Genomic DNA, 63,363 nt, shown 5'->3' on the forward strand with positions numbered 1-63,363 from the left:
AATATAATCCTTACATCCAGTGGTGTAGTCTAGTTTTTTTGTAGTGAGTATACTGTGATTTTTCCCTCCCAGCCCCATATTCACCCATTCCAGAGCAACACCCCAAACGCCACCACACTCATTAATGCATACAGGATGCATCTATATGTAATTGAGAGCATTCTGAAACACTGCTTATGTGTTATCAACATTTTGATTTATTTTTATCAAGTTTTATGAGCTGTCAATTTTCAATGCACATTTAGGGGTGCAAGTTGGAACTATTATTAACAATAAATTCAGGGCTCGAAATTAACTTTTTTACATGGTAACACTGGTGCTCCCAACTTCAAAAAGTTAGGAGCACCAAAACAATTTAGGAGCACCCAATTTCTTTTTAGTAATGTGCCAATCTTGATTCTTGGCCGATTCTTATTGCTGATGCCTTTACAAGCAAATTGGCTGATTTTGAAAGCCTTTTTTTTTATTTTACGCCTTAAGCACAGTTTGTTTGTTTATTTAAGCACAACCTATAATAGCCCACATACTATTAACAGCCTAGATATGTTATGTAGCCTAATTTGCGCACATTGGGGAGTCGCTCTCTAAACATGGGGTATTGAAATTGCTTTTGAATGCGTGTGCACGTTTTACTTTTGGTTTCGTTTTAACGATTGCGCGAAACTCGCTGTGGCGCTGAGCGTGCATTCTACAAGAGATTATTTTAACAAAACCATTCGAAAGTAGGAGGACACAAACAGGATTTTGAAAAGCGTGTCCCCAGTGGAAATTACATCTTTGCGTGAGTGGAACTCTGCCGCTGAGTTAGTATTTGATGTGAATGTATGCCGCGTTGTACAGTATATTGAGACGGACAGGCTTGTGAAAACACTGAAAGAGTGTAATTCGAATTTGTTTTCGTTTCATAATTCATATCTCATTGGTTTGCGTAACTTGATTTCAAACTTGCGCCGAGAATGACCACCAAGCTTGATAGGTGAAGTCAGATCCAGGTCACAGCAGGCTACTGAAGCCTTAATAGCTCATATGTCATCAATCTTCAAATGGAAGCAGCCGATTGGTCTACACATCGCCGCTTCAAGTCAAACAATACGCCTCGCAAGACAGACGTGGTTCATTTATGAATGAAAGTATGAAAATTATGTCACAATATCATGTTGTTATCCTCGCGCTTTTTAAAGTGAGTATACGCAAATCCTTGACCTTTTCTAGTGGGTATACGGCGTATACCTGCGTATCACGTAGACTACACCACTGCTTACATCATCTTAAAAAGCAGCTACAAATAACAAGCAAAGAACATAGCCTAGTCTAGTGCGAGGTGCACTTTAATATAAATAAATCTCTTATCCATGCGGCGCGTTAAGGCGACATGGCCACTCTATGCGTGTGTTTATATCACGGCAAGTTTCTGAAGCATCCTAGAACCGACTCTCTGCACTGCATCTCTAAAGTAAGGCGCCTTTTTTACGGATAATAATAATAATAATAATCGTCTTGCTATCGTCAAACCCTGATGAAAAAAACAGCATATACTGGTTAGGTATGTTTTGGTGCTGGGATGCTGGTTTTAGCTGGTTTATGCTGGTTCATGCTGGTTCTTTTGCTGGTTAATGCTGGTCCTTTGCTGGTTTATGCTGGTCCTTGACCAGCAACATGACCAGCATAAACCAGCAAAGGACCAGCATAAACCAGCATCCCAGCACCAAAACATACCTAACCAGTATATGCTGGTTTTTTCAGCAGGGAAGGCATCAGCAACTGGCGATATCTCTAACTATCGTCGATAAACTATAATATCATCTACAACCCTAACTTGGTGGTTCTTCAAGATCTTGACTGTAGCCTATTTCTACAGTTTTTTTTCCCCAATATAGTTAATTTAGAGTTAGTTTCATTTCTACAAATGGTGCAAACTCTGCTAGATTATAGATAAAGATTCCCATTCCCCTGCCATTCTGTGATCGGCAATCGGCAGATCATGATCTTGGTGATTGGTAATCAGTGATCGGCCCCAAAAATGCTGATCGGAGCATCTCTAGTTTTTTTTTGGCACAGTCACCATTTTTTATATTTTAAATAAATCCTTCCTTTTTTTTTTTTTTTTGAAGAATCCTGAAAAAAGAATCAAGGTTTCCAAAAGCACAACTTGTTATATTACTAGCTCCAAACTTTTGAACAGTAGTGTGCATCAAAATCATTGTAACTGTTCCAGGTTGCAAGAATAGAATTATCAAAGAACTTTTACATGAAGTGACAAAGTGACAAGACAAAATGAAAACCTTAACTTAATTGGCATCTGTGTAATTGCCTGATTCAATTAGTTCTGCTTCATTGGCTTGCTGATACTGTCTAATATTCGGCTAATTTCATCAACCGCACTGTCAAGATAAATATGACTGACATATGCTGATCTGGGATCAGGTTCATCTTATTACAACTATGATCTTAATGTCCATGTACACAAAGCCATCGCTTATTGGAGATCTGCTTACACTAAGCAGATCAGATGGTTAAACTGATCTGAGGTCAGTTTTAAGCTAGAGGAAACCAAAGGTGAAACACTCAAGCACAGTTTTTAAGGCCTGATCCGAGATCTGTTTTGAAGAAGGCTTCTAGAAATTATCCAACAAAGCTGATATGATTTGTTATGGTGGCAGTGCAATAAACCTTTGCACTCTGTGAGTAGCAATACAGAGTGTTAAATGTAAAAAAGTTGTTCAATGGACCAAGGCCAAACAGTGTCAGAGAAATAAATGGTTAGTTACTAAGTGACTGTTAAGCCCAACTGTAGACGAAAGAGAGATCTATAACCCTTCATTGTTCTGTTATAATGACACCCAACTCTCAGGCTATAAACCAGGTGGCCTCACTGTTGCCGTCACATTTAACACTCAGGATCTCACATGGGTCAAAGGAGAAAGGTCACCTGATACATCAATACTGAATTGTGGGGGGTGGGAAGCACAGGTGAGGCACTACATTCTGCTACACTCTTTGCCTGCAGGGTCTTCCAGTCTCATTCTTGTATGGAAGCTTACCAGAGGATAAAAAATAACTTTACATCTCACAATTCTAACTTTTTTCTCAGAATTGTGAGATATAAAATCACAATTGCAAGTTAACATCTGATCTTTATATCTGATTAATGTAAAAAGATGTAAAACTCTGAATTCTGAGAAGTTAGAATTGTAAGATACACTACTAGTCAAAAGTTTTTGAACAGTAAGATTTTTAATATTTTAAAGAGGTTTCTTCTGCTCACCAAGCCTGCATTTATTTGATCCAAAGTACAGCAAAAACAATACCATTTTGAAATATTTTTAGTATTTAAAATAACTGTTTTCTATTTGAATATATTTGAAAATGTAATTTATTCCCGTGCTTTCAAAGCTGATTTTTTTTAGCATCATTACTCCAGTCACACGATCCTTCAGAAATCATTCTAATATTCTGATTTGCTGCTCAAACAACATTTATTATTATTATTACATTAAAAACAGCTTTTTTTAATTTTATTTGATGAATACAAAGCATTTATCTGAAATAGAAATCACTTTTGCTAAATTTGCTAAATAAAAGTATTAATTTCTATTAAAAATATATATAGAGAGAGCTTTTGAATAATATAGTGTAAAATGTTACAAAAGCTTTTTATTTCAGATAAATGTTGATCTTTGGCTCTTTCTATTCATCAAAGAATCCTGAAAAAATGTACTTAACTATTTAAATATTGACAATAATATTAAAAAGTTTCTTGAATAACAAATCAGCATATTAGAATGATTCCTGAATGATCATGTGACACTAATAATTAAGCTTTGATCACATGAATAAATTACATTTTAATATTAAATTAAAATAGAACATTTATTTTAATTAGTAAAAACATTTCAAAATGTTTTTGCTGTACCTTGAATCAAACGAATTCAGGCTTGGTGAGCAGAGGAGACTTCTTTAAAAAACATTAAAAATATTACTGTTCAAAAACTTTTGACTGGTAGCGTATCTCACAATTCTGACTTTTTTTAAGACACAATTGCAAGTTAACATCTGATCCTTATATCTGATTGATGTCAAAAGATATAAACTCACAAATTCGGAGAAGAAAATTTAGAATTGTGGGATATAAATTGTAAATCGCAAGAAAAAAATGTGGTAATTTTGAGGAAAAAAGTTAGAATTCTGAGTTTATATCTCATACTTCAAAATTGTGAGAAAAAAAGTCTGAATTGTGAGATATGAACTCAAATTTGTGAGAAAAAAATGTCTTATCCCATGGTAGAAACAAGCTTCCATATTCTTCCCACATGGGCGGCTATATATACACATTCATATATGGATTTTACACTCTGTCTGCTCAACAGTTCCAACAATTCTGCTGTTCTCATCTTATCAAAATGCAACACAAAGCTGACAAAATAAACAGGGACGTGTGAGGGGTCAAGGGTCAGGGTAGCCCTCTGTGTGTTCATGATCAGACTGACTTCTACACCAAATTCCCCACTTTGGCAGGAAATAAAATCAATCAGCAAGAAGCTGCTTTAAATTAATTTTAAAATGAGCTCAATTAATCAACAGCATCTGGGCTTTTGATTAACAAAGAACATGTGCAGCCACTCTGTAGACTAGATGCTGTCTTGTGTAGCATAATAGGCATGCTGTCTCATATCCTTTCGCCCTTTCAGGAATAAACATTAGTCCAAACTGACATTGATATTGTACATACACTGTACTAGTCATAGCATGCCAAGTATTGACTGATTCTGAGCCATCAGTGACTGTCCCCTGGATCAATATGCACTGCAGCTACAACTATACAATGTGTGTGTGTGTGTGTGTGTGTGTGTGTGTGTGTGTGTGTGTGTGTGTGTGGGTGTGTGTGTGTGCACATGGGTATTGTGCAACCATCTTTTGGTGTGACTTCAGAAACTTTTCTCAGAAAATCTACTCTACTTAACAAAACAATAAATAAATAACATAACATTGGGCTGGTCTTTCCTCTAAATCCTACCTTGGCTCGAATCTGACCAGAAGTGGACACTTTTCGGATGAGTTTGTGCGAGGTCTCCTCGGGCTCCCCGTCGCTGTCCGATGATTCGTCACCCGCCTCGGCTTGAGGGTCCGGAGAGGTCAGGGACTCCCGGGGCTCCCGGACATAAAGGACATTTGGATTGAGCTTCGAGGCCATGACTGTGCAGGGGACACACGAATTTCACAGCACTCCTTTCCTCCTTTGTGCCAAGTCAGTTCTGAAACAGAGAAAGCATTGCTCAACAACAGCTAACGGTATTGATTCCCAAAGACGCTTCTTCTGCTTTCATTTTAAAGCCCTATGAAGCTCTATGAAGTACAGTGTTCATTGCAAATTCAGTTCCTCTATTTTGATTGTTCTGAGCATTGAGGCCAACAAAAAAAATAGGGCACAAACCAGAAGACGGTTAACAACAACAACAGGGGATTCTTTTGTCTATTGCACAACAGCATTAAGGTCATTGAAGGGGAAAAAAGGATTTTTGAGGTGATAAAAAGGAGAAATCTCTTTTGAAACACAAGATCTTGTGATCTTAGTTGTCATATTGGTTTCATGCATAAAAAGAGATGTAGCAAACAAGGAAAAATACTAAAACACAAATCTTGAATACAGGTGAATCTACACAATTTAAGTGTTACTTTTTAACTAAATTTTTATCTGGAATTGGCAGTCAAAAGTTTTCAAATATTAATAGTATTTTAAAACAAAATGTCAGAAGTTTACATACACCTTGCAGAATCTGTTAATTATTTTACCAAAACATGAGGGATCATACAAAATCCATGTTATTTTTTTATTTAATACTGACCTGAACAAGACATTTCACACTTTTTTTTTTTACATATAGTCCACAAGAGAAAATATTAGTTAAATTTCTAAAAATTACCCCATTCAAAAGTTTACATACGCTTGAACACTGTTGTTACCTGAATGATCCACAGCTGTGTTTTTTTGTTTAGTGATAGTTGTTCATGAGTCCCTTGTTTGTCCTGAACAGTTAAACTGCCTGCTGTTCTTCAGAAAAGTCCTTCAGGTCCCACAAATTATTTGGTTTTTCAGCATTTTTGTGTATTTGAACCCTTTCCATCAATGACTGTATGATTTTGAGATCCATCTTTTCACACTGAGGACAACTGAGGGACTCATATACAACTATTCCTGAAGGTTCAAACGCTCTCTGATGCTTCAAAAGGAAACATGACGCATTAAGAGGCAGGGGTGTAAACTTCTGAACAGAATGAAAATGTGTATATTTTTCTCAAAAAGTTTTCACCCCCAGCTCTTCGTGGATCGTGTTTCCTTCTGAGCTCTAAAAAACATACAGTCATTGTTGGAAAGGGTACAGATAGACAAAAAATCTGAAAAAAACTAAATAATTTGAGGGACCTGGAGAATTTTTCTGAAGAACAGCAGGCAGTTTAACTGTTCAGGACAAACAAGGGACTCAAGAACAAACAACACCACAAAATTCAAATTCAACTATTTTTTTTTTTCTTGTGGACTATGTAAACATTTTTAATGTGAAATATCTTATTCAGGTCAATACTAAATAAAAAAAGGTAACATGCATTATGTAAGATTCCTCTTATTTTTGGTAAAATTATTAACATTTTGCAGATTCTGCAAGATGAATGTAAACTTTTGACTTCAACTGTACGGCATCAAGACCTTTTTTTTTTTTACTTTAAGCCCAAAAAACCACATATCCAAATGAATTTAAATTTATAGACTGAAAACACATTAATCACAGAAAAAGCATGCAGGTTATTTTTATGACTTGCTTTTTGCATAACAATAGATCCAGACAAAATAATGAGCGCCACGACATTGACCCTTATGCAGACGGTGAAGCCCATTAGCGCTCAGAATCGATACAAACCCATCTGACATAATCCACACAGACGGTCGCTGTCAGGGCTTTCAGAGATACATGAACTCGCTGACTGTTGCGCTTGTGTTCACAGCTGCGCATTCGTTGCGCTCACAATCATTCGATTCGGCGATACTCCGTTATCACCTTTCTCGCGGTTAATCTAATTAAATCGCCTCTTGCTCCGAATATAGCCTTAACGCGTCTCCACAGACAAAACTCGACGCTTTCTGCATCGGACTTCAGTTAATAGCACACACATCTTCTGTAAACATGAAATAACTACCTGTTATGATGTCGCGCGTCGGTTGTCTACGTGTGAAAAACGAGCCAGTCGCTTTGCAGAGCAATAAAGAGACGTTCAAATGAATAATGCCATTACTAATATTTAAACGCAGGCGTCTAATGGGCTTTCGGATTTGAGGAGATTATATTTACACAGATATCTCTGACTCAGTAGCACCAGCTGTGTTCTCATGTCTTTCAAAGCAAAAACAGCCGTGCTGTAGGCAGCATTAATGTTGTACATAGACAATTTAGCGATCTCACGAGAGCGGCGTTTTCCGGCTTCATCATTTTAATAAAAGCGTTAACGGTTTGATTCATTGAATGCCCGCGGCGTTCGGCCATCACTTTCTGAATTGACAAATAGACTCAACTGTCACTTTCGCGCATGATTCCGTGTGCGGTGGCTGTACCGACTAAACGAAAAGCTGGACCTGGATGTGGATGTGGTGTTTTACCTCTATGGTGCGTTGTCGGTTCCCGTTTACCCTCGTGTGTGTGTTCTTGTTGCTCTCGGTGGGCTCGGTTAGATACTGTCAAATCTGCTCCTGTCGCGCACATACGCGCGTCTACGCATAGCATCGGATAAGATTTGAATCGAATGGGAGGGGTGGACTATAGCGAGAGAGCGTCTGTGTGTCAGCACATCTGGATGGCTTGACAACAGATATCTAAGAAATGTTCGAGAGATTAATCCATCACCTATTATCGTTTTACTGCAGTTCCCTATGCAGATATAATGCTTTACAGTATCGCTTCTGCAACTTCACGCTGGCGGGTGTTTAGTAGGAAGGGAAATCTTCGCTGAGGAAATATGTGACTTGTTGCTACATGTCGAGTTGTTTGACAATCTTTTGACCATTGAAGAGGTCACTTGGGTAATAATGGAGACAATTATGACAGCACCACTGGACAAAAGGTCTAGTGTGTTGTCAAGAATCTTAAAATACCTATTTTCTATAATAAGAAACACATTTTATTTCTTAAATCAGCTTGATACTAGTTGTCAATGAGTTTTTTTGTTTTGCAAAATAGCCTACACTCTGTAGTAGAAACCTTACTTTAAAAGCCCTAATGCAACTAGACATGGCAAAATAATGCCATTAACTAGCTAGCAACAGCGCACTTTACCATTTTCTTGGTGTAGCAGGAAGTGCCAGAGAGAAGACACTAGTTACACCAACAAGTTTTGCCCTACAACTCTCGTCCTGTAGCTATCAGTCTAAGCACAATCTCTCTTTACCAACGAAAACCCTTTAAACGACTTCATAACTCATCTAAATCCCAGTGTAAGAGATCATGGCACAATTGTATCTCTCTCCATTTTCTCATTTTGTTCCAAATTGAAATAATTATTGATTTTTTAAAATCTATTTGTTATGAAACTAGAAATCCGATGTCCATTTTTAGTTTATGGCAAAAATGAATGAATAAATGGAAGATATAAACGTCTCAGACTGATACAGAGTATAATACAAGCTGTTCTGAGACCAGTTTTATTTATTGCATTTTTTAATAAAATGAAGAGGCCAGAGCAAGTTTGTAACCTCTAAACTGCTGTTATCTCTCTGACTTCCCTTGTATGATTTTATACATAATCGTTGAAATGAAGTGTAGCATTCATTTTATGTTCCTTTTGTACTATAATTCTTGTTTTGCATCTACATTTACAGTAATGAGCTCTAATGGCTATTAGCTCCTGGGCATTTCACATCCACAATACCGTAGATAGATGCTAATTTTCTGTCATTAGAATGATATGAAATTGCAACAAATTGAAGTGCTTTTATATTTAATACATACCTAAGTGGCATCTAACTGCTGGCTTGAGTCCATTTACATTCACCTGGTGCAGCAACTATATCCAAACCATGGACTTAGAATTATTTTTTTTAACTCAGGTATAAACACAAATAAAGGAGAATAAATAAACCTCTATCTAGTAGTAATGATTAATTCTTTAAACCTGACTATGAATCATCATTTATATCCACTAATATCAATTAATATTCTACTGATCAGCTGGATGGCTAATACCAGTAGGCTATATGTATCCAGAAAATATGTTATCGTTGAGGTATTATAAACTGAATATCCAAGTCAATAGCATATATTTTCAGCATGTAAAAATAAAAATAGCCCTTCCTTCCTTTCATATAAAACCAGTTCTACGAAAGGTAGAATTAAGAGTAGAGGTCAACTGAGAGTGAAACAGTAATGTGTACATTTTGTATTTGACTTCCCTTTAAATGTAATTATCATTTAGTTTTTAATTAATTTCTCATTTCCAATTAACAAACTCTTTATTTTATTTTAAGCCATACTGTCTAATTCTTAAAAGATGTATTGTATCAAGTTGTTTATGAGTAATAAGGGACACCCTCAGCCCACAGACTATCGACAGAGTCATTATTTTGGATGTAGTTTTTTGCTGCCACCCAGCGGTACATATTAAAACACACTGTCTGTCGGATGCTACGGGTCCAAATTAAATAATCATCAAGGTCACTGAATAATTATTTTCTGCTTCGAAGCATTACAATACCACATCCAGCGTATTTAATTAGTTTGCCCCACATCTGTAGTTTAAGTAGGGTTGTAGCTTATGCATTCGTCCAGTCAACACTCCAGAACCGGTATGCGATTAAAGAGATTCAACAGTCTCGATATTTCAGAAAGCCTCAGACACCGGAGCTCACAGATAAAGACTTTCGTGATCCCCGGGAAGCTTTCGTGCCCCTCGAGGTACGTCATTCTTCTCTTGTCCACGCGCATTTAAACCACTGCAGAGCAATAACAGCCTACCTGCTGTGCGCAAGCAGAGACACGAACGGGGATCGGTGATTCAGATGCAGAGGGGATTACACACTTGCGAATAAGTTTCACTTCTAGATATATAGTGTTTTCATTAAACCTAACGACCAAATAAATAAATAAAAACCTGCAGTAGCATTGTCCTGTTGGTTGCTTACAGAACGGGCAATCATCAGATGGATCATGAAAAAGAAACGTTCCTCCGTTTATCGGTTGCCATGAGAACGCGTCCAGTAAGATGTTTGCCTCCAAGTTTGCCTCAGTGAGCTGAGGAACAGATGGATGGAATGTTAGAACAACAGAAAGAAAGAATGATTAAATGATAGAACGGACAGACAGACAGACCGATGGACAAACAAACAGACAGACAGACAGACAGACAGACAGACAGACAGACGGTAGGACGGACGGACGGACAGACAGACAGGCAGACAGATAGACAGATAGACAAATAGATAGATAGATAGATAGATAGATAGATAGATAGATAGATAGATAGATAGATAGATAGATAGATAGATAGATAGATAGATAGATAGATAGATAGATAGATGGTAGGACGGACAGACAGACAGACAGACAGACAGACAGACAGACGGTAGGACGGACGGACAGACAGGCAGATAGGCAGATAGATAGATAGATAGATAGATAGATAGATAGATAGATAGATAGATAGATAGATAGATAGACGGTAGGACGGACGGACAGACAGACAGACAGACAGACAGACAGACAGACAGACAGACAGATCCATAGACAGATGTATGGATAGACAAACAGACAGACGGACGGACATATCTATAGACAGATCCATAGACGGATGGACAGACAGACAGACAGACAGACAGACAGACAGACAGACAGACAGACAGACAGACAGACAGACAGACAGACAGACAGACAGACAGACAAATCCATAGACAGATGTATGGATAGACAAACAAACAGGCAGACGGACGGACATATCTATAGACAGATCCATAGACAGATGGACGGACAGACAGACAGACAGACAGACAGACAGACAGACAGACAGACCATAGATGGATGGATGGATGGATGGATGGATAGACAGACAGACAGACGGACGGACGGACAGACAAACAGAGACAGACAGACAGACAGACAGACAGATAGATAGATAGATAGATGGATAGATGGATGGATGAACGGACGGACGAACACATAGATAGATGGAAAGATTGAATCCATTCCTATTCACAGCCATGTACGTCATTCTCATTTGAACCAGATCATGAAACACTAGGAGCCTCTCTTTGATCTTCAGTGAATGAAGCAGGTTTGTCTGTGTATCCTTGATACAAATATGATTACACATGTAGTCTGCAATTATGGACGCAAACATGTTTGTACCATGCAGATTCCCAGTAATATATGCATCTCTACTGTTTTTCTCTACCGTTGTCTACTTTTTTTGTATAGTCTTCACAAGGTGGGTGTAAATAAATATTTAAATTGTGTGGATTTCTGTCTCAAAGGGACTGAATACTAATCATGCAAAAGAGCACAACTGGAACAGGATTATAATTTTAACAGCAGCGCACAGGGGAAGTGTGCAAGCAGAAAGCGCTAATTGGTTCAACAGTTGAGGAATATTATCTAAAGATCAGTGAATCATTTAGAACAACCCCAGTGGACTCCTCAACAGAATGAACAACAGCCATTGCCCTTTTGCATTGACTAGAGATCAGCGTTGCCATTTCTTCAGTAATTGTAGGATAAAGATGAGGCTAAGGGTGCTGATTCCCGAGCAAAATAACAAGTGGTAGTAGCTTGAGCCGTTTTAGAGAATGAATAGCAGAGCACTCCGATAGAAGTTGTTGTGAAAACTAATGAGATAATAGGAAAACAAAGACTTCCAAATGGGGGATCCACGAAATACAGTTGAGGTCAAAAGTTTTTCAAATGCTCACTGATACTTCAGAAGCAAACACTATGCATTAAAGGAGAAGTTCACTTCCAGAACAAAAATTTACAGGTAATTTACTTACCCCCTTGTCATCCAAGATGTTCATGTCCTTCTTTCTTCAGTTGTAAAGAAATTATGGTTTTTGAGGAAAACATTTTAGGATTTCTCTCCATATAGTGGACTTCTATGGTGCCCGTGATTTGAAATTCCAAAATGCAGTTTCAATGCAGCTTTAAAGGGCTCTAAATGATCCCAGCCGAGGAAGAAGTGTCTTATAGTCAAACAATCAGTTATTTTCTAAATAAGAAAAAAATTACAAGTTATATACTTTTTAACCTCAAATACTCGTCTTGTCTAGCTCTGTGTGTACTCTGTATTCCAGTTCAAGACAGTTAGGGTATGTCGAAAAAACCCCCATCTCATTTTTTCCCTCCAACTTTAAAATCATCCTACAATGCTGCAGAAGTAGCAACCCAGTGTTTACAAAGTGAAGACCCTTTTTTCTCGCCTGGGGTCATTTAGAGCCCTTTGAAGCTGCGTTGAAACTGCATTTTGGAAGTTCAAACTTGCAGGTACCATAGGAGTCCACTCTATGGAGAAAAATCCTAAAATGTTTTTCTTAAAAAGAAAACATACTCGGTTACTAACGTAACCTCTGTTCTCTCTAGAGAGGGAACGAGTACTGCGTAAGTATCTTACGCTAGGGGAAAATCCTTTTCTGCGAGATATTGAAGCCAAAAATTATCCTTAATTTTGAAATAATGTAAAGCGCGTTGCAGCAGCATACAGACATAGGCGAAACAGCTTGCGCGCCTATTGGCTGCTCTGCGGCAACTGCAGCAGCCTATTAGAGCGAGGCCTGACGCGACGCCAGATCCAATGGGGGCATTTCGCGCCCTTTGCGTCGCTTCGCGCCCTTTTCGTAGCTTCCCGCCTAAAAGGGCGTGGTCCAGACCTATAAAGACCGCTCGTAGGCAGCTATTATCTGGTTTTTCATCATCGAAGCAACCAGAGCGTGCGCATGCACGGCAAGATACGCAGTACTCGTTCCCTCTCTAGAGAGAACAGAGGTTACGTTAGTAACCGAGTACGTTCTCTTACGAGAGGTCTCTCGTACTGCGTAAGTATCTTACGCTAGGGGACCCAGTGTAAAATGCCGTGCATGCTGAGATCTGACACCAAAGACCTAAGGGCGAAAGCCCGGGGTTCATACAGTTCATAATCACCTATAGAACTCACAGGGAGTCCGGGGAAGAGGGAGGGGCAACGCCGCACTCTTCCACATAGTGCAGCGTCACTCAGACGCTAAGTAAACGTACATACAGGGCGGGGTTACGGCCTGAGCTGACGTAAGAATAAGGGTCTTCACACAGTTTGCCCAGACACATCTTGTGCTATTACTTTCACTGTCGACCCTAGAGCTGTGCTCAGTAGACGCAGCATTCCGAGCTGATAACATCAGGTCAGACACCACTGAACATCGAGACTGACAGCAATCTGGCCTGTAAGGCGGGAACCTCCAGGTTGTAAAACCTTATAAATGTAGACGGAGAGGCCCAGCCCGCCGCCGTACAAATATCTCGCAAGGCAATCCCACTCGACCAAGCCCACGATGAGGCCACGCCCCTCGTGGAATGTGCTCTGACACCTAGCGGGCACTGCATGCCCTTGGAAGCATATGCCAACGCAATAGCATCAACTATCCATCCGGATAAGCTCTGTTTCGACGCGGCCAGTCCCTTGGGATGCCCGTAAAACGAAACAAAAAGCTGCTCTGTCTGTCTAAAAGCAGACGAGCGAGACACGTAAGCTCGTAATGCCCTGACTGGGCATAGGAGGCTCGCGTCCGTTTCCTCATCAGTGACCGGTAGGGCTGACAGCGCGATGACCTGTGCCCTAAACGGTGTGTTGAGGGATTTTGGAACGTAACCATGTTTGGGTTTGAGTATGACTTTAGAGTCATTAGGTCCAAATTCCATGCACGTCGCGCTCACAGAGAGTGCGTGCAAATCCCCTATGCGCTTCACTGAAGCGAGAGCCAGCAGAAACACAGTCTTAAGAGACAGGTATTTCAAATCAATCGTCTGCAGAGGCTCGAATGGTCCACCTTTCATGGCCTCTAGTACCACAGAAAGGTCCCATACGGGGACTGAGGGAGGTCTGGGGGGATTTAGTCTTCTAGCTCCCCTCAGGAAGCGAATAACTAAATCGTTCCTTCCTATTGACTGACCTAGCGTTGTGCTCGAAAACGCTGTTATGGCCGCCACATAGACTTTGAGCGTGGACGGGGTTCTGCCCTTGTCCAGCAGCTCTTGTAGAAAGGAAAGCACCTCCATCACACCACAGTTAGTGGGTGACGAGCCGCGGGCTGCGCACCAGCCCGAAAACACTGACCATTTTGAGGAATAGAGCCGACTCCTTTAGGGAGTTCATCATATATTCGCTGGTGGCCCAGACATGAAGGGACCACAGCTCTGGGTGAGGATGCCAAATCGAGCCGCTGGCCTGAGAGAGAAGGTCTCTCCTCACTGGTATCGGCCACGGGGCAGTGCTCGTCAGCTGCATCAGCGCTGGGAACCAGGGCTGGTTTTCCCAAAACGGCGCTATCAGCAGTATTGAACATCCTTTTTCCCTGACCCTCTCTATCACCTGAGGTAGGAGAGAGACGGGGGGAAAAGCATAGAGATGACGGCGGGGCCATTCGTGGGCCAGCGCGTCTCTGCTTTTTGAGTAAAATTCCAGACAGTGAGCGTTGTTCTGAGACGCAAACAGGTCTACTTCCGCTCTGCCGAATTTTTTCCACAGTAGTTGTACTGTCTGTGGGTGTAGAGACCATTTGCCTGCTGGAACATTGTTCCTGGACAGTCTGTCTGGCCCTATGTTTAGAAGCCCCGGCACATGCGCTGCTTTCAGCGAGCGCAGGTTGCGCTGAGCCCATACCAGGAGGCGTTCTGCAAGTCTGTATAGGTTTTTGGACCTGAGACCGCCCTGGCGATTTATATAGGAAACCACTGACATGTTGTCCGAGCGGACTAGTACATGGTTTCCTTTTATTTGGGGACAGAAGCGCATCAGCGCGTTCTGTACTGCCAGCATTTCGAGGCAGTTGATATGCAGGAGCTTTTCCCGTTCTGACCACTGGCCAAAAGACGGTCTGCCCTCGAGCAGAGCCCCCCATCCCGAGGTGGACGCGTCCATAGACACCACTTTTATTCTCGAGGAAGTCCCCAGGCTTACACCTGACTGGTACCAGTCGACTGCTTTCCACGGTTTCAGGGCTGTGACACATTTCTGATTGACCATGAGACGAAGCCGACCGGACGGCCACGCTTGACGCGGGATGCGCGCTTTCAGCCAGAACTGCAGTGGGCGCATACATAGCAGACCCAGCTGCAGAACTGATGATGCTGAGGCCATGAGACCCAGCATTTTCTGAAATTTTTTGAGCGGGACAGACGCGCCGCAGCGGAACGAGCCCGCTGTGTGCTGAATGTCCGCTGCGCGCTGTGATGACAGCCGCGCTATCATTGACAGCGAGTCCAATTCTGTGCCCAGGAAGGAAGTTTTCTGACTGGGGGACAGGGAGCTCTTCGCCCAATTGACTCTGAGACCCAAATTCTCGAGGTGATCGAGTAACATGGTCGTATGCTGTACAAGCACTGAGCGAGACTGCACTAGAATCAGCCAATCGTCCAAATAGTTCAGTATGCGCACACCTTTCAGTCTGAGAGGAACGAGCGCTGCGTCCATGCACTTCGTAAATGTACGGGGTGCCTGGGACAAACCGAACGGCAGGACTGTGTACTGATATGCCTGGCCCTCGAAGGCGAATCTCAAAAATCGCCTGTGACGTGACGCTATCTGTATTTGAAAATATGCGTCTTTCAGATCCACTGACACGAACCAGTCTCCTTGGCGAACTTGCGCGAGGATTTTTCTGGTCGTGAGCATCCTGAACCGACGCTTCACCAGCGCTTTGTTCAGTTGCCTTAGATCTAATATGGGTCTGAGACCACCGACTGTTTTCGGTACCAGGAAATATCTGCTGTACAGCCCTCCTTCGCTTTGAGCTTGAGAAAGGGGCTCTATGACCCCTTTGCTCAATAGTTTCGCCACTTCGGCTCGAAGCAGGTGTGCTGCTTCTGTCTGCATTGTGGTCTCGACGTCGGTGAAACTGTAGCGAATAGCCTCCTTTTATAATGTCCAGCACCCATTTCAAAACCCCTGGAAGCTTTTCCCATGCGTTTGCATGAATAGCTAGAGGTTGAATACGAAGCGCGCTCCGTTCTTTCAGTAACGGAGTGGTTTCAGTGTGCTGTGGCACCAGAGACGTGCTCGTGACATTCGGGGCGTGGGGCACGCTGATAGCGGGAACTATTATGTCTGTGTGTGGATGTGGTTGTGTGGCAACAGGCACATTTAACACACTGCAAACACCGTTCGCCTGCATGCACGTTAGTTTCGTTTTTACAGAAACCTTTTGACGTGCATAATGTGATGTCTGTGGGCACTGTGAAGTGGGCACGTTTACCACATGTGAAGCGCAATCGATCTGAGTCGATTTTATGTGCGCGGGGCCTGTGTGACAGGTTGTGCTTGTGTGTAGAGATGGGCACTGGGAAGTGGGCATTCTGACTACACGTGAAACACCATCGGCCGTGGCCGGTTGTGAAGCGCAATCGATCCGAGTCGATTTTATGTGCGCGTGACCTGTGTGACAGGGTGTGCTTGTGTGTAGAGATGGGCACTGGGAAGTGGGCATTCTGACTACACGTGAAACACCATCGGCCGTGGCCAGGACACCAGAAAATACACTCTTTTTTGGATTTATCTGGGTAGCCGTGAGAACGGCTTTTGAGTACAGGCAAACGGGCGACAGAGCCGGTTTGTTGGCTGCAAAATACACTGGAACAGTCACATTTCTTGGAACTGGACGAGCGAATACCTTTGGTGGGAGTCCGGCGACAGCGGGACTCGTGCACCGTCTTTTTCCTAGCTTTGCTAGGACAGCTTCGGAGGCTCAGGTTTCAATTCAATTCTGGGCCTCTGGCTGCGTCCGACGGGACGGCGGCCTGAAGAGCGGGAACGCGGTCTCGCGCCCTGCATTCGGTGACGCTGCGAAGCTGCTGCGGCGGGCTGAGGCTGAGTTCGTGAGTTCTGCGCGGGCGGTCTTCCACGGCCGGCAACAGAACTAGAACGCTTCGGCAGGAAGTGCCTCATCGCCTGAGACGCTTTCTGTACCTCTGCGAATCTCTCCGCGAAATCCTTAACAGAGGATCCGAACAAGCCAGCAGGTGAGAGTGGGGCGTCGAGGAACGCGGTGCGTTCGGACTCGGCCATTTCTGAAAGCGTCAGCCACAGATGTCTCTCGGTTGTCATAAGCGCGGCCATGTTACGTCCCATGGCTTGTGCTGCGGACTTTGTAGCGCGGAGAGCGAGGTCCGTGGCGCTTCTTAAGTCCGGCACACAGATCGCTTCAGAGCCTTCCTCGTCCAGCCTTCGGAGGAGGTCAGCCTGGAAGATCTGCAGCGTGGCCAAAGTGTGCAGCGCTGACGCGGCCTGCCCAGCGGCGGTGTACGCGCGGCGGAGCAGGCTAGACGTTTGGCGGCAGGCTTTTGAGGGCAGCGCCGACTTAGCAGGCCGTCCAGCGGTTGGGCGGGCACAAGTGGGCTGCAATCGCCTCTTCGACCGGCGGCATCAATAGGTATCCTCTCTTCTCGGCGCCGTCTACAGCAGAGAACGCAAGAGAAGAAGAAGAAGGGCGCACTCTCGTCGAGTGGGGGCGCTCCAGGACTTAGCCAGTTCTTCATGTAGCTCAGGAAGAAAAGGCGCCGGTTTCGATGCGCTTGAAGCGCGCTCCCCTTTTGGCAGAAAGCAGCCGTCCAGCCAGTTGCGAGCGGGCTGCTCTGGTGAGGACCACTCGAGGCCAAGGCTCGCCGTGGCCTGTGTGAGGATCCTCATCAATTCTGCCTCAATTGACGCTCTCGTACCTGACGGGGCGTGTGCGGGGGGAGCGAGGTCCGCAGAGCTCTCCCAATCCTCACTGCACGACGCCAGGATAGAGCAGGAATCCTCCTCCTCCTCCATGACAGTCCCTTCGTCAGCAGCGTCGACGCAAGCGGCAGCAGACAGCGGCCATGTAACGTCCGAGACGGGGCTGACGAGATCGGTGAAGCTGGCGGGCGAACCGGCGAGCTTTGTCAGCTGAGGGGGAGTTCCGGAGCCCGCTGGGCACGGCGCTTCTTACGGCGCGACACCGCGGCGGGCGGGGGAGCAGGTTCAGTGAAGAATGCCACGCGAGTCCTCAGAGTCGCTAATGGCAATAGTTCGCACTGAGGGCAGCCGCCCTCAGCGAGCGCGATCACCGCGTGCTCCTCACCCAGGCAGGAAACGCAGATATCGTGGCGGTCCCCGTCACTGAGTGTGGCTCGACATGAGCCGCAAGAAGGCATCTTTATAAAGACGCTTTTGCTCTTTTATGATAAGTGTGTATTGCAGCGGCAACACACACTTATTTATTGAAAGGATATAATCTCCGGAAAGCGCAGCAGGAAGGCACGGAAGGCGGCGTGGCCAGCAGATTCAGTGGCTCGTCCCGCTGAGATGCTTGCAGTCAAACGGCGGCTTCTTATCCGGCTCCAGCGATGCGTGTGCTTCGCTTGAAGGATGAAAAATCAGATAATAGCTGCCTACGAGCGGTCTTTATAGGTCTGGACCACGCCCTTTTAGGCGGGAAGCTACGAAAAGGGCGCGAAGCGACGCAAAGGGCGCGAAATGCCCCCATTGGATCTGGCGTCGCGTCAGGCCTCGCTCTAATAGGCTGCTGCAGTTGCCGCAGAGCAGCCAATAGGCGCGCAAGCTGTTTCGCCTATGTCTGTATGCTGCTGCAACGCGCTTTACATTATTTCAAAATTAAGGATAATTTTTGGCTTCAATATCTCGCAGAAAAGGATTTTCCCCTAGCGTAAGATACTTACGCAGTACGAGAGACCTCTCGTAAGAGAACACTTTCTTTACAACTGAAGAAAGAAAGACATGAACATATTGGATGACAAGGGGGTAAGTACATTATCTGTACATTTTTTTTGGAAGTGAACTTCTCCTTTAAGAGCTGGGGGGTAATTTTTTTTTTTTTTTTTTTGAGAAAAATGTTCGCATCTTCATTCTGTTCAAAAGTTTACACCCCTGGCTCTTAATGCATCATGTTTCCTTGCAAATGAGTCCCTCAGTTGTCCTCAGTGTGAAAAGATGGATCTCAAATCATACAGTCATTGTTGGAAAGGGTTCAAATACACAAAAATGCTGAAAAACAAAAGAATTTGTGGCACCTGAAGGATTTTTCTGAAGAACAGTGGGCAGTTTAACTGTTCAGGACAAAGAAAGAAAGGTTACTAAAGAAAAAAAAAAACCACAGCTTTGGATCATTTAGGTAACAGCACAGGATTAAGAATCTTTTGAACCAGGTCATTTTTATAAATTCAACTATTATTTTCTTCAACTCTCTTGTAAACATATTTTATGTGAAATATCTTATAGGTTACTAAATAAACAATAACATGCATTTTGTATGTTCCCTCTTATTTTGGTAAAATAATTAACATTTTGCAGATTCTGAAAGGGGGATATAAACGTTTGACCTCAACTGTACAATGTTCTACTCAAAGCAAACCAAATGATGATTAACCTTGTTAACAGATAATGCAAAGTTTTTTGATATTTTTATTATTTTTTCAAATAAAATATATGCAGACAGCCTTACCAATAGAAGATGCTAAGTTCTGAAATATTTGTATAATTTTTTTATTTGGATTATTTGGATAAAAATTCTAAATTCAAAAATTTGTGTGGCATTAATAAATAATTAAAAAGACAGGACAATATGAATGATAACTTCTTATTATCTTTTCATAAAATCCCAACATGTATAATGTTCAAAGAAAAGGGAAAAAAAGGAATTTCAAAATCGTCCCTATTAATCCCTACTGGCCTTTGCCTTATCTGACCTGGTATCTTCACACAGCTCCCGCTTTCCTCTCTCATGTTCACACATGCCATAAATACACAAACGCCCAAACCCCTGCTGTCTTCCTCTTAGGGTTAATATGAAATGACATGTTCTCATCAGTCAGAGAGGCTGTGGGTGAAAGCTATGGAAAAGTCTATCCTGAGTGGATGCTAACACTTGTCTCTGACCCCCTTTGGGATTACTCTTCACACACAGGCACCTGCTGCTCACACAAGCCAGCCAGACCCCCACTGAGCACGAGTTAACTGCCACAGACTAATACCCCATCGAGTGAAGTAGAGATCTTGACAAAAGCAAGAGAGAGATTGGACAGAAAAAGAAAGAAGTGAAGTGATAAACAGCGAACTGTGCCTGTAGGTATAACACTGCCATTAATAGATGGAAAAACTGACCCAGTTAGACCCATGGTATCTCCAGCTCCAGCTTAAGGCAGATATTAATGTAAGCATCACTCACACACTGAAGTAGTGCTTAAAATGGCATGAAATGAAAACTCACACTATTATAATGTATATTATAGATCTCATCCATTTTTTTCTTGGACCTCAAAATGTCATAACTGGACCTGACTTATCACTATGACATATACAGGACTTCTCCAATCGTTTAGTCCAGCGGTTCCCAACCGGGGGGTCGCGACCCACTAGGGGGCCTCAGTGATCCTCCAGGGGGGCCGCGAGATATCTTAAAATTAATGTAAATATTATCCTATAATTGTTTAATTTCATTATTAATGCGCTAAATGAGAATAATAAAAGCACAGCCTCTCTCGTGTTCTGTGATTGATTGCTTCAGACTCGGCGCAGCAAGCCTCATCGCACTGTTAAATACAGACTGAATGGCGGCTCAAAACTTCCAAATGCTGTACGCAAACTATATCTCGGCTGCATGCATGAAGCAAACCGTCGTAAAGGTAAAAGGTAAAAACGATTAGTGTCATAATAACGAACTTGCGCGTGCCTAATGTCTCGTGTGAATCAGAGTCGTGCATGAGACACGCATAAGTCTGCTATTGATTCACAAACTATACGCGCTCTCGGGGCTCTGATCCCTATCGTATTTTTGCGTGAAATTACAAACATGCCTAGTTGTCCAAATTAATGTGAGTGTTTTATAATAGATGCTCACCCATAGAAGAGGAGTAAGGCTCGGTGTTTATGAGCATCAGGCGCGCACTGACAGAGTTCACTGATCCCGTCTTCATCAAACCTTCACATCGATGTGTTTCAACAGATTTAGAATGTATTTGGTGTAGTTTGAATTCGTGTATTATTTTTTTAATGGATACAAACAGTAGCTATTCAGTCAGTCGTTCAAAGGGATAGGTTTAGTGGTCTTTTGGTATCTCCCTGTTGTAGAGCAGGTTCACTTATTTAAAAAAAAGTACTCTTAAGTTGTAAAGAATGTCTGAAGTAAAATAATTTTAAAAGTTAGAATTGAGCAGAGGTTTTCTTTAAAGATTATAAGGTATATTTGAAGTTTTAATTTAAATTTTATTTGAATTTTGAGGTTTTTTTTATAACATGCAGTAGAAGAATAATTAAGGCAAAACAAATGTTTTGGTTAATAAAAAAGTTTTAAAAAATAAATTATTTTTTCTTTACTGTGGAAGTACAGTATAAGATGACATGTCAGGCATAGGGGGCCTTGCAAAATTGGCCGGAGAAGGAGGGGGGCCCCGGAGTAAAAAAGGTTGGGAACCCCTGGTTTAGTCTGTCTAAACCTCATCCCTGCAAGCTTGCATTCATCTGCCTCCACATCTCAAAATCCAATCAACAAGCAATCGATACAATCAAGTCCCAGTCTTACATCTTTTCTCTCTCGATAATCCATTACACACTGACGTACGTCACCGTACAGAAAAAAGACCTGTCACTACTTCTGTTTTATCGCAACTTTAAAAACTTGTTTGAGGTCAGACATGTAAATCGTCCTTGAGGTCGAAGGTTTTTCTCATAACATGAAATTAAATTAAACCCCCATCCTTGCTCTCAGTCTGTCTGCCGCACTCTCGCTTTTCTCTGAAACAGGAAACGATTATAGTTTGACACATGGAGATGGAGGAAAAATGAAGTTAAAGGGATACAAAAAAGCAGAAATTAGGAGGAAAAAAAGGTCGAGCCTCTATCTAGCAGACTGTCACTTTCTGAAGATGATGGTTGGTGAAAAGCCTAAGTGGGAACAGCTCTCCAGCTTGCTTTCTACCTTTCTTGCATGTGACGTTTCACCCAGGCTTACTCCATAACTCATCCATAAATCAATATGCACTACAATTAACTGCTATTATTCGCTCAATACACCATTACAAACCTCTAAATTGCAGCATTTTGTCGCAACTAAGCTAAATTATGACATTTCGCAGTCGATTCTTGTATAAGTGAACTTTCTACTAATCAGCCTTCAGTAGTTTTGCATCACAGACTGCAAACTATAATACTGTTTTTTGTAACCTGATGAAAAGGATAATTGAAAAGTGTCATTGTTTAGCACAGTGTAACTAAAAAAGAAATTGTAAATCACCTAACAGCTAAAATGTAAATATTGTAAAAATATAAATAGTGTGTTTTATATATCTATATATCTACAGTAAATACAGGGCACAGCATATATGAGTACACCCCCTCTGATTAAATATAAAAGATGTATTTCTTAATGGTCACTAATATAATTCATAGAAAGGTGGCAAAATCGAAATGTATTAAACATATTCTTAATAAAAACAGAGAAATATTTGCCAATAATATCTGGAAAATAAGTAACTTTGTTTAAGTAAGTTTGTTAAAATAAGTAATTTTGTTTAAATGAGGGATTGCAGAAATGAATACACCCTAGATTTAATTCAACAAAGTGTAATATTCTAGTACTTATTATGTCCTCCATAACTCTAAGTATACTGCTCTGACCCTGATTGGCACTAGTGTACAAGTTCATGACACATTTTCACATCTGTCCTGTTTAACTCCTGGAGGACAAACTCCTTAAATGTCTTTAATGAGGTGTTTTGCTCAACTCGTCTCTGCAGATTCCCCTACAGATGTTTAAAAGCATTAAAGGAACACTCCACTTTTTTTGGAAATAGGCTCATTCTCCAACTACCCCCGAGTTAATAAGTTGAGTTTTACCGTTTTGAAATCCATTCAGCCGTTCTCCTGTTCTGGCGATATCACTTTTAGCATAGCTTAGCATAGATCATTGAATCCTATGAGACCAATATAGCATCGTGTTCAAAAATGACCAACGAGTTTTGATATTTGCCCTATTTAAAACTTGACTCTTCTGTAGTTATATCGTGTACTAAGACCGGCGGAAAATGTAAAGCTGTGATTTTCTAGGCCGATAAGATTAGGAACTACACTCCCCTTCCGGTGTAATAGTCAATGAAGTTTGCTGCTGTAATATGGATGCAGCAGGCGCAGTAATGTCACACAGATAAATCCCGCCTCTTGTGTTTATGCGCGTTCGTCTGAATGGAAAATATAATGCCATTAATGGGAAGACTAATAAAAAGACAGTAAACGACTCACGCAATTATATCACACACTTTGTCAAGTCAAAATTAAACTTCACATGGCCTGAAAACATGATCTGTGGGTTTTTTAGTGAGTGATCAGCTTTTTCAATTAAAGGTACAACTCTGCATCTGTGCCCACATCTGTGTTTACTGAGCTCTGATGACTGATGATACAAAAATAAGTTTATTATGAAAAAGAACAGCTGAACATCAGTTTATAAATAATAATTGTTTAAATAAAATATATTGGTAAAATTGCTATTGCCTTGAATTATTTTGGATTAAATATAAAATGCTTAAGTACACTAAACTGATTAGATTGTATACTTGGTTATAATAAAAGAAAAAGCCTATTAATTGCATTGTTAACGTAAAAATACAATATAGATTTTTATTCTGGTTGTGTAAGTAATGTTTATTTAACCAAGAAAATGTGACGGAGACATGAATTTACAATTCATTTATAAAAAAGTGAGGACTTTACCTCCTCACTTCAGAACACCACTGCATGCCACAGATATACACATTTCTGTCATAATGACTCTCAGAGGGATTGCCATGGTAATGTGCATGATAATGTTAATGTGTTTGGTCTTGGCGGAATAGATCTGTTACGCAGCTGCTGCTGTGGCAGAGCAAGTACTGAGACTTGCTACTGCCAATACATCCACAACATGCTGCTGTGAGTAAGTAAGAAATATTGCTGCTGCACATGTAACATACATAAAATAACCCCCATATAGCACACATGAATCACCCCGAAGCAGATCTATACAGGTGGAGCTGGGGAAGGTGAAGGGTTTCTGAAGCATGCTGCAACTGCTACAGCAAGCACTAGTCATATATTTGAATGTTGAGCAGTGAACTCATTGGCTATAATGAATGTCATTATGTCAGATTGAGTTAGACCTATTGGACCGCGCCATCTACAGTTTATGCCAGAACTTTGTGTATGTATGTATATATATATATATATATATATATATATATATATATATATATATATATATATATATATATACATACAGTATATATGTGTGTGTGTGTGTGTGTGTGTGTGTGTGTGTGTGTGTGTGTGTGTGCTTACTTTTTTAAAAAGAATCTTCACACATTTATTAGAGACTAAAGGTCATAATAGGCTGGAATTATTATAGCACTTCACACAAATCCAGCTGGCACAGGAACTTCTTACTATGCTGAAATGGTTACGATTTTGAGCATTAAATTCTAGATCATGAGTACTATATATTTGCCTTCACTTTGTGGTGGTGTAGTTTGCTCCACCCACTCAAAAGACACACAGCAGTGTCATTAAGACAGGCAGCAGAAAGAAGCCTGAAAGAAGCAGAGTGCTGCATTAAAGAGCCACTCTCGCCGGAGACTGAAAACTGTTTTAAATTAGAGAGGGCTGCGACTGAGAAAATCACAGTAAATAAAAACTTCATACTGAGAGTGTTTAAGCTGCTGCTGTCAAACAGACAGTGAATAGAAGCACACTGGCTTGCTCACAGCAGATAAATACATTTGATGAGGCAGTCACATGCACACACATACTCACGCACACAATGCTACAGCATCTGCTGACGAGCGAGTTCCAGCGTTTGGGAAGCGTCAGCAGGTTTCTGCCCGGTCGACGTGAGTTCAGTAATAGTCTTCTTAGCTGAATGGAGGAATTGCAATGCATTTATTTAATCATCAATACAGCATCTCAGGACAACTTAAGCACCAGATTGACATGCGCTTGTTTATTTAGAGAGGGAATGGATCTTGGCTATAGTTGCTTACACATAATACTATGACAAACAGAGCTGAGAAACATACTAGGACTTAAAACTGGTCTGTGTTTATTCAACTAAGATTTGTTGTGTAACATCATTTCCAACTGACGTGCATCAAAAACATGTGAATGTGATACTGCAGGAATCTGTTGGAGATTATTGTTGTAACAGTGTATGCACTCTTGTAAGAAAGGTATGAGAGAGTGATGATGTAATAGCTTACCCACAATGCTGCGAGAAGAAGATGAATGGGGGAGTGAGAGTGAAGGTGATTGGTGGGAGCTCCCATCAATGAATAGCCATTGCAGGGCCAATGCTCATACAACGTTGAGACTTATTGTAATTCTGATCACGGCTACTTATTCATAAGATTGTCTGTCAGGGAAAATGCAATGAAAAAAAAAACAGCATTCCTTTAAACAGTTCAGTGCCCTCCCTTCTCTGTGTGTGTCTCTATTTCAGCACACAAACAAAACACAATTTCAGTGCATTGTTCGTGCACTGAACATTTTTTTTTCCTTGTCCAGTACAATTTTTTTCCTTGTCCAGTTTTTTTTTTTTTTTTGCAGGTATCAGAAAGCCCCAAGTGTCACAGCAGGTAAAACCTGTATGCCATCTAATTTTCGTGATCATCTGCCAGTATGTCCTAGCAGATGCACAATTCAAGGAAATGTGACTTTCCAAAAATAAACAGCCTTGTAAAGACATCTGCTGTTGGAGTATTTGACAGTGTCCTCATAGTGGGAGACGCACGCACCACTGAACACTCATCCAACTCTTGAATGAAACACACCTTTCAACACTACAATACGTCTTACAAACAACACCTGATTCGAGATAATACATAATCATCACGATTCTATTTTTTCTAGGACTTTTGGGTGCAAATATCTTGCGTAATATCACGTAAGAGACACATGAAAGTCATAAGAGGGGACGTGAGATGTAACAATAGAGACGCGCAAAGTAGACTTATTTGGATAGCTAAAACAAGTGACAGCGGTGCTCTGGCTTTGTGTGAGCAGGACAGTTTGGTGTGGTCGGGAATCTTGAAGAAAAGAGGAAGAAAGAACCGTGCTGTTTTGCGCAAAGCGGCAGCAGCTACTGGCGACCTTGGGTCCGGTACCGGGGGAACGACACAGTGAGACACGCTTGTCTCTTGAACCTCATGGTTGGATTCGTGTTGTCTGAACGTGTTTTATTATTAATATTCCGTCCACAGCATCTCTGATTCACAGACTCGATCATGACTGTTGTGAGGACTCTTGACGTCAGAGGGGAGAATCATCGGTGAGGTCCAATGGGGGGAATATCAAGCGAGGCAGAGCTATCGTCCTACCAACAGTATTAGCCATGCTAACCGACGAGCACCTCGCCTTTCCACAGGACTTAACCCGCCAAAGATGACGGTTTTACTCAACTGCGTGAAACAAAGGGCATTTTACTTCTAATTTTATGTTGTTCTCCGTCTCTTTCTGGGTCCTCCATCTCCCCTCTCATCTCCATCTCCTCTCGTATGACAGGCACGGACTGCGCGGGAGCTCGGGGGAGAAAAAGGCATTGCAGCTTCATGGCACTGAGGTACTGTCTGCTGAGTGATGCGCACTTGCGCTTTCTTTTGTGAGAAAATGCCTTAGTTAAACGTGTCATTAAATCGCGATGATTGTTTCTCAACGGGCACCGGTGTATTTGAACGAATTAACGGAGGGTTGACCTCTCCGAGTCCTTTGCAGTCTTTTCTTGGTCAGTTTATATATAGCCAGGTCTGTGAGGTGAAAATTTATGAATGAATGAGTTAAAATGTGCCTGCGTCTATGGCGTCAGGCAAAAGCGCATCATTGTGGATTCTGGAAGCATATACACCATGCCTTCATAAGAGACCCGTGCACTGAGGTGGCGCGTCTTATTTTTAGACAATTACTAAAAATAGAAACAAAGTGAAGTGCGTGCGTTTTGTCGGGACTGCTGCCTGATTAATAGCCTTTTGGCGACGAAATGCACATGCAGCAGTAAACTAAGCGAAATCTTGTATATTTACAGCCCTTCTGGATGCAATTTGCTACATTGTTTTGCTGCTTCACAGTGTGCTTAATTAGAAACTGAACAGCACTTAATAAGCACAAATCAACACTTATAAAGCTATAATGATGAAATCTGACAATTCTAGCTAATGACAAAATTTGTAAACACCTACCCTACTTAGCCTAACTATTTCATTCTTGACTGCCTAAGAATAAGAGAGTGTTTCATCAGGTTTTGGGGGCTTTAGGCATATTTCTTTTAACAGATATCCTATTCCCACTGCCTTTCCACTGACATACACATTCTCTCTTATCTTCACTACCGCACCCCTCTCTCTCTCTCTTTCACCCCCCCCCACCCTCCCCCCACCATCAGCTATGATTCACTCTCTTGCAGCAGCAATGAGCAACCAACTTCAGAACACCTCTTCCCTCTCCACGGCGGGCACGTGGAATCTCCTGGATGTGCGGAACTCGTCACCTGTGCGCACGGCAGAGCTGAGGCCGCTTGCCGTTAGCCCGTGGGACATTGCACTGTGCGTGACAGGCACGCTCATCTCCTGCGAGAATGCAATCGTGATCGCCATCCTCTTCTACACGCCCACCTTGAGAGCCCCCATGTTCATTCTGATAGGGAGCCTCGCGTTTGCGGACCTGCTCGCGGGACTCGGCCTCATTCTCAACTTTGTCTTCATCTATATGCTGAACACGGAGTTTGTGACTCTGATCTCCGTCGGCTTGCTGATTGCGGCCTTCTCCGCGTCTGTGCTCAACATCCTGGCCATCACGGTGGATCGCTACCTGTCCCTCTACAACGCTCTGACCTACCACACGGAGCGCACGGTGACATTCACCTATGTCATGGTGGTTCTCATTTGGCTGGTGTGCATCATCCTGGGCCTACTGCCAGTGCTCGGATGGAACTGCCTCCGAGACGAGGCCAGCTGCAGTATCTGCCGGCCGGTCACCAAGAACAATGCTGTGGTGCTCGCTGTGACGTTCTTGCTGGTGTTTGCCCTCATGATGCAGCTTTACCTACAGATCTGTAAGATTGCCTTCCGCCATGCGCAGCAAATCGCTGTTCAGCACCAGTTCATGGCTATTTCCACCACGAAAGGCGTTTCCACGCTCTCCGTCATCCTCTGCACCTTTGCCGCATGTTGGATGCCCTTTGCCATGTATTCGATTGTGGCAGACTCCAGCTACCCGATGATCTACACGTATGCAACTGTGCTGCCGGCGACATGCAACTCGGTCATAAACCCAATCATATACGCTTACAGAAATCCGGACATCCAGAAATCCCTGTGGCTAGCCTGCTGCGGATGTGTGCCGTCCAACTTCTCCTTGCGGCCAAGGACATCGAGCGATGTATAGGTCGGACTCACGTAATTACTTTGTACTGTGTCGTTGTTAATGATATGATGTCCTCCCTTGGTGGGATCCCAGTCAAACGTTGCTGGTGTTGCAATCTGAGATGTCAACCTGCAATGTATAATTAGATGTCTTTAATGCATAGTAGACCTCTATGCACAAAATTTCAAATTATACCAGATGTGAGACCATTCAAATTGAACATCAGACTAATCTGAGATACGCAGTACAGGGCCAGTGACACAAATCGATATACTATATATATCTCTAAAATAAAATACCATTAACAGCAAAAATGATTACAAAACTAACTTGAAACGTGTAAAGATAGCTTACATGTACACGTTCAAGCTACAAGGAGGTCTTTCAGCACCACGGACAGCGGCAGGTACAATGAGGCTATTCCCTACCCACCTCTAACACTTAAATCTGTGTTCACTTAAAAATGTATGAATGACAAAGAGAAAACACGGTCCCGTGAGCGAAAATTATAACGCTTCCGGCATCTGCCGCTTTACAGCCAATTTGATCAAATCTTTTTTAGAAAGCAGAAAAAAATGCCCTCTTTTCATTTAAACGAGATTTATATGTTGCTACACATCATTGGCAGTGAAATTTCACAAATTTAAAGATCCCTGGGAAAAGCCAATTTGTTTAGACATGCTGAATTGGTTTATTGTCTAATGTCCCTAATGACAGTGAAATATCTTCCGCCACGAAGTTGTAAATCAAATCATATTTTCACACATTTTTGGTCTCCGCAATCTATTGAGCACACGTTTCAGTTTCTGTGTGAAACGACGGGGTTAATGAAGGTCTGAGCGCGAAATGAGGTGTCAGCCACAACGTTTTAAATTCGACGTCAGGCAACATCTTTGCAAAAGGCCAACTGAGACATGAACGTTTAAATAAGACAAACGCTTCTGGGTCTGTACAGAAAAATGATCCCGGTGATTATAAGATATAATTGAGTGTGTAGACTGTACAATTAGTCCGTCAGATCAGGGATCAATGTTAGGGGCAGGCTTGAGTGTAAATAGATCTGCATGAAGGCCTATTAAAAGATCAGATAACTAGGCCAAAAAGGGACAGAAGGGACTTCAGTTAAGATTCCGGCAAAAAGACTTTGAAATAGCATGTGGGATTTAAAAAACATCATTAAATCTGCCAAATTGGGTTTATATTATGCTATACAACCAAAAAAATAAAAAACAGCCACATGAACTCAAAACCACTATGCCTTTCAAAATGGCGCAAAAGAAACATCACTAAAAGCTAAAGGATTAGTCATTGTGATATTTTATATTATATGCATAGATATTTGTGCAGCTTGAAATGTGACCTTAACAAAGCCTTGTGTTTTCAAAGGGGGTATGAATGTCACAGCTGTTCTTTGACGACCCCTCATTTGCGGCAAAGTAACTTAATTTAGGCCTTACCTTTTCTCTTCTGCAATAATGAATTAACGCGTACCGTTCATTGATAGAGCTACAATCACAATGAGGCCATCAACAGAGCTAATTTTACTTCCTGACTTGAACATGATAAAATCAGACTGAGAGTAGGTTAGTGAGACCAGGGTGTTTCAACTCTTTAAATCAACTGTACTGTTTTTTAGGATGTGCTTTCACATTGTAGTACAAGTATTCAAAGTTGGCCTTGGGAGCCCATTCAGGTGCCCTCTGACTAACCTCAATACTCTTAGTGACCTGTACGAAATCTGATGGACTTTTTCGTAGAGTTATTTCACAGTCTGGACACTGTGGAACAATTCTCCAGTCTTTTTTTTTTTTCGCACGATTGTGAGATACGCCTGATTGTGCGTGTGTGTGTGTGTGTGTGTGTGAAAGCGAGAAAACCATTTGTTTATATACCACTCACTTATGTCAGGAGTGGGGTTCAGTGACCTGTCACACTGTGCCCACTTATAAAAAAATAACCCACCCCACGTACAGTAATACACAACACTTGGCAAATATCAATGTTTTCAGCAACTCTCTACCGTTATGTAATGTATTTCAACTACAATGTACTCAATGGGATGCCATAGATTCAGTTCGTTCAGGGGTGCAGCGGTTATTTTTCTTATGCAATGCTGTATGGAAACATATATTTTTATACACATCAGGGCATGAGTTTTATGATGTCGTTTTGGTGTGTGTGCGTGTATATGTGTGTGTGTTCAGTACCTGTATTCTTATTGATGGTTTCCTAGAAAAAGCAAAATCAGAAAAAAAGAAGTAAACAAAAAATCAAACGAAACAAAAAAGTGTTGGCAAGGCAGAAAGTGCCATAATTACACTTACTAGTGTCTTATTGATTTTAACGCATTTACCAGATCAGTAAAAACAAGGTTTATGAGTTACATCACCTGACTGTGTCGGCAGTACCATTCACCTTCAAATTTGCAGTGGTCGAAGCACAGCTTGGTGTCCAGGTAGTCGACTTCTAGGCAAACAGGACATCGTTAGTTTAGTAGCGGTTAGTATTAACAGTTGGGTCTAAAAGTTAAAACTCAAAAATAGATTCAAAGAACCAGGTGGTGCGCATGTTCTACGCCAAGGGAACGGCTGCAGTCCACCCTCTCTCTTGGACATTGGAGCATACTACGGCTACCGGCAGAGCAATGCAGTCCTCTCTTTAGCGTTCTGTTGGACTGGGACAGCCCTTTTGTGTGCCAGACTACAGACAGATGGTCCACCCCCAGCCTCATGCTCAAAAGTGACCTATCTAATTACTAACACCGCAGATATCATCACAGAAGTATGAAGTATGCCAGGCAGCCAGCCATCTAGAATTTCACATATCTTCAGTCAGTCAGTAGTGGATAAAATATAAGATGACTGCATTCCTCTGGAGCTGCAGAGCAGGCGACGGAGGCTTCTTTTTGAGAGTTACAAAGATCTAGCGTGAGAGCAGCGTACCTGTCGTGACGTCGGCGCTGATGTACATAAATGGAGAGAGGTCGTCTGAATGACGGCACCTAACCACACGAAAGCTCTATTACCACTAAATCTGGCCCTGCTAAAAATAACCTTGAAGAGCATGAAATGTTACATTTATCTAGGGTACTTGAAATCCGTTTTCTGGGCCATTAAGCAGAGCTCTGTGTTTCCCATCAACAGCTACATTAGAGCGAGAAGGCGCCTTCCTAAAATAAGGGAGGGGAGAGAGACAGTAGGCCTTTAGAAGAGCCTCTGGGGTTATGTAACCACTGCACCCAAATGAAGCCCATTCTCCGAAATCCAAATCTCTGTGCGTTACCGATGAAGTCTCACTATGATCTACAATCACTTTTGCAATCATCTATAGAGCTAAGGAATGTTTTCTTTTTTTGTGTAGGTGAACTGTCAGCACAATTGCGGTCAGAGATGTGGATGGGTGCTCTGATACTGTGATGTAATCGTTGTTGATCATTTTCTTGCTTTGTTTGTTTCTCTTTGTATTGTGAACTGAAATCTGACAAGTACGATGCACTTTATGAAAGGAACATGCTACACGTTGCAATGTAAGTGTGGAATGTAAACCTTCCTAAAAATGATTTATTTTTTATTACTGTAAATATGACAATACTGAAACAAAAAGAGAGTGAGTGAGGAAAAACAACAACAACAGGAGAATACTTTGTCAAATAAAATTTAGCAAACTCAATCACGGTCTATGGTTGTTTGGTGTCTTTATCGTGTGCGTGTGGTGTGTGTGAGGGGGAAAGACAGACTCAGACCGGTGCAGGTCATCGTTTGAAGGCGGCTCAGCTTTAAAAAGGCTTGCGTATGAATTATTGAGCCGTTCCGTTTTACGTAACGCGCGCTGTCAGGATCACGGTGAGTGTGGGATCTGAACGCCAGAGATCTTGCCGAGCCCACGCTGTGAGGTGATGGGCAATTCGCGCCTTTTTGAAAGGCTGATCGAAGCGCCTGCTGCAGAAAACGTATTATAGTTTCAGCAGAATTTAGTTACTACTTAAGTAGTCTTCACTTCTATAAAACGACAATCGATTAATAGGGGAGCAACTCAAAATCACTTTAGGATTTTAGAATCTCTATTCTAAAATATTCGAAATTATTTTTCGATTTAAGTGATGGCTATATACTAAATCAGCCTACAACGCGTATTATTTGTTACTCCCTTATTTATTATTTTTTAATTAAAGTTTTATTATAGTCTATTTTCAATGAGAAACGTGTATTTAAATGTCCTTTCATAGATCTATATGACATTACCTATCGACCCTATATAAATGTTTACGTTTGTACTTTAAATAAAGCAATAATTTATCATCAATAAAATTAAGTTTATCCTTACTGTTAATAATTAGACCACTTCCATAACAACAACATCCACGTAATTATACTACATTCAAAAGTTTTTGAACAGTAAGTTTTGTAATGTTTTTTAAAAAAAGTCTCTTCTGCTCACCAAGCCTGAATTTATTTGATCCAAAGTACACTAAAAACAGTAAAATTCTGAAATATTTTTTACTATTTAAAATATTTTAAAATGGAGTTTATTCCTGATTTCAAAGCTGAATTTTTAGCATCATTACTGCATGGTCCTTCAGAAATTATTCTAATATTCTTTACTTGCTACTCAAAAAAAATATTATTATTATTAGAATTTTTTCAGTTTTCTTTGATGAATAGAAAGTTAAGAAGAATAGCATTTATCTGAAATAGAAATATGTTGTAACATAATAAATGTCTTTTTAATTGCTTTTGATTAATTTAAAGCATCTCTACTAAATAAAAGTAATAATTATAATTATAGCTATGGTAGTGTATAATGTTACAAAAGCTTTTTATTTCAAATGCTGATCTTTGGATCTTTCTATTCATCAAAGAATCCTAAAAATAACAATAATAAAAAATCTTGAACTGCAAATCAGCATATTAGAATGATTTATGAAAGATCATGTGACACTTAAGTTTTGCTTTGTTAAATTTTGCTTTGTTCACAGGAATAAATTAATTTTTTTAATATATTCAAATAGAAAGCAGTTTTTTTTTAATAGTAAAAATATTTCCTAATATTACCGCTTTTGCCGTATTTTGGATCAAATAAATGCAGGCTTGGTAAGCAGATAAATATTTATATATTAAAAAAAATATTTAAATATTAAAAATCTTAATTTTGAAAAACTTTTTACTGGTAGTGCATAGGCTACATAGGATTTGCTGTAAGATACTTAAAAATAAAATTAATTATATGAATTACAAGTTAATAGCTGGAATTTAATATTGACATGATATGTCGGAAGCAGATAAAGTTAAAAGATTATTATAAGAATAACTTTAACAACTAAAATCGTGTATAATCACTATAAACGTAAACAACAATAATAATGTACAATGTATAATTAACACATATTAATTGTAGGCATCTCTTATGCCAACATGACATGATATTTCTAATATCACATCTTAGCTACACTTTAAAACGAGCCTATTAATGTAGAAGGTATCAGGCTACATATAATAGCTAAACGACGAAAACGGTTAAAAAGCAAAAGAAAAGTGATGTCCCTCGAGAGTTAAATGGTTAAACATGATAAAACACAAAACAAACCCGTCCTGAGGTAAAAACTCGACACTTCTCTCAGCAACAGTGTTAACTCTGGCAATGTTGTCTCTCCCACACATATACACGCACACAAGGGAGAGAAAATAAAAGGTTGGTGGACAGTGGTTAATGGCGTTTACCTGGTTAGTAGACGCAAGGAAAACACTGAAATTGATGTACCGATACAAATGAACTCACCCACTCTTGGATGTAAGGCTAATAAGTGAGAAATTGCGCATCCTGCTGGTAATTTGGATGAATCACAACTAATGAATGCGCGTGGAGACAGGACAGTAAGGTTTACCCACATAACCTGCCTACTCATTCACTCATTCGCTCACGAACACGCACACGGTGAAAAGCAGGGATGAGTCACCGGGCGCGCGCGCCCACGCATGCGGACAGAAACTGAGAAGTGACAGTATCACCGCCTCAACAGCACTGAGTCACACTACTGCACTACTGAGACAGTCACCACGAGAAACTGCTCCAGGACACAAACATATAGAACGGATCACACAACATAACCTCTTCTTATACATTGTTATTACACTTTCAGAAAGCTGTAACTAAGACAAAAAAGACAGCAAGCCTTTAATGAGCCACCAAACGAAACAGATTAACACCACTCTTGACTGCGAGCTAGTGCATCTGGCGCATGACTACAAGCTCATCTGTTACTGTTCTGCCCCGTAATCGTCCCTGAATCATAGTGAGTCTCCCTTCGTTCCTTCTTAATGGTCTTTTTCTCCATTAGGCAGGCACACAAACAAACTTAAACAGGAAAGACGAAGTACTAAACCATTTTGTCAGAACTAGTAACCAATTCCTGCAACCCTGTGGAGATTCAAAACATTTTCCAGCAAACAGACTCACTTTAAAAAGCCAATTTGGCAGCTCTACAAATAGCTGAAGGAGACAATGAGGACAGTGAAACAGGAGGGAGATGCGTCACAGATTCACACAGCTGATCTTTCCTGCTGTAAGTCACGACTGTGACGGAGGCACGTCTGACCTTCCACAAAGTTAAGATCAGGTGAACAAGACCCCAGTCACCCTCAGTTTTCTGCCAATTTGTGAGGGATGAGAAAGCATAATAGGAAAACTGAAATGAGGGAAAGAGAGGGAGAACATACTGTAAATTCTGAGGATCATGCAGCAACAAAGGCTTCTCAAGCACAGCCTGCCTCTGAAGTAATGTGATCTAGCATGTGTAAAATGATAGGCCTAACTTGAAAGATATAATCCATAATTCAATCGAGACAAACTTTAAGGAACAGATGGACAGGCAGTAATATTAAAGCGAAGGTAATGGTTATGCAATACAATAAAAGGTACTTGATGCTTGCTGTATTAAAACACATTTCCCACACACTTTATCCAGTGAATTTCCACGACTGTGCTAGTTGAGTGTGGTTACGTTAAAATGATTTTAAAATTTCAGTATCCAGACACCAATCCATGAATTAATAGTTGTAAATTACAGTTGAAGTCAAACGTTTACATACACCATGCAGAATCTGCAAAATGTTAATTATTTTACTAAAATAAGAGGGATCATACAAAATGCATGTTATTTTTTTATTTAGTACTGACCTGAATACGACATTTCACATGAAAGATGTATATATATAGTCCACAAAAGAAAACAATAGTTGAATTTATAAAAAGGACCGCATTCAAAAGTTTACATACGCTTGGTTGTTAATACTGTGTTGTTAACTGAACGATCCACAGCTGTTTTTTTTGTTTGTTTGTTTAGTGATAGTTTTTCATGAGTCCTTTGTTTGTCCTGAACAGTTAAACTGCCCGCTGTTCTTCAGAAAAATCATTCCCACAAATTCTTTGGTTTTTTAGCATTTTTGTGTATTTGAACCCTTTCCAACAATGACTGTATGATTTTGAGGTCCATCTTTTCACACTGAGGACAACTGAGGGACTCATATGCAACTATTACAGAAGTTTAAAACGCTCACTGATGCTTCAGAAGGAAAGACAATGCATTAAAAGCCAGGGGTGTAAACTTTTGAACAGAATGAAGGTGTGTACAATTTTCTTATTTTGTCTAAATATCATTTTATTTATTTAGTACTGCCTTTCAGAAGCTACAGAAGATACTTACATGTTTCCCAGAAGACAAAATAAGTTAAATTCACCTTAATTTTCAAATTCAAAACATTTTCAACCCCTGGCTCTTAACGCATTGTGTTTCCTTCTAAAGCATCAGTGTGCGTTTGGCGAAAAAAACAACAAAAAAAAAACAAACACCGCTGTGGATCACTCGGGTAACGACGGTATTAGGAAGTGCATAAATCAAGTATATGTAAACTTTTTAATGGGTAATTTTTAGAAATTCAACTATTATTTTCTCTTTTGGACTATATCTATAACATCTTTTATGTAAAATATCTTATTCAGGTCAGTACTAAATAAAAAAACAACATGCATTTTGTATGATCCATTTTGCAGATTCTGCAAGGTGTCTATAAACTTTTGACCTCAGCTGCATTTTTATAAGTGCACAGATATAAATAAGAAATAAAAAATATGCAGATTGCATATGGAAACAGATTACATTCTTTAGATCAGTGCGTAACTACAAAAATATTCACACTATTACAAACCAGAACATTTCTCTCCATATAAGAGATTTCAATCTGACCCAAAGATTCAACATGCAGTTTCAATGCAGCTTCAAAGGACGCTACACAATCCCAGCTGAGGAATAAGCGAAACAATCGGTCATTTCCTTAAAAGAAATAAAATCATACATACTTTTTTTTTTTTAACCACAAATGTCTTGCACTAGCTCGACATTAGGCAGTCACGTTGGAAAGGTCATGCGTGACGTAGAAGGATGTACTGACCCAGTGTTTACAAAGCAAACGTGCAAAGAAAGTCAAGCACTCTTTACAAAAAAGTTAAAACATCTATGTCAAACAATTTTGAAGTCGGATGAACCGAGGAACTAATGCAAGGCGAGCATTTGTGGTTAAAAAGTATATACATTTTTATTGAAAAAAAAAGAAAGACCGATCGGTTCACTAGATAAGATCCTTATGCCTCAGATGGGATTGTGTAGCAGAGCCCTTTTTGGACCTTCAACCTGTTGGAAACCATTGCAGTACACTATATGGAAAAAAAAGTTCCTCAAAAAGTTTAATTTCTTTTCGACTGACGAAAGAAAGACATGGACATTTTGGATGAAATGGGGGTGAGCAAATTATCAAGAAACTTTTATTATGGAAGTAAAATAATAATTTAAAAAAATGTCTAGGCTAGGCTTTCAATGATTACAAGAGAATTCCTTTGATCACAGAAAGTCTGAACATTTTTAAATTAAGTAAACAAAGCAATTGACAAATCATTACCTCACAAAATTCCAAGGTACCTTTAGACATTATTGATCTGACTTTAGTATATGCAATTAAGTAATTTAAAAATAGAGGAATACACAGAGGAATCTTTTAAGAAGCACTTTAATGGCAGTCCATACATGCATGCAGCATTTGCCTACATTATATTGTTTTTTGATACACTGAATTTTCATACTGTTTTCTTATCTATATAAATCAAAATTCTGCCATTTTAACAAAGTTCTATACATCACATTGTTTAAAACACAAAGGACTTCATTCTTTACATACAAAACGCAGGCTAAACACAGTTCATGATAGCTGTTAAGTTGGGAGAAAACTCGCAATTTAAATTCGAAGCCTCCCTATTTGTGCAGTGAGTGACATATAAGCAAATAAACAGAAAATAAAAGCTGAAATACTGAAGTGCTCTTATTCTGTACAAATTAGCATATATAGCATTTCAAATGCCGCGGAGGGCAAGATGATTCAAAATGAAAACACTAGCAAATAAAACTAAAATTCAAAAAGGACTCCAAACCAGCTGTTCATCAATTACAGAGCACATAGTTAATTTCTATTTGTGTTTACGGGTACACATTACCAGGTCAAACAGGTAAGAGCACAGCTGTCTTCATTGTTGCCTGGTTAATTATGCTGTGCTTGTTGCCTTGGTAGCAATGCAGTGACATCTACTGTGGTTATAGTGAGATGACTGACAAGCGAATGGGTTGAGCCTTTAGGGGACAGACGGCCACGCACTGTATCCATTTGAAAAGACACACAAAAAGAAAGAGATTCTGACACAATTAAAGATACAATCCATAATTACTAACACAGCACCACTTGAACCTCAAAACAGAGTATTAAATTTGTGTTTAATGAGCCTATAGATGAATAACAGCCCAGTTTGGTTGTCATCTGTAGTTGCACTACAAGTAATTGCCTACAAGTAGCAGCAATAACAATTTGTGATTATGCATTGGTGGATTCATAATTCACCAATAGAGTGAGTCTTTTGACTTGAAGCCAAGAAAGCAAACGAAGCCCTAAAATCCTTCCAAGGGTTCAATTATTTAAATGAATTACATTCGGGGAAATAGCATCACCAATAACGTATATACAGTAGATACAGTATATCCCCAACAGAATTTGAATATATCTTACACGCCTTTGATACGGTTCTCCGATTCAGATTGTCCATCCATGCTATTCAATAAGTTGGCATATTTGGAATGCAAGTTTAATTAACTTTTATAAATTTTAATCAACAACTGAAAATCTAACTAAACATCTACTGTGTGTTTGTGCTCTACATGAGCAAATCGCTCAAGAATATTGCTTTTTAGACTTGCGATTTTAATCTCAACTGCTTTATCTGCTTGATACTTGGTCATCATGCATTCGAGAGGTCAAAACGTTGCAGTTTGGGCTTGAACACGAAAATGATTATGTAAATGCAGAGTATATTAGCCTCAAATACATTTACGACTATTTTCTGTCCTTTAAGTTGTAGTCCTGGGTGAGTAGGGCTAAAATTAACACTGTGATCATCCAGCTATGAGGTCATGTTCTAAGGTTAGTGAGAGAGAAAGAGTGCAGGAGAGAGGACAGATGGCAGGACCACCACATTCAGAGTAAATGATGAATAGGACTCAAGCCCGCTGCGTAGAGGAGCCGATCTCTAACGGACATTGTTGCATGGGGTCAAAACTCTCATTAAGTTTCACTGTCAAGGCTTCAATTTAGGGTGTACAATCTAAAATTCGATAGTTTCTGGTTGTGCCTCTTTGAGACTTTGTAGTTACGCAGCCCTTTTTTTTTTTAAACACAGGAGCCGTGTTATATTAGTGCAGACAGACATCGGCATGCTACATTAGTTGTGATAATTCTGTTGTTTGAAACCTACGCTCTAATGCTTACTTCATGTTTTTTTTATTCCTCTATTGTTGTTTTCCCTGTCTCAGTCTGACCACTCGTTTTCGTCCAGCTCAGAGTCTTCGTCAGATTCGCTGTACTCCACGGCGATGCGACGGGATAATATAGTGGCCACGTCATTTCCAACTGGCTCCTTCTTCGCTTCCTGCTCCCGCTGTTCTTGCACCTTACGCAGCTGGATCCCTATGAAAAACAAAAACAAACAAAAAAAAAAAAAAAACAGAAAAGTGAGAACCAGAGATACAGAGTTAAAGTTGTGTGAACATTAATTCATATATAACTTAAAGGGTCTCACAAAACCTCTTAAGAACCGATCAAAAATATGGCTCAGCCTGTCACACAAAAAAAAATAAAAATAAAAATAAATACATAATAATAATAATAATAAAAAAAGAATGGTCAAAAGTAAAAAATAAATAAATAAATAAACAAAATATGTGTAATATTATTTTGATTTAAAACTGATTTCTATTTTGATACATTTTTAAAATGTAATTTATTCATAAAACCCTGAATTTTCATTACTTTTCAGTGTCACTTGATCCTTCAGAAATCATTCTAATATACTGATTTAATGCTCAAGAACCATTTGTTTCATTGTTATGAATGTTGAAAACAGTTGTGCTGCTTAATATTTTCTGGAAACCATGATACATTTGATAAAACAGAACATTTAAAAATAACATTTATTTGAAATAAAAAATGTAACAAAATGTCACTTTTGATCAACTGAATGCATTCTTGCTAAATAAAAGTTAATATTAAAAATAATAATAATAATAATAATAATAATAATAATAAAATAGATAACTAAAATAGGACCCCAAACATTTGATTATTATATTATATTATATTATATTATATTATAAAAGAACATTGAGTTTTTACTAAGGATGTAACAACATAAAATCTCATGATATGATAATATCAAGATATGCAGTCCAAAATACGATATTATTGAGATATAAAAAAAAAAGACAAATGAAGACTTGGGGAAAAAATAAAATGTGTACATTTTAAAGTTAAATTAGTTTTCATCTAATGCACTTCGAGAGTTAAAAAAATTAAGAGCTCCAACCCATGTTTCTTAACTAAGAAAACTTAAGTCAGAGAAGTCTCAGTCTAAATTTAATTCACAACAGTGTTTTAGGAAGCCAAACTAATATGAATATAATAATAACAACAATAACAACAATTTTATATTATTGTTATTTCTATGACAGTAATAGCCATATATTGTAAAACAACTGCCCTGTAAAATAAATGAAAACAAATATTTCATAGGTATATTATTTTTGCACCACAGTAGGGAAATTACAATACTTCTTTCCTAATTTCTACACTTGAAAGAGATATTTTGAATTTGGACTGCAGTAACATTACCCATTTCAACTGCTAGCTGTCAGCAAATTATACTGCACTTTTAGGCTTTTATTTTGATGGAAATGGCAGTAGAGCTTATATTTTGTTGAAAAACTCCAGCTTCAGTGAAAACAGGCTTAAAAAAACACGTCTCACTACAAATCTAGTAAAATGCTGTAATCATCTGCCTTGAAAATAAACTGGTGGCTGTTACATTCCCAACCACGCACTAAACTCACAGCACATGCAATAAATGAGTTCACTGCATTCACTGTGAACTGAGCCGTTCTGATGTGCAGAAAACACCGAATCGTGAGCTGATCGCATGAACAAAGCAGCGAAAACAGACTTGATAAAGGGATTAAGCCAGTGTTTCTCAACTGGTGGGTCGGTCGCGGGAACATTTTCAGTGGGTCGCGCAGTGTGTGGTCAAACAAACAAAAGTTTAATTTTTAACTTATTTTGCTTATACCGGACTTTTATTTTGAAATGCACTCGCGATAATGCCGGACTTTTATTTTGAAATTCGCGCAACAACCGTACCGTTTGACATGTGACATTTCATTTAATTATAGCAACAAATATGTCGAAGCGCAAGTACGACCCCGAATATGTTAAATGACAGCAATAAAGTATTGTTTATTTGTAAGTCTTGGTGATTTTCTTATGATTTATCTGTCACTACTTGTGAATGTTAACAAATAAATACAAATTAATTATAATTCCTAAAATTATATTATAGTTCCTAAAAATTTGGGTCACGGCTTGATGACATGTAAAAATGTGGGTCCCATGGCCAAACCAGTTGAGAACCGCTGGATTAAGCCATATTGTGCTTTCTGTTTTAATCAGCTTGATAGATACTGTGCCAAAGCATAGTGGTCTAAAACTTTAAAGACCTTTTATGTTAGTTTAAATACATTTTAAAAAAATAACCTTTTTGGCCGGAATCCTATCATTTCATATCGTTATGTGACCACAATGATATAGAGACAGTTTTGCTATCGAGATACCATGATATTGATAATACTTTTACATCGCTAGTTTTTACACAGTGACGTTTTCATGATGCTGCAAATTCTCTTTATCATAATGCAAAAAAAAAGTACATTGTTATCACAATCTGACATCATAACACCCAAACCAAAGAAAGTATTATGTGTGACCTCTGACCTCGTCTGATGGCCGCAAGCAGGTCGCTGCGTGCATCGCTCATTGGGATGAGAGGTACCTGACCCTTCCTGGGTACAACCGGTGCTTCCGCAGGGGCAGTGGGCATGGGGTGTGAGTGAGGGTGTGGGTGGGGGTGTGTGGGTGGCCCAGGTGGAGGTGGAGGAGGGGCTGCAGGGGGAGGATGGGTTGGGGACGGGGTGTAAGAAACAGGGAGGGCAGGGGTCGGAGGAGAAGGGTTGTAGGTCTGGGAAAGTGATGGCATGGCACTGGCCGGGGCAGAGGAAGGGCCAGTGGGACTGTCAAAGGCAGTTTGAGCAGAAGGAATGAGAGGAGGAGGTGGAGGAGGAGCTGGAGGTATGAAATACTCTCGATGTGGAGCCGGCTGACCACTGAGATACAAACAGAGAAAGGAAATTATTCAGACACATAACGACACCCATGAGATGAGCTTTGAGCCAAGAGTACTAGAGTACACGACAAGACGGGTCACTGAGCTCATTGGCCTTTTATGTTGAGCATGTTTAATGCCATTGTTTTTTAAACTGAAAATAAATAATAAATAATAATAATAATAATAATATAAATAAATAAAATAATTCCTTAGAAACCCTCAGATTCCAGATTTTCAAATAGTCGTATCTCGGCGAAATATTGTCCTATCCTAACATACATTCAGCTTTCAGATTTCAGCTTTTCAGAAAATGACGTGAAGGATTTTTGTGAAGAACAGCAGGCAGTAAGAGGACAAATAAGGGACTCATGAACAACTATCACTCCAAAAAAATAAATAAATAAATAAAACACAGCTGTAGACTATTCAGGTAACACAGTATTAAGAATCAAGTGTATGTAAACTTTTGAACAGGGTAATTTTTTATAAATTCCACTAATATTTTCTCTTGTGGACTATAAGTAAACGTTTTTTATGTGAAATATCTTATTCAGGTCATTAATAAGATGCATAAAAATAACATGCATTTTGTATGATCCCTCTTATTTTGGTAAAATAATTAACATTTTGCAGATTCTGCCAGGTAAGTAAAGGTTTGGGTTTGACTTTAACTGTATATGAATGAAAAGCATTTAGACAAGGGTTTTGCAACCTCTAGGGGTCCATGAAGGAACTGCAGGGGGTTCATGAGACCGTAAAAGTAATTAAATGTATTATTCATTATATTTACTGAATGGTTAGAACATTTATTTGAAAACTTAGTGGGTATTTCACATAAATAATTTACATCATTAGGAAACCCTGCTTTACACTGTTTATATTACAGTGCTGTACACAGAAGATACACAATTAAGAAAAACCAAGACCTGTAGTCTTTAGCCTGCAAGGGACGTGGCCCGTTGAGAGCAGGGTCTGTGACTGGTTGTCCATGGGAGGTCTGAACCCTGCCAATGGTCTGTCTCCCAGGTGGAGCAGCGGAAGAAGGGGCTGGCCGATACCCGCGGTCCAGGGACTGGGTCTGGACATGAGAGGGGGCCATGAGGTGTTCTTTGCCATCAGCAGCGGAGTAGGCGCTGGTCACTGCCATCTGTTGAGCTGGGTGACTGGGGCTGCCCGGGTAAGAGTGCTCACCCATGTCTGAGGCAACCGACCTAATGATGTAAAAAGATATAGACAAATATGAGAGAGAAGGGGAAATGGAAATGCACCATTTAACTACAGTACATATTGGATATTTTCACTCTATAATATAAAACATGGTCATACAGGGAAGAAAACAAATCAATGAATCACAGCCACTTTGTTAAAATAGACTCTGATTCTATGAATTGCTGTTTTATTTACTTAATGGTACAACAAACGATGGCCACTGTCTAACGACAGAACCAGAATTAGTCAATATCACCCAATCATCTAATTGTTCAACCAAACTATCAAAAATATATAAAATAATAATACAAACTTAAAAATACATAAATATAACAGTATAAAGATGTGACTCTTTAGATTGCTCTGGTATGACTATAAACACAAACAGACTTTAACAGCTTAAAGTGTCAACAGATGGCAGTAGTGAGCTAGGCTAAACTGCAGCCTACTTGTACTGCCACAGACAAAAGTCAAAGCAAAAGAGACCACCAACCTGTTGTCCGGTGAAAGTGAGCCCTCAGAGGACATGCCATGGTACGGAGATGGCGTGAAGCGGGCATCTGGCCGGAACTCCTTATCATATGCCATTACGTTCCATTCCTGCCTACGATTCCGAGCTTTACGAACCTTTTTCACCTCACGACTGGGGTCCTCCACCTGCTTCTGCTGCTCCTGAGTGAGAAAGAGAGAAAGAGAGAGAAGAAAACAAGAGTGAGGCAGCAAGAAAGGCTAGTGTTGCAGAAAGCCCAGGGTTTCATCACAAATCACATTTGGTGAAAGAGTTTTAGACTGTCAAGCTAAAAGAGCGAAGTCGCACACACACAGATTGTAGTGTCCACATCTTTCACTGAAAAGTGCTGTGAAGAAAGTTTTCTACATAATTGAGAGAATGCATTAAACTCACACACGCACTCAGTAGGAAAGCTAGTGAAGAGACTGTAGGGAAAGACAGTGTGAATGCACAAACTGGAGTCAGCAAAGTGAGGGACTGACGGATGAATAGAAGAACTGACAGAAATGCAGGTCTCTTACGGAGGATAGGAGGGGGCTTCTGAGAAGAGCCTGCCTGGAGTGGGACTTAGTCTGGTCTGAGTGAGTCTGGCCTGAGCCGCTGGTCTGGAGAGAAGGGGCAAAGTCTGGGGGAGTTAGAACTCTCATTGAGGCACACAAAGACACATCCACTGATGTGTTTCCTTCCGACATCTCCTTTGCATTTAAACACATAAGCATCTAGTTATGAGGAATGAATATGAGAATCAGTTTTTACAGGGGGCTCAGTAGTGCCATGGAAGCAAAGGGAGGTTGTCTGATGTGCTTAGCTTAGCATTTTTCCAGCACTTGTTGATAAGTTCAAGTCAATCTTAACCATGTACTGTACCACGTACAACAACACTTATTTTGGTGTCAACTTGATACCGAAGTTCCAGCATTTTTGACATCCTTAAAGCAGTATGTGATTGTGAAAAGAACAGACAGTGTGAAACATGACAATAAAATGCACACAAAAACATATTTATGCAGTAGACACACACCTTCTGTCTCCTCTTTTCTTTTCTCTTGTCCTCTGTGGCTTGCAGCATTTTCTCCCTCCAGAGGTTAAAGAAGTAGGAGGGGTCTGTGTAGAACTTCAGTGCATCTTTCTTATCATCTCTATAAAAAGAAAAAAAAGAGAGACATTTGAAGGTTGCTTCAATAGCATTTGCTGAGTTTAGAGCTGTATTGAAGAAACTGTCCAAACAAACCAACTTTGCTAAAATGAATTGGGCTTTCAGAGATCCTCGAGAGTAGGAATATTCTAGGAGAGTGCACTTGATATGCAACACTGGTCACACTAGACCAGAAATGCACCAACCAGGGAAAACGAAAAAATAATATAAACATGCAATTAAAGCATATCTTTATTTCAAATTGATTTTGTTTCAACCTTTTTTTTAGCATTGGAATTTAGATGATATAAGTTTACTTTCAGTCCAATTTTGAAGCCCATTTCCACCACTGAATAAGAAATAAAAACAGTCAATTCTAACTTTTTTTCACTGAATTGCAAGTTATAAGTATATAAGTATATTTTTTCTCAGAATTGTGTGATATAAACTTGCAATTGCAAGTTATCAAGTCAGAATTGCGAGATTTAAGTCAAAATTCTGACTTTTTTTCTCAGAATTGCGTGATATAAACTTGCAGCTGCAAGTTATAAAGTCAGAATTGCTAAATATAAACTCACAAGTCTGACTTTTTTCCCCTCACAATTGTGAGTTATAAAGTCAGAATTGTGAGATTTGAGTCACGATTCTGACTTTTTTCTCAGAAATGCATGATATAAACTTGCAATATTAAGATATAAATTCAGAATTGCTAGATATAAACTCACAAGTCTGACTTTTTTCCCTCTCAATTGTGAGTTATAAAGTCAGAATTGCAAAATATAAGTTACAATTCTGACTTTTTTTTCTCAGAATTGTGTGACATAAACTTGCAATATTAAGTTATAAAGTCAGAATTGCGAGATGTCACAATTTTGACTTTTTTTCTTGGAATTGTTTGATACTGTATAAACTCTCAATTGTGAGATAAAGTCAGAATTGCTAGATATAAATTCACAATCCTGACGTTTTTTCCCTCGCAACTGCGACTTCTCAATTCTGACTTTTTTTTCTCAGAATTGTGTGACATAAGCTTGCAATATTAAGTTATAAAGTCAGAATTGCGAGATGTCACAATTTTGACTTTTTTTCTTGGAATTGTTTGATACTGTATAAACTCTCAATTGTGAGATAAAGTCAGAATTGCTAGATATAAATTCACAATCCTGACGTTTTTCCCCTCGCAATTGCGACTTCTCAATTCTGACTTTTTTTTCTCAGAATTGAGAAACTCGCAGTTGTGTTATAAAGTCAGAATTGTAAGATATGAATCAGAATCACAAGATAAATCACAATTCTGACTTTTTTTCTCAGAATTGCATGATATAAACTCGCAATTTCAAGTTATAAAGTCAGAACTGTGGGTATCATGTAATGTATCATGTTTGTATCATGCAATTCTGAGAAAAGTCAGAACTGTGGGATAAAAAGTCACAATGACATTTTTTTATTTTTCAGTGGCAGAAACAGGTTTTCACAGTCCACAGCCTTTAATCAAGATTGATTTTTGGCCCTTCATAGTAAAACATTTGGGAACCTCTGCACTACATCATAACTACATCTGCGCTTAAAATTAGTTTCTAAGTTACACTATTTTGAAACCTGCTGGGCTGATGTTATGCTACAGAAGAAAAGTAAAAGATGCAATGTTGCCACTGTTGCTATTACACAATATAAAATGGTGGAATGTTATTTGATTGAGTTAATAATGCACAGATTGAAGTAAGGATGATGATGAGCTCACCTGTAAGGGCTGAGAATATTGAGAGGGGGAGGTTTGTCTCCACGGTGGTAGAGCTCCAGGACAGGATTAGGGATGGAGTTTCTGGAAACCACCTGTTGGTCCTGAATGGTGGAGCTCTTGAAGGCCTTCCTCATGTTGATATCTTGCAGAGAGACTGAAGATGGAGGACAGATGAAGAGGTTAGATTTATGAATTCATTATGTTATTGCAAAAATACTATTCATAATTGGCATATTTGTCTTTTTTTACATTCTTAGAACACGATAAGAAACACCCATTACCTAATAATACTGATCTAAGATCAGACTAAATGTTTACTTTATGGTGATTAAAGGTGTGGTTTGAATAAGACAAACCCTTGAGCAGAATTAGTTGTTAAAGGGCCTTAAAGTAAAGCTGTGTGAAATCCCTGCTTAAGTCTCTTATGTGTATGTTAAAGAAATAAAGAAGCTGTCCAGGAGACAGCAGATGGTCATTTTCTTATTCACATGCTCTGCTTCTCACTCTGAATTAATCTGGAATGGCACAAACATATGATAGATCAGCTGCGCATTTAAGAGCAACATCATTGCTTTGCCTGCCCTAAAGCATGTGGAGCTCCTGCCTTACAATCCCATGTTTGTTTGTTTGTTTGTGTTTTTCACTAGACTGAGCTGTTCGGCAGTGATGTTTTCCCTGCACAATTTAAAACCAAGGCAAGGATCTATTATTAACACACTCATTAAAAGTTGGGACATCACAGCCAGTCACAAGTCATGTAGAGCTGCAAAACGATTAGTCACAATTAATCGATAAAAAAAGCTTATGTTTTCATACTATATGTATGTGTACTGTGTATATTTGTTATGTATATATAAATACACTCACATATACACTACCATTCAAAAGTTTGGGATCAGTAAGATTTTTAATGTTTTTTAAAGAATGTTTTATGCTCATCAAGGCTGTGCGTATTTGATCAAAAATACGGAAAATAATATTTAGAAATATTATTATGATGTAAACTAACATTCTTCTATTTTAATATACATTTAAATCTAATTTATTTCTGTGATCAAAGAATTTTCAGCATTATTACTCCCATCTTCAGTGTCACATGACCCTTCAGAAATCATTCTAATATGCTGATTTATTATCAGTGTTGGAAACAGATTTGCTGTTTAATGTTTTTTGGAACCTGTATTACTTTTGTTCAGGATTCTTTATTGAATAAAACATTAACAAGAACAGCATTTATTTAAAATATAAATTTTCTCTAACAATATACACTCCTGTACACACACTGTCAGTAAGTATTTATTCTTTCTTCTTTTGAAAAAAAATTGTATTTTTATTCAGCAAGGATGTGTTAAATTGGTAAAAAGTGATAGCAAAGACTTAAATTGTTAGAAAATATTTATACGTTAAATAAATGCTGTTCTTTTTAACTTTTTATTCATTAAAGTACCCTGAAAAAAGTATCACAAGTTTAAAAAAACATTGGCAGCACAACTGTTGCCAACATAGATAATTCTAATAATGAATCAGTATACTTGAAAATAACTCAATATACAGCCATTATTGTCAAAATAGCTGGCAACAAAAGTGAGTACACCCTAAGTGAACTTGTCCAAAGTGTCAATATATTGTGTTAGCACCATTGTTATCTGGAAGTGTCTTAATCATCCTGGGTATGGAATTGAGCAGAGCTGCACAGGTACTCCTCACCAGGGCATTGCCACACATGCTGGACACCATCTGAGCCAAACATGTTTATCTTATAGTCTTATCAGACCACAGGACATGGTTCCTGTAATTCATGTTCTTGGACAGGTTGTCTTCAGCAAACTGTTTGCAGGCTTTCTTGTGAGCCAGCTTCAGATGAGACTTCCTTCTGGGACGACGCCTATGCAAACCGACTTGTTGCAGTGTGCGGTGTATGGTCTGAGCACTGACAAGCTGACCTTCTCCTTCTGCAACCTTTAAAGCAATGCTGGCAGCACTCATGCAACTGTTTTTTGAAGCCAGGTTCTGTACCTGACGCACCGAACAAGTGCTCAACTTTGTTGTTCGGCCCAGAAGGTCTGTTCTGAATGGAACCCATCTTGGAAAACCTCTGTATGACCCTGACCACTGTAGTGTAACTCGGTTTCAGGGTGTTACCTCTAATAGCTTTGGCCATCTTTGTGGAGAGCAACAATTCTAATTCTCAAATCCTCAAGAGAGTTATTTGCCACGAGATGCCATGTTGAACATCCAGTGGTCAGTATGAGAGAATTGTAGTTAGAGCACCTAATTTTAACTGCTCTAATACAAGATACACAACTTTGTGTGGTCTTTTCAAGTAGACAAAAACATAAACATGATGAATAGGACATGTGGCTCTGCATGGTTTAACAACATATTGCTGTTATCACGTAAGGTGTACTCACTTTTGTTGCCAGCTATTTTGACAATAATGGCTGTATGTTGAGTTATTTTCAGAGGACAGTAAATCTATACTGCTATACAAGCTGCACACTGACTACTCTAAAATATATCCAAGTTAATTTTTTTAATCGATTAATCGTTTTGCAGCTCTAAAGACATGTGATTACCAACGACAACTGTTTAAAATGGGCATGTCACAACAAATATTTAATAATTCATATTCCCCCAAACGTAAGTCACTTTGGATTAAAGCATCTGCTAAATGAATAAATGTAAATGTATGTAAACTATGACTAAAAATTAACAGTCAGTTTCTCATAGAAAGCAGTACACAAGTGGAAAAGAGCTGTTTAGATATTCCGTAACATCAGTCATGCAAGTGATGTTATACAATGATCTATGGCACTGTGTGGAAATTAATCTTAACTGTGGACCAATTATAAATTATTTATTAGGTTCTTCTACATTAGTCTAGGGGTTGTCTGTTACTGAGTGGGCGGGGCTTGTTTCGATGTAAAGAATGATGGACTGCCTCAATTTCCCTCTAATTATGTATGCCACAGGAGAACGCTCACAATATTAAAGCACTGGCTGTGCCTCAAGGGCCACTGTACAGCTTTATTGAACATTAATAATTCAAGACTGAGCATACTGGCTGATCTGACAGCAGGAATGGGGTATGTAAGGTCAAACCTGGGACAACTTTTAAAACAAGGTGCTTCTGCTTTTTAAAATATGTACTATGAGCCACAATGCAGTGCTGCTGTAACGGAAGAGAAAATCCCTTTCCTTTCCACTTGTTCAAATACCAACAGACATACTGTCTAAAACAGCTATGGTGCAGCTCACCCATATAATCTTACACCTAATCTCTACCTTTGCTATCAAAATGGTTGTTCTTTTCATTCAGATGTGATTCTCGTCAGATTTACCTGTAATCAGAATGTTACTTATCAAAAAAACAGCTGAACCGAGCAGTGTTATTTTAGTATCATTGGATACTATCATAGCTTTTTATTACTATTTTGAATTAAGTTGTATATTTTCTGCTTTCATTTTAATCTTAAAGGTAAGTTAATGTTTTAGTAATTTTGTTTTGTGCTGTATATATAGTTTTTACTTATTTCTACATTAATTTTAGTTATTACATTGAGTGTCATGAGAAAGAGAAATGTCTGAAAAAAGCTTGATTTTTAAATATTATATATTTCAATATTTAATTTCAATTTAATAATATTAAACATTTCAGTTTTCAAAGTTTTTGAACAGTAAGACTTTTCACCTTTTTTAAAGAAGTCACCAAGCCTGCATTTATTTGATTCAAAGTACAACAAAAAACAGTACAATTTTTAAATATTTTTACTATTTAAAAAAACTGTTTTCAATTTGAATATATTTTATAATGTAATTTATTCCTATGATTCAAAGCTGAATTTTTAGCAGCATTACCAGTAACACGATCCTTCAGAAATCATTCTAGTATTCTAATTTTCTGCTCAAAAAACAAATATTATTATTATGTCGATTAACGGCCGAGTAGAATTTTGTCAGGTTTCTTTGATGAATACTAAGTTCAGAAGAACAGCATTTATCTGAAACAGAAATATTTTGTAACATTATAAATGTCTTTATCATCACTTTTGATCTATTTAAAGCATACTTGCTAAATAAAAGTTGCTAAAAATGTTACAAAAGCTTTTTATTTCAATGAAATGCTGATCTTTGGATCTTTCCATTCATCAAAAAATTTATGTGACACTGCAGTCTGGAGTAATGATGCAAAAAATGTAGCTTTGATCACAGGAATAAATTACATTTTAAAATATATTCAAATAGAAAATGTACTGTTTTTGCTGTACTTTGGATCAAATAAACGTAGACTTGGTGAACAGAAGAAACTTCTTTAAAAACATTAAAATCTTCTGACTGATTGTATAATTTCTCTACAAATCACACACTTACTACATGCCTGATTTGAATAATTTCAGTGTTATTCACCTATTTCTTCCCTCTTTTTTTAATCTCTATATACCTCTTTTGTCCTTGTGCACAGTCTGTTCGAGTGCAAAAGAAGCTCAGTTTTAAGTCTGGATGGCTGGTTATAAATTAATAATTAGAACGGACGTTAAGTGGGGGATGGGGTGACATTTTTGGATCAGACACAACCATGAATGCCAGCAAACCCCATCACCCTTCACCACACACATACACACTATATTCAGTCTCTTCCTCTCTGTGAGATGCCTTGATATTCAGAAACCATCTCATTCTCCTCCTCCTCCCAATCCTCATCTCCTTCGCAACCCTCCATTCTGCATGCAGGACACATAAACCCCAGATCACCATCAGGTCAGACAGACACACATATTAGAGAGCTATAAACACGCAGACATGGCCCAGATACCACACGCTGTGCATTCCCAGCAGGTTTTGCTCTTGGCACGGGTGTGGTTGAGAGGTCATCGCTCACTGCGAATCAGGTGATAATGGAATGCTCAGACTTTAAAAGAAACGTCGATGTTTCTTCTCCCTAAGTGAGGGGTCACAGGGGAGCTGGAACATATTAAACCCTCTTTATCGGCTCTCCAGTTATCGATCACAGCTGGGCTGAATGTTTTAAATAGACGAGGACATCGTTAGAACATGTAACATGGCCCTAATCTTGATTTTGCATACGGACAGGGTGTTTACAGATAAAAATCTATTCTCTAATGTCCATCAAACACATAGCCTGACATCAGAGTCGTGCTGTGCTCTGCTATCTGCTTCATTTATTGAGACAAGAGACAGTGCCACCAGCCACTGGATTTTTCTATTCCGCAGAGAGAAGAACAAAAGAAAGAGATGAGAGAAGTAGAAGGAGGAGTAAAGCGATACAGTTTGATGTCTCTCTCTTTCATGGCAGAGAAAGCTGGGTCATCCCTCTAACTACAGGCTAAAAGAAGACCATTATAGAGGACAGCACTCAAAGGCAAACATGCTCTCTCCAGCTGCTAGCTGCTACAGCTGAAAGCTTGATAAGATCTAGAGATGATGCAGAGATTAAGCTTAACGCTTGATGTTACCCTCTTCCACGGTGGAGTCCAGCTGGGTGACTTTGATAGCCAGCAGGTCCACTCTCTCTTGCAGGTTGTTCATACGCATGTAGAAACTGTTGGCTTCATTAAACAGCTCTCCGAAGATGTCCTCTGCGTGACGACCTACAAGACAGATGGCGACAGAAGCTAAGAGAATGGCGTGCTGTCTGAAAAATCAATTGAATTTCCATGCTAGGTTGGGTGTTGGTTTAGCTAGTGGAATAGCACAGTGGTGCTATTCATCAGCAAATCCTGGTCAAGCTGGTGGACCACAATGATGTCATCTAAATAAGAAGGTAAAAAGGAAAGGAAAGGAAAGGAAAGGAAAGGAAATGTGTGGACAAGTATGGTGACCCATACTCGGAATTTGAGTTCTGCATTTAACCAATCCAAGTGCACACACACAGTAGTGAACACACACATACTATGAACACACACCCTGACCAGTGGGCAGTCATATTGCTATTGCTGTGGCACCTGGGGAACAGTTGGGGGTTCGGTGCCTTGCTGAAGGGACTCACCTCAGGCATATTATTGAGGGTGGAGAGAGCGCTGTACATTCACTCCCCCATAATCCCTGCCAGACCTGAGACTCAAACTCACAAGTCCGACTCTCTAACCATTAGGCCATGCCTAAACTAGTTAAAGACCTTGGTTGGGAAATAATTTGCTTGTGTCATTACTGGCTCATGTTTCCCCTAGGTTTACAGCTTTGGGGGGTGGGGGTGCCGGTAGATGCCAGCCAAGCTTATAGCGTAATGGCTTGAGATCCGTTTGCATCCTCCACATTAAAACTTTCAGTTTACGGTCATATCATTATCTGTAAATGTCACAAATTCACACAAGCATTTCCATTTATGCATAAAAGTCCATTTTGGCAGTCTGTGTTAAAGGGATGGTTCGGAGTAGAATTGACTTCATTGCTATGCACTCCGAAGCCCATGTAAATACCCCATCCGAAGTTTTTTTTTACCTTAGTCGAACATTTATGGAGATATTAGAGTTTTTCGAATTGCTTGTTACAGGAGTGAATGGTACATGTGATGTATCTCGTAAATTGCACCACTAAACGTGCAAGTAATCTTACCAAACTTGTACAGTAGTGTAAATAGGTTATGTACTCACAAAACGCTGCAACAGAACATTTGTAAGTCCACCATGAGTGTTTTAAAAACACGTTTTACCCGAGAACTACTAGTCTCAAAAACTACAAGTCGACGTCACTTCCCTGGTTTGAAAAAAGCACGTAAAAGTCCTCCTACTACATCTGTGTGCATGTCAACTTGTAGGAGGACTTTTACGTGCTTTTTTCAAACCAGGTAAGTGACGTCGATGTGTCGCCATTTGTAGTTTTTGAGACTAGTAGGGATCGGCTAAAACGTGTTTTTAAAACACTCATGGTGGACTTATAAATGTGCTGATGCAGCGTTTTGTGAGTACATAACCTATTTACAATACTGTACAAGTTTGGTAAGATTACTTGCACGTTTAGTGGTGCAATTTACGAGATACATCACATGTACCATTCACTCCTGTAACAAGCAATTCGAAAAATTCTAATATCTCCATAAATGTTTGACTAAGGTAAAAAAAAACTTCGGATGGGGTATTTACATGGGCTTCGGAGTACATAGCAATGAAGTCAATTCTACTCCGAACCATCCCTTTAAGTTTAAATCTTTAATGAGCGTGTCAGACAGGAACACAGAACACAGACAGGGAGACAATTAATACTCAGCGCAAAAACATTCATTGTGCTGAAACATCTGTCGTTGAATGTTAAATTTAGATTTAAATACAACATGTAGTGCACATACTTATTTATGGAGGGTAGGAACTATAGGGCTGTGACAGTGGCAGATTTTTACCACCGCCGGTGGTGCAGTGTTTTATAGATAAATAAATGAGGCTCAAACATTATTCACAAACGTGCGTGTTTATTTGAGCAATTCCGTCGGTGAACAAGCAGCCTACAATCGCTAAAATTACAATACATAAAATAAACGAAATAATACATTTAAATATGAAAGTAGCCTAAATAAGTGTTAAATAGGCTATTAAACAAACATTCGTTGCAAAAATTCCTAACAACCTCGACAGCTGATCAGAATTACTGGCCGAGTTCTCTTTCTCTTCCCCATTGCACAGCTGCTGTTTTTAATAGCAAAGTAATTACATTTATTTTCGTTTCTTTAGTTTATAAAGTTAATTTAGAAATATATTTGGAACACGTTTTGTTTGTGAAATTCAAGTTTTCGTTTTTTAAAGTAACGACCAAGCGGCCAGCCTTCTCAAGTCATCACGACTTAAATTAAAATCCTTAGATAAAAAAAAAAACTTAAAGCATATCACAATATTAGTTTAATGGTTTAACCTAGATAAATGTGTACTAATAGGCGCATATCCAATCGTTTGTGCGGAGAGTGAAAGCTTTTGCAGACATGGTGCCGCCAGCGATATGTGAAACTTCATTTTTGCTCATAAATGTAAGAGTAATAAATTTACTTTAAATTATTACTTCACTACTTTAAAACAAAATAATTCAAATCGAAAACAAAACTCTTTCATTAGCTATAGGCCTAATCCATAAAGATGCATTTAGGCTTTAAAAGCGCGTTCAGTGAGCAGATGGCGAGTTAAGATCGTCAGCTTCATCTTTGCGACACTGACTCAGAAAATACTAGTTTATTAATAAATAATTTGAATATCTCCTTATTTTTCCCCAGCACATTCATGTTAATTACTTTAGCTGGGGCTTTGCGGCCAGTTTAAGCTTACTGCGTGCATTTGAAGGTGGAACTCTGCTGAAGGCACTTGCGCTCGCTGCTGCTGCTGCTGCTGTTGGCGGGACACTAAACACCGCCACGGCAGAATAAATAGCAGAAACACTGTATTTTCTGCTTGTTAGTGTGTTTTTCTTCAGATATTTGTCATTTCTCTTTATTATGACAGGTGAATTGTAAATTGTTAAGCACTGTGTTTTCATAGCATTCAGAATGTGAAATAGTGTGATTTTGAAAAAAATAAAATAAAATTGGAAATTAAGCCAACTAATCGATTAGTTGAAAAAATAATCGCCAAAATTAAAAATTAAAATGAATAGCTAGATGGAAGAAAAATTGTGTAAGTATTCAGTTAAAAAAGTTTTAATAATTTAGTATTTTTTCTACAATTAATCTTTTTGTAATCTATTTTTTAATCATTTAATTGTTTTATTTAAATTTGCCAGAATAGGAATATATAAACACCTACATTATACTGTACAAAAGTAATACAAGACTAATAGTTCTGTTACATGTTAAACCAGACTTTTTTTTTTTTGGACAGGTTTTGACATGAAGTTTCTGTGTGTATGCAGTATGATATGATGCTAGTTTTCATGCAAGAATTCATATTTAAACTGTCTTTTTGTGTTTCAGTATTCACAGACACTAGTCCATATTGCGATTCGACGGTGACAGACCAACTTTTGATTTATTCATCCAAAAATCTACGAATTCTGTGGCATTCTGTGCTATAGTAAATTCCGCTTTTATGAATGGACTCGGCGATCCAGTCCGTGTTTTTGTGGATGAGAAATTGTAGACGCGCGACCATGTAGAGACAGAGACATGCCGTTGTGTAAATAAGATAAATAACAAAAGGCTATTTAGTTTGTTTAACAAAAGAAAAATGTATAGACCTGTTCTATAGGAAAGGTAACCTTAAATGACTTCTATTGTGATCTGGCGGTATATAGAAAATAAAATTTAATTAAATTAACTTGACCTTCAGGGGGGGGGGGGGGGCTGCTCCCCTAATATAATGGCAGTGGAAACACTGCCGGCCTATAGAAAATCATCATACCCCTTGGAAATAGTTACTTTATTTGTCATACAGCCTGAAATCAAACCCCATTCCAAATAACTTTTCCAGCTTTATTTACACTTTTGCAAAAAAAAACTAGAGTAACAGGGTTGGAAAAGCCATCGGCCCCTTGATTTAATACTTCGAAGAGCCACCTTTTGCCTTAATTACATCCATCAGTCTTTTTGGATATGACTGTACTAGCTGTGCACACATTGATTGGGGAATATTTGCCCATTCTTCCTTGCAGAATTACTCAAGTTCAGTCAAATTCTGTGGTGAGCAGAAATGGACTAACTCTCTTCAAATCCATCCACAGATTATCGATTGGATTTAAGTCAGGGCTGACTTGGCCACCCAAGGACATTCACCTTCTTATCTTGAAGCCATTTCGTTGTTGTTTTGGCTGGCAGTATGTTTAGGGTCATTTTCATGTTGGAAGATGAGTGACTTGCCCATCCTCAGCTGTCTAGCAGAAAGACACAGGTTTTCCTCAAGAATTTGGATGTACTTGACAACATAATGCTGTCACCACCATGCTTCACAGTAGGTATGGTGCCACTCTGCCATACAGGCCAGCTTTGTTACATGTGCAGACTGACCAGACTCAGCCATAAAGCCTTGTAAGTCTTTCAAAGTTGCCTTAGGCCTCTTGGTAGCTTCTCTTATCAATGTCCTCCTGGCTCTGTCATCCACTTTGGACAGACAGCGTGATCTCGGCAATGTGCTGGTGGTGCTATACGCTTTCCACTTCTTAATGATGCTCTAAACAGCACTCCGAGGGATGGCTAAAGCCTTTGAAATATTTTTGTAGCCTTCTCCTAACTTGTGCCTTTCTACAACTTTATCCTGGAGGTCTTCTGAAAGCACTTTCCCAACCATGGTGAATTCTTTGCTGTACCACACACTACTAACAGTGGAATCTTCAAGAAACCGCTCGTTTTATTCTGAAATAATCAACACCACTACTATTGTCTGATAATTACCCTGGTGTTTAATTTAGAAGTTGATTACTTGGCAGGGCTGTAGTACTCGAGTCCGGTCTTGGACTCGAGTCCGGTCTCGAGACCGTTTTTTTATGGTCTCGGACTTGTCTCGGACTCGCTGGTATTCAGACTCGGACTTGTCTCGGTCTCGGCCACTGGTCTTGCCAAATATGGCTTTTGGTCTCGACCGAGTCCAGGTGTCTTTATTATGTTCCCAGTAAGCACACATTTTAAACTGTTTATAATTTTAATTTTTTCATTTCACCCGCCAGAATTTAATTAAAATATTATTTTTCGTCACGTCATCTGCCCGAACGACCCATCACTACCAATAACCAATCACAAAAACAAAAAAACTAAACAAAAAAAAGTAATAACCAATCACACACTAGATTATATTTGCACGGCACGCTCTGCATCTGCGTGCCCTGCTAACGTTAATTTTCATTGATTCACACACACTCTAACATGACATAAGCGGTGCAATTTACACTATTGACTTCTAAGGATTTTGATAAGAAACCACAAGAAACAGTTGAATAAAGGCTGACAATCAATGTTTAATGTTCAGATGTTATTATTTCGAGACATGTAAAGCATTTTGGCTGGTTTATGTGTGTCGTGTTCTATGAGAGCTGTGTGTCGAGGGACGGGAATGTTTTTCTGAATGTCTATATGTTTCATTTATTTGTCCACATTGTTTTGAACTACTGTACCGCTGTGTGTTGCGATCAGGACCGTTCAAAGCATCGTCGCGATATGTTCATTGTCAAACTCCAAAATTAGACCATTTTTATTTTTTTAAAAAACGTCATTACTTCATTTGAAAAAGTTAACACATGTATTTTAGTTTGTTGTGTATATTTTTTTCATTCGATCAGATAACATTTTAAGCTGTCATATGGTCGTGTTACAACGTGCCCCTCAGATGTTACAATGTACCCCATCTATGGGGCATGTTGTCACATTTCACGTCCTTTCTTTTGAGGTAAATAACGAAAAACGTATACACTGTAAATATGAAACAAAGCGATATATTTGTACTAGACAAATGTGAAAATAATAACATCTGAACATTAAACATTGATTGTCAGCCTTTATTCACCCGTTTCTTGTGGTTTCTTATCAAAATCCTTAGAAGTCAATAGTACACTACTGTACATCTGCAGTGAAGCTATATTGTAATTTAGTTGCTTAAATGCTCAGTACTAGTACCGAGCATTGGTAATAGTAGTGTTGGTGTTTGTATATCAGTTCTAACACTGCTATTATGAGGTATCACCATATGTCATCATTCTGTTTTCTTTAGATTAATAGATTATATGATATCAAGGGGAATGTCTATACTTAAAAATCATGGGTGTTGTGACACTGTTTTTGCTTTTAGATCAACAAATAATAACCCAAAATGATTGTCTTGATGATGTCATGCATACGACTTTTTTTCCTGTCCTGGACTCGGTCTTGACTCGGACTCGAATTTTTTTGGACTCGGTCTTGTCTTGGACTCGAACCTCTTTGGACTCGGTCTTGACTTGGACTCGACTAGTCCTGGTCTTGGACTTGTCTTGGACTCGACAAAGGTGGTCTTGACTACAGCCCTATTACTTGGTATACTCTAAGGGGCTGATCACTTTACCAAACCAGGCATTTTACAGATTATTTTTTAACAATCCTCCAGATTTTTTTTTTAAATGATATTTTTACTTTATGTGTACATGCAGCTCAAAATAAGTTACACTTAATTCATTTTATTTTCCAGGGTGTAATGTGACAAAAGGAAAAGGTTTACAAAGGTATGAAGATTTTCTTTAGGCACTGTGTGTTTTTACAGTGTAACATTATTTTTTTATTAAATATTTTGCGTATACAGTACTTTGCTACAAAAGCAGTTTGGTTGAATAATTGTACCTTTCACTGGAAAAGAAAAAAACATTTTAAGCCTATGAATTAAATATTGACAAAAGAATGGATAATAAATAATGTCAATACAACAAAAAAGAGAGAAAAGCAGGGTGTGACTCACTCAGGCTGCCCAGTTGTTTGATGATAGCTGCCAGGGTGCTGTTGGTGACACACTCCAGTTCACTGGGAACTCCATCAGGCAGAGCTCCTCGACACAGGTGCTTGGGCTCGATACTCCTCTTCACCAGCGGCATGATTGACTACTGCTGACAGACATAAACAGGGAGACCCATTAAGAAACAAATCAACCACCTAATGAGCTCAAATAAACACCAAATGAGAAGGTATATTTCCAGAGCTATAAAGTAAACCTTCATTTAAACTGACCCACAAACATAAAGTAAGGAGAAAAGTATTTAGTTTTTTTAAAATGTGTCATTGTTTGTAAAAGTATATGAGAATGTCCTGAACTGACTTACAATTTTGATTTTACTATAAATTTATTAGGTTTTTAATTGTCAATAAATTAATAACTATAAAATAGCTATAAAATAAACTAATTTAAACAGAATTCTCACAGCCAATATAAAATCATGGTATTTAACAGAAAAATATACAGTGCCTTGCGAAAGTATTCATACCCCTTCATTTTTTCATGTTTTGTCACGTTGCTGCTTTACGTTAAACGGTTTTAAATGACTTGTTTTCCACATCAATCTACACTCAGTGCACTATAATGACAAATCAAAAACAGAAAAGTCACAACTTTATTAATATATAAAGTAAGAACATTGCATAAGTGTTCATATTATTAATGCTGTACTTAGTTGAAGCACCTTTACAGCCTCAAGTTTTTTGGGTATGATGCAACAAGATTTGCACATCAACATTTGGCAATTATCTGCCATTCTTTCTGCCATCATTTAGGTTTTATTATGGTGTATGGAGTGTAGATTGATGTGATAAAAGAAATTTAAAGCAGTTTAATGTAAGGCAGCAACGTAACAAAATGTGAAAAAAAATGAACTTTTGCAAGACACTATTTTCAATTTGATTTTTAAATTCAGGACATATTTTATTTAAAATTAACCGTTTTAAATGTATATGGTAATTTCCTTGATTTACTTATAAACAACATAAACTCTTATTTTTCACTTTTCATAAACTTTTAATTGTTGAAAATAATTAACTACAACATTAATGTTTGATATTTCATATCAAACCAAATGTTTCAGTTTGCAACATATCAGATTTAAGGTGACAAAGCAGCACAGGCCCAACAGGGCAGATGACCATACAGTCAACTGACTAAAAACTCAAAAGAATGCAGGTCTGGGCCCTTGTTTCTTGAAAAGAACCTACTGTGGTCTGTTCCTGTTTACAGACCACCGATGACCACAGATAAACGCTAATAAAGACCGTCACTGGCATCACACACACTGATGCAGGCACAATGGTTCAGTGACCTGGGCACACAGACAATATCGCCTGGCAACTAAAGCGGACGAGTATGCTGCTAATGAGACATGAAAAGAGCGCTGTTATAGCACAGTGAGAGCAGACGTGTGTGTGTTCCTGCTTTCTTTGTGCGTCTAGTTATTTCAGTCTGAAAGTGATTGGAATATATTCTAGGTTCTATAGTTTTAACAAACCTCTCGAATTGCATCACTATTCAAAAGTTCGGGGACAGTATTTTTTTTAAAGAAATATATACTTTTACAGCAAGGATGCAGAAAATTAAAAGGGGTCCTTTTTGGCTCTTTTATTAAGTCTTTTGTTTTGTTTTGGGGTGCACCAGAACATACTCTCATGCTTGGTTGTTCGAAAAATGCATTATTTTTCACGTAATTTACATTATTACAATAGCTTTCTCCCCAGGCTGGCACAAATGGCTCAATTAGTTCTGGGTTTTTTCACAATATTAATAATATTAATAATATATTTCACAATATTACCGTTTTTACTCTATTTTTGACCAAATAACTTGAAATGAGACTTGAAAAAAAATCTTAATCATTCCAAACTTCAAATGTAGTCTTACTCTATTAATAACCAAACAACTGTCACATGCAGGTCTCCACTTATATGAGGTAATATAATAACCATAATATAATAACTAAAAGTAACAATGTCACTTTACAATATTGATCAGTAAAATATTAATACATAATATTAATGTGACTGATCTCACAAGAGCTACAGCAAGGGCTCTTTCAGTAAAATTAATTGCAGGGGTTATGATTTTTTTTTTTTTTTCATTTTTTGTGAGTTTATTTTATTTTATTTTATTCTTCTCTCACAATTTGAACAACATCATGTGAACCATTCCACTGATACACTTGAAATTTCATTTCTCTTCCTTCCCACTTCCAGGTTTTTTTTCACAGGGACACTTTAAAACTTTATTCTTCCTCTATTCTTTACATCTAATCACTATTAGCATCCATTACTGTGTGATTTTTTTGTAATTAGGGAAACACAATAGACAAGATACTGTATATTTTATCTGTCAATAATGGAAGGCATTTTAAATTATGTGTCAATGGTTTTAAAATGTTAATATGAATATTTTTCTTGATTTTCATCAAATGCTGGCACGCACATCATCACAACAATTACCCAGCAGTTCAATAACAGATCACTTTGCACTGAAACATTCACACTCTCTTTCAATCTGTCTTCTCTGAATCTCTCGGTCTGCTCATGAATAAAGCAGCAGAGCTGAGTGAGACTGTAGAGGCGCAGGGCTGTAATCCTCACTCCCTCGAGCGCTCGGCTGGACTGTGTGAACTGTAAGTAATAAAAGGATGGGTTAATGGAGAGAGAGAGAGAGAGAGAGAGAGAGAGAGAGAGAGAGAGAGAGAGAGAGAGAGAGAGAGAGAGAGAGAGAGAGAGAGAGAGAGAGAGAGAGAGAGAGAGAGAGAGAGAGAGAGAGAGAGAGAGAGAGAGAGAGAGAGAGAGAGAGAGAGAGAGAGAGAGAGAGAGAGAGAGAGAGAGAGATGAGAGGAAACATATCTGTCTGTGTTTTGGGAGGGATGATAGGACACATCAGACTCTCTCAAAACATGCCCGTCTCTAAAAACCCTTTGAACTGCTCGCCTGCATTTACATGCATGCATTCAACAGATGCATTTTTCCTAAAGTGACTTTGACGTTCAGAGAATTCATGATATGCATTTTAGTGGTTTGTCCCTGGGAATCAAACTCATGACCTTGGCATTGCTAGAGCCCAGCTCTGCCAGTAGATCTACAGGAATGCTACCTAGCTAGACAGTTTTTGTTTGCTGCTGACTCAGGATACAGCCATGATTCGCAAATATGCTGTTTAGGTAGGCAGATCTCTTGGATTTGAGACACAGACACTGATAACAACACCATGTTCCAACATGGCATTAAGTGACAAGTTTCCAACGAAACTGCTGTGCAACTTGACATAATCTCTCAGCCAATCAGTACATGTGATGTTAAAAAAAAAAATAAAAAAAAAAAACTGGTTAAGTGGATTTCGGACCAATAAGATTTCACTGTGGGCAGGACTACCTGGCACAAGCCATGCAAAAAAGATGTGATTAACATGGACGAAATTGCATTTTTGGATTTTCACTTTCTTGTGTTGTGCCTGGTTAGATGTAGAAGCTAGAGAAAATTCTCATACTTGATAAAAATACCTACAATAATAAAATTACAGGCTCTTTTCAAGCCATTTAGGGTTCAAATGTATGAATAAAATAAAATGCAAATATTTTCTTTTTAAATGTATATGTTAATTCCCTTGATTTCCTTATAAACAACAAACTATATATTTTTACTTTTCTTAAATTGATTAAGTTTTTAACTGTTGAAAATGAATAACTACAACATATTACAAAACTATAACTCCATGAAAGCTTTGAATTCATATACTCACTGAAATAAACTGAGTACTAAAGGTAGTTGCCAAAGCAACATTTTTAATTTTTCATTTCAACTTGATGTACTAAAATCAATAAAATACAACTGAAATAAAAATGAATAAAGACTATGTGTGACCCTGGACCAAAAAAAAAAAAAAAAAAAAAAACAGTCTTAAAGGGATGGTTCGGAATAGAATTGACTTCATTGCTATGCACTCCGAAGCC

The 63,363-nt window shown here is 39.0% G+C and overlaps 3 protein-coding genes across 5 annotated transcripts in view; 1 reads left to right on the top strand and 2 right to left on the bottom strand.

Moving 5' to 3' along the window:
• LOC141331293 (diacylglycerol kinase delta) overlaps window positions 1-7,790 on the bottom strand; it is a 96,367-nt gene extending 88,577 nt beyond the window's left edge. For both annotated transcript variants that reach the window (XM_073836307.1, XM_073836305.1), the window contains exons 1-2: window positions 7,649-7,790; window positions 5,015-5,252 (exon numbers count right to left, since the gene is read on the bottom strand). In XM_073836307.1, the coding sequence (XP_073692408.1) occupies window positions 5,015-5,191 (177 nt within the window). In that variant the 5' untranslated portion in view covers window positions 5,192-5,252; window positions 7,649-7,790. The remainder of the gene's footprint in view (window positions 1-5,014; window positions 5,253-7,648) is intronic.
• An 18,533-nt stretch (window positions 7,791-26,323) lies between these two features.
• Window positions 26,324-32,298, top strand: gpr185b (G protein-coupled receptor 185 b). The gene is made up of 2 exons (XM_073837226.1): window positions 26,324-26,833; window positions 27,650-32,298. The coding sequence occupies exon 2, from the start codon at window positions 27,652-27,654 to the stop codon at window positions 28,648-28,650; it is 999 nt and encodes a 332-aa protein (XP_073693327.1). The 5' UTR covers window positions 26,324-26,833; window positions 27,650-27,651; the 3' UTR covers window positions 28,651-32,298.
• Window positions 32,299-37,669: 5,371 nt separating this feature from the next.
• Window positions 37,670-59,505, bottom strand: LOC141332131 (actin-binding protein WASF3). 2 transcript variants are annotated; one of them, XM_073837227.1, is made up of 10 exons: window positions 59,367-59,505; window positions 52,497-52,631; window positions 47,023-47,176; window positions 45,168-45,285; window positions 44,668-44,751; window positions 44,129-44,307; window positions 43,353-43,637; window positions 42,036-42,424; window positions 39,486-39,683; window positions 37,670-38,323 (listed from the first exon to the last, which is right to left on the bottom strand). In XM_073837227.1, exons 1-9 carry the CDS (start codon window positions 59,497-59,499, stop codon window positions 39,526-39,528), a joined length of 1,635 nt encoding a protein of 544 aa, XP_073693328.1. In that variant the 5' UTR covers window positions 59,500-59,505; the 3' UTR covers window positions 37,670-38,323; window positions 39,486-39,525. The 2 variants fall into 2 exon arrangements, with proteins under 2 accessions (XP_073693328.1, XP_073693329.1); XM_073837228.1 differs by lacking the exons at window positions 37,670-38,323; window positions 44,668-44,751 and having other exon boundaries at window positions 38,695-39,683.
• Window positions 59,506-63,363: the final 3,858 nt, after the last annotated feature.

Source organism: Garra rufa, chromosome 3 (assembly GCF_049309525.1).
Source record: "Garra rufa chromosome 3, GarRuf1.0, whole genome shotgun sequence".
NCBI lineage: Eukaryota > Metazoa > Chordata > Actinopteri > Cypriniformes > Cyprinidae > Garra > Garra rufa.

Bases quoted from the DNA above. Each gene is read 5' to 3' on its own strand.
- LOC141332131 (XM_073837227.1), bottom strand. From the start codon at position 59,499: ATGCCGCTGGTGAAGAGGAGTATCGAGCCCAAGCACCTGTGTCGAGGA. The intron at 47,177-52,496 runs GTAACATCAAGC...CTCCATCTTCAG, and splicing joins GGACTCCACCGTGGAAGAGG to TCTCTCTGCAAGATATCAAC. The intron at 43,638-44,128 runs GTTGGTGGTCTC...TTACATCATTAG, and splicing joins TCACTTTCACCGGACAACAG to GTCGGTTGCCTCAGACATGG.
- gpr185b (XM_073837226.1), top strand. From the start codon at position 27,652: ATGATTCACTCTCTTGCAGCAGCAATGAGCAACCAACTTCAGAACACC.